The sequence below is a fragment of the Felis catus genome, chromosome C1 (assembly GCF_018350175.1).
Source record: "Felis catus isolate Fca126 chromosome C1, F.catus_Fca126_mat1.0, whole genome shotgun sequence".
Lineage (NCBI taxonomy): Eukaryota > Metazoa > Chordata > Mammalia > Carnivora > Felidae > Felis > Felis catus.
In genome coordinates, this window is record NC_058375.1 from 211,066,045 (window position 1) to 211,138,133 (window position 72,089).

The window sequence follows — 72,089 nt, forward strand, 5'->3', positions numbered from 1 at the left end:
CCTGAGTGTCTCCGTTTTTAAGTGTCCAACTTTGGCTAAAGTCATGATCTTGTGATTAATGAGTTCAAGCCCCATGTCAGGCTTTCTGTTGTCAGTGGGGAGCCCACTTTAGATCCTCTGCGCCCCTCTCTCTCTGCCCTTCCCCTGCTCCCGCTTTCTCAAAAATAAATAAACATTTTTTAAAAAGTGGTTACAAAGAAGCCAAGCATGCCTGCAAACATGTTAAGCCAAACCTCTACAAACCTCATACAGCGTGTCCAAGGCCGTCAGAAAGCCTTGATGATGATAAAATACAGAAACCAGGCAAAGATAAAAGGACTGTTCCCTTGAATTCCGTGTTTACCAAGATTTTATAAGCCACAACTCAACATTGATATTTGGCAGCCAGAGTAAATGAATTAAATCCCAGGGAAAAAGGGAGTAATTGAAAGAGTCTCTCTTATTGTAATCACCACTATCATCTGTGAAAGTCGTTTTGAAACAGTGGCGTAGACAAAATGATTGGATTTCACAGCAAATGTTGTTCAGAAAATCTCTTAGCTGTGCCAACGAGGAAAAGACCAGAGGGGGATGTTTTTACCAACACAGTGGTCTCTGTGTGGCTGTTAACCTTGGGTTCCCTCCCCTACACCAGCAGAACTAAGAGTGCAGGAATTCGATGAAAAAGATAACGGGGAAGAGAATGGGGAACAGGAGCCAATCTACAAAATCCGATAAATGTTTTACATTCTCTCAAGTAAAACAATAAAGAGTAGCATGAATAAATAACGTCATTGGTAAATGACAAGAGCATCAATGACATTTTGCACATTTTCTGTTGATATCATGATATAATGCTATGTGCCATCACTTGTTCCCTAAAAACATTTCAAACTGTTCCTTCTGGGCAGTCTCTACAAGGTGCTTATGCATGTGTTTCCTTTGCAATTGATCAAAGCCCTGCCAAGAAAGTTTTGTTCTATGCCTGGCCCTCCTCCGGAGTGCTTGTTTTCTAATTCTGTGGATGGGAGGTTATATTCCTGTATCCAGGGCTATACTGTGGTCCCACAGCTATACTGTGGCTACCCAGTGCTTCATTGAAAAAAATGTTTGGGGATATTCTTTTTAACCGATTTGGTATACCCAAGAAGGCTGCCTTCATCATGCGTATCATTAAACAGCAGTTGATTTAATTACGGGTGGTGTCAGGAGATGAATTAGTACCAAGTAGCTTTTTCATCTCATCACTGGGGAGTAGAAACAAAAATTTTAAGAGCTGTTCCCAGAATCTCTGAGTTTTTTCCTGGAAGTTTGGGGGTGCCAAGCACTGCTTCTCGTGAACAGTAGATACATTAGCATTAAATAGGGATGTTTTTTCCAGGAAAAAGTCACTTCCCAGAGTAAAATGTGTCACTATGTTTGAGAACGATGAATTCTTTTCTTTTCTTTTCTTTTTTTAATTTATTTTTGAGACAGAGAGAGACAGAGCACGAGCAGGGGAGGGGCAGAGAGAGAGGGAGACACAGAATCCAAAGCAGGCTCCAGGCTCTGAGCTGAAAGCACAGAGCCCGACGCGGGGCTCAAACTCACGGACTGTGAGATCATGACCTGAACCGAGGTCAGACATTCAACTGACTGAGCCACCCAGGAGCCCCAAGAACGATGAATTCTTGAAGGGGATATTTGTATGGAGAATACACCAGAGAAGGAACTCCTGTGATTTGAGAGAACATGGATATAGTTGGAGGAGTTTATGCTAAGTGAAATAAATGAGACACAGAAGGACAAATATTGCATGATATCCCTTATATGAGATCTAAAATAGGCAAACTCGCAGAAGCAGAGAGAAGAATAGTGGTTACCAGGGGGTAGGGGAGAGGAACATGGAGAGGGGTTGGTCAAAGGACAAAATTTCAGTTATGAAGATGAATGAGTTCTGGAAATCATCTGTATAACACAGGACCTGTAATTAATGATACTGCACTGAAAACTTAGTTTTGCTAAGAGGATAGATCTTCTGTTAAGAAAAAAAATTACCACAGAAGAAAATTTTTTCATTAAAATATAAAATTTAAAAGAAGGAATGGGGGGCCAACTTTGGAAGTGATATGTCTATGGCATAAGTGGTGATGGTTTCAGGTAATTATGTTTATCTCTAAACTCAACAAGTTGAATACATTAAATGTGTACAACTTTCGGATGTCAATCATACCTCAATAAAATGTCTTTTTTTTTTTTAAGCATCTGACATAGAGTTCCCAAACTAGGTCTTCTTGGAGAAGGTGATTCTGCTTATATTTCCTCATGCTCCCATCCTCTTCCATTTCTGTCATATTCTTGTCTCTCACTCTTCTCCATCACCCCACATGCTTGCAGATGTTCACACACATGTAGGAAGACGGTGCTGTCTGCTTTTTGCAATTAGAGTTTCTAGCTTTCAAATCTTCACGTCTTTATTTTTGGTCTGCTCTATTTATCCTTTCTTAAAAACAAATTCCAGCTTAAGCTGATAAGCCACGAATGTCCAACGTTTGGATATCACCCACATGCCATGAAATTAATTGTAAGGACCCATTGTGCCTTGACAAGTCTATCTGTTGCATTCCAAACAACCAGAGACTGCTGTGTCTGACCTCTTACCCCAGCCCTTCTCGTCGCCTGGTTCACTCTTGGGGATAGCTTCTCACCGGAAATTCCTTCTCATCTCTGATTTTCCTGATTTTCAGTATATGCTGGGAACTGAAACACCTGTCATTTTAAGGAAATCAGTCAATTTACAATACAAGAGCGTGTATGTAAAAATAGACTAACTTGATTCCATCAATAGAAAGTGAAAGAAAAACAAATTTCTTCATTGATATTACCTATGAATTCATAGCTGGCTAAAAATGTGCACTAAATAGTCCCCAATAGATATCTCAGAACTTTGTCAGACATTGTTAAAGTCTCAAGACCTCTAAGAGTGGAGATACGAGATTTTCATAATAATACCAGTTTTTAAAATTGCTGACATGCTTTTGGCTCTTGTAGTATCTCTATATGTATTATGCTAAGTGATTCCCACAAGAAACCTGGTACTTCAACCTTACAAAAAAAGGAATCTGAGACATCCAGAAGCCAGTTGGCTTGCCTAGGGTTCACAACTAGCCATAACCCAACTTAGTGGTAAAAAAAACAGGATGGTGGACAAGCACTTCTTCCTGGGGCTCCCAATGGATGCACATCCGAAAGCTATACTGTTGGTAAGCACTTTAATCTCTGGGATGACAACTTGTTCACCTTCTTGCACATAACAGTACCCGAGCGCTCAATAAATTCTTGCTTAATTTGATAAGACATTAGCATCTCAAAAATGAGTCAAAACATACATTAAAATGAGAAAGGCTGTTTCAAGAAGTCATGTTTGGGCTGCAAATTGTTTTTAACAACACAACGATTGTTCCCCAAGTTTAAGAAACATACATTGGTAATCTGTAATATTCTTTGTAAAATAACCCCACTGTTGTCCTTACCTTCACTCTTTGCTAAAAGGTTTCAATCTTGCAAAAAAGCAAAATGTTACTTGTAACCAAGTCTCATGAACAAGATTTTTGTCAAAGATAGGTAATGCCATTTAAGGTTGAAAACTAAAAATGTTTAGACATTAATGAATGAGTTTCTCGCATGATTTATTAATACGTTCTGAGGCAATTTTCAAGAAAGTTATTGCAATGTTCTGAACCATGGCTGGATGGTCAGTTTTTTAAGTGTCTATTTAAATCTTATAATCTTTAATGACTTTCTGTTTCTCTTCCTGCTGTTGAGACCCTCTCCGAGACTGCATTATTTTAGTGTTCCGATTTATTTTGCCTTGGTGCTGATGTTCATTTTAATCTAAATATTTCTATTCAGAGAGGAAGACCTCCCTGATGCGATTGGATGGAATTCTTTCTAGAGTTCTAAGAGCAGTACCTCCATTTGTGTAGGACGCATTACCCTGGCTGTTTATTATATAACAGCTCAGCAAAAGTCATGGGCATATTATACAGATTATTGTATTACTCTGGGACAAAATAAAGCTTTTATTATTTTTTTTAAATTTTTAACGCTTATTTTTGAGACAGAGAGAGACAGAGCATGAACGAGGGAGGGTCAGAGAGAGAGGGAGACACAGAATCTGAAACAGGCTCCAGGCTCTGAGCTGTCAGCACAGAGCCCGACGCGGGGCTCGAACTCACAGACTGAGATCATGACCTGAGTTGCTGAGCTGTGGCTCGAACTCACAGACTGAGATCATGACCTGAGTTGAAATCAGACGCTTAACCAACAGCCACCCAGGCGCCCCAAGATAAAGCTTTTAGACACACACACACACACACACACACACACACACACTCAGCCCTTTCGTTAAACAGTTGAGTGTATAAACTGAAGCCATGTGCATGTGTATGAATATACACAAATCCCAGTGGGATTGATAACGTGCTAGACTAGACCTAATTATTCAGCCAGGAAAAACGAATGTCACATTTTTAACCTAAGTCACATTTATCTATCTTTCTAGTTGAAATGTGTATTTATATATATTATATATATATATATATAATTTATATATATATATAATTTATATATATATATAATTTATATATATATATATATTTTCTCCGATGAGAAATAATATATATATTATTATTTCTAGTTGAAATATATATATACATTAAAAGAATGCATTCACCAGGTTAAATTTAACTAGCTACCAAGAGGTCTTTGATAACAGCAAAGTGGGAGTTTGAAAGCTAGCCCCTTCTTCTGGATACCATATTTTCCATTAAATGTATAAATATGGAAAACTGCCTTGGTTTCTTGAAGCTCATGAGTTGGAAAGGGGGTCTTTTTAGCAGCAATAGAACACGTTTTTAAATTGTTTTTAATGTTTATTCATTCTTGAAAGAGAGAGAGAGAGAGCGTGAGTGGGGGAGGGGCAGAGAGCGGGAGACACAGAATCCCAAGCAGGCTCCAGGCTCTGAGCTGTCAGCACAGAGCCCCTTGTGGGGCTCAAACTCTTGGACCACGAAATCATGACCTGAGCCAAAGTCAGATGCTTAACCAACTGAGCCACCAAGACACCCCAGGGATGGAACGATTTTTATAAAACTTCTGGAAAGAGCTTCTGCAAAAGATATGGTGAATGAAAGGTGTCAGCCTGCGATATTTACACATTACTCAGTGCCAATTAGCAACAGCTGAACCACTATATCTCTAGCTATGAATATAAAGTCTTTATTAACCTCATTTCTTTCTCGAAGTCTTAGCGTGAAATCTCCTTAGTTGAGTGAGGTTGAACTGTGCTGTAGAGCAAATATTGACGGTTAATTAACATCTTCTCTGAGAGTTTCTCTGGAGACCTTTTTGAAATAGCAGTTATTCATATAAATTACCATCATCTATACCTGAAGCCTGACCAAAAACAGTCTGACCCTAGGAGTCCACTCTGGAAAATTTAGCACATTTCCAATTCCAACTACGAAAGATTCACAATGATGAATAGAAATTGGGATTTGGCCATATAGCTACTATTAATGTGGGCCACATGAATATCCTTTCTTATTCACGTCCCACCTGCTAGCCAAGAATACCTATGGATATGGCCATGGCAGTGGTGCAGTGGTACAGAGAAACACTTACATGTTTATCTTCAGAAATGTCATCCAAAAGTCCACTAGAAGCATGCATGTAATAGAGATGTTTAAATTCGAAATTTTAACAAAATTCTTTTATATCAAAATGGCGTTTATTTTCTGAACAACTCTTTGATGTATACGGTAAATTCCCTGTGAGAGATCTATTTTTAAAACTCAGATTTTATTTTATTTATTTATTTTTTCAACGTTTATTTATTTGTGGGACAGAGAGAGACAGAGCATGAACGGGGGAGGGGCAGAGAGAGAGGGAGACACAGAATCGGAAACAGGCTCCAGGCTCTGAGCCATCAGCCCGGAGCCCGACGCGGGGCTCGAACTCCCGGACCGCGAGATCGTGACCTGGCTGAAGTCGGACGCTTAACCGACTGCGCCACCCAGGCGCCCCAAAAAGCTCAGATTTTAAAAGCCACTTTCTGCCGCACGGAATGCCTTCTGTTGAACTTGAAGTATGTGTGATAAACACAGGACTCTTTCATAGGCAGTTGTTACTGCAAGATGATGGAGCACAAGGGGGTCTGAAGGCAACAACGTCCACCGGACGATAAAAGCAGAAGATGGGACACGTCGATGGATGGTATGGAAGCTGGGGATGCTGTCGGTGTTTTCAGTGGCAAGGTGGTTGGATGGGGTACATTTCCCTTATCCGACTCTTTCAAAACCTGTTGTTTTTCTGATCAGTGTGGCTCTTTTCAAAAAAGCACAAAGAACACTATTTCCTTCTCAGCGAACGTTTATCAAAATGGTCAGAAGATTCTTGAACTACTGCTCTGATCTTAAGCCACTAAGTACTTCCTTCCCTGAGACTGGCCATGTATTCTGAACCTTAGTTACTAATATGTGTAGCAGTAGAAATGTCCTAGGAAGAATCCAAATGTATGCTGTTAAAAGATTTGTGGCACCGAGAAAGTAACTTATAAAAACACCAAAACTGGGGCGCCTGGGTGGCTTGGTCGGTTGACTGACTTCGGCTCAGGTCATGATATCACGGTCCGTGGGTTCGAGCCCCGCGTCGGGCTCTGTGCTGACAGCTCAGAGCTTGGAGCCTGTTTCGGATTCTGTGTCTCCCTCTCTCTCTGCCCCTCCCCTGTTCATGCTCCGTCTCTCTCTGTCTCAAAAATAAATAAACGTTAAAAAAAAATTAAAAAAAATAAAAACACCAAAACCCCATAAGAACTTAAGTGAGGCAAGCATTCACGCATTTTTCTATCCAGATGCAATGGGTTGTCACAGGTATATGGTCTTTGGGGAAAGACCATGCAAACAAACAAACAGAGTAATCTGTCTATCTCATAAAAGTATATGTCTACACTCACGTCTCCAAATATCAGAAATAGAAGATGAAGGTAAAGAGAGATATTCAACGGCATTCAGCTGTGAGGTCCATCAAAATCAATCATATTGATTAAGTGTGGGGTTGAATTATTTTTTTTATTATCGGGACTTCATCAAGTTCAAAAGTTTGTACTTGTGATGTAGATAGACAGCTGCAGTCTATTTGCTTGAAGAGGAAAAAAAAAGAAAAATCCCATCTATATGGTGGAGGATGTAGTGACTTTTAAATCCTCTTTTGTTGTTTACCTTGTAGTTTTTACCTTTCTCTCTCTTCCAGCAAACTCTCTTTGAATCAAATAAATGTACTCCTTTGTTAAATTTTACTTGGTAACGTATATGGTAAAGTCCAAAATACCTTGGGCGGATGTCTTCTTCTTTATGAAGAGATTTTTATTTAATTTCTGCTACAACTCCCGGGAGTTTCAGCAACAAGGTTGAATGAGTAAATGGAATCAGTTGGGGGAAATCAGCAGCAAAGGCGAAAGTCAAAATGTGAAAATAAATACCTTGGTTCGTTTTGCTCTTATATACTTCGTGCACAGATGGCTACCCAAATCGGTTGGTGAGCGGTCAGCCAAGGACTTGCAGACGCTCAAGGTGGAAGCCACATAGTCAAGGCCATTCAGGCCTCAGGACCTCTCACCCCCAGGGGTTTGGCGGGGCCCCCAGGCCGTCAGCAGCTGAAGAGCCATCCAGACATGACCAGCGAGCTAAGTCTAATGACTTGCCTTAGAAACAGTTGGTGACATTTCCTCTCCTCAGTCTTCTGCTGTCTGCCACCAATTACCACGGAATCCAACGAGAACACTGAGGTTGCACTGACTTAATGAGGTGCCACTGTGTGATTTTTACTCAGCTGCAGTGACACTTCTGGAGATTTCTTGTTTCTCCCTCGGTCTTTCGACGGAGCAGCTTTTGTCAGGAGGTGGCCATTGTGATCTTGGTGTGAAGTGACGGGATGCTGTCAAGAAGCGACATCCTGGCGGTCACATGGTTTGGGGGTGAGGACAGCAGCCCTGTTTTATGTACAGTGTGGGCTGCCGTTTCCTTCAAAATGGTAGAACGGTGAGGGGGTGGGTGAATGGCAACCCAGTCGAACAAAAATCAGCCGCTCCTTCAGTGTTGACCCTAACGGGGCAAGTTTAAGCCAACGAACTAGATCCACACACTAAGCAATTAAATAAAAATCTAAGACCAAATTCACACAGTTGATTGTAAAAGCCAACTTCTGGCAGGATCCGCATTTAAGTTAATACGGATTTAATTTGTGCTCAATATTCACCTTAGACCATCCTTGTCAAGAGCATCTGGTGCCAACAAACAGTGCATTTTGTGCATCCGTTCTAGTAAACCTTTCTTTTTCTTTTCCCCGAAAGTTGAATGAACCAGTCAAATTCTCAATCTGATGCCAAAGGAACACTCATAAAATTCCCACATTGTGCCTTTCTCCACACCGTACACTTGAGACTGCATTTCGTTAAGATGTTAAACCCATCAGAATGAGTGGGTTTATAATTATTTTTTATTTGTTACTGTTAGTGAAATACGAAATACACACTGTCCGTAATTATTAGGAAATGCGCCTTTTGCCTAGGCAGAAACCCATCCACACTGACAGTCCTCATAGAATTTAGAGGAACCCAGATTTCTGTTTGCCAGAGGAAAGCATGAACTTCATTATTCCAACTCACCAGAGTCTAAATGGAAGCATCTATTGGGAAAGACCCAATTTTTTTCTGGACAGCTTTTCTCTTAAGCCCCAGAATTTCTAGAAACAGAATATTTTCTCCACAGCTGAAGTGGAAAATGGACAGTGCCTGTCTCACAAATTTCTTGTGAGGATTGGAGGAGAACGTGAATATAAAATACCTCTTATCATGGAGAGCACATGATAGACAATCAATAAACATCAGCTATTATTATTTATGAGATGTTTAAATTAGGCCTTTCCTTCAAAGAAACTATGTTTCATAAAATATTTGTCAGGGGAAGGTTAATATACATGAAGGCTTTCTTTCTTTTTTTTTTTTTTTTAATTGTTGAAAATCCATGCAAAGTCATAAAGCAAATCAAGATAAGCCATAGGACATCTCTAAAATACCTGATTTAGGGGCGCCTGGGTGGCGCAGTCGGTTAAGCGTCCGACTTCAGCCAGGTCACGATCTCGCGGTCCGGGAGTTCGAGCCCCGCGTCGGGCTCTGGGCTGATGGCTCAGAGCCTGGAGCCTGTTTCCGATTCTGTGTCTCCCTCTCTCTCTGCCCCTCCCCCGTTCATGCTCTGTCTCTCTCTGTCCCAAAAATAAATAAACGTTGAAAAAAAAATTAAAAAAAATAAAATAAAATAAAATACCTGATTTAATAAAAATCACGACCAGTGATTAAAGTTCTGCAGGAGCAGCAGGCTGGATCCCCATGATTCTCATCACGTGGTGTGGAGAGCCCTGTAGTGACTCGCAACAATGAAGGCACATATGTTTTATGAAATATTTTGTTAACGAATTTTTTCACTTGCTCTCTCCTGCCATATCTATTCGACTGTGACCTCCCAACGGAAGTAGTTACTGTTCACTTTTCCCTATTCAATGACAGGCCTTGATCCCCGCTGACCCGTGAGGCAGGCCCTCTTAAAGACACCAGCTGAGAATGAAGACTTTTCCGTCACGACAACCGTGCAGCTGACGTCTGCTTCTGTGAACTTTTCATTTCCCAACCTCCTGAGAGTCCAAATCTTTGCTTCCAAAATAAGCATTTCCCTTTGGAAACAGGTATTAATTTGAGGATGAAAATAGTGGAAAGTGTTACCCAAAACAGCAGACATATTTTTATTTTTCGTGAAGCTGTGTTCTTGTTCCATGTGGACTCCCTGCATCTGTGTGCCTTTAATCGGCTCACCTGAAATAAGGGCTGATGTGTCCTAAACGTACAAAATATATTGAAACCAATTTTTCAAATAGGGCCACAAAGGCACAAAGTATTTTGCCAACAGTTGTGCAGAATGAAGTGTAGCTTCACTGTCATTATTCTAGACCATCACCTAGATGTGATTACAGGTGTGGCCACACATTCTGTATTTCGGTTTTCTTGGTGAAAGAAAAAGTACATTTAGCTCTCGTCACTATCCAATATAGTGTCAAATTTATATTTGTTATTTTAATTCTCTATCCAATTAGTTCATACACACATTGTAAAACCCAAATAGTTATAGGATGTATGACTACAAACAACGATACCCATCACAACACGTCCCACCTTTGATTTCTGCTACCCCAAAACAATCTTTTTTTTAAATTTTTTTTTAATGTTTATTTTTGAGAGAGACAGAGCATAAGCAGGGGAGGGGCAGAGAGAAAGGGAAACACAGAATATGAAGCAGGCTCCAGGCTCTGAGCTGTCAGCACAGAGCCTGCTGCTGGGCTCGAACTCACAAACCATGTCATGGATCATGACCTGAGCTGAAGTCAGATGCTTAACTGACTGAGCCATCCAGGTGCCCCAAGAACAATAATTTTTAAATGAAAATTTTTAATGTTTATTTATTTATTTTGAGAGAGAGAGAGAGTGTGTGTGTGCACAAACGGGGGAGGAGCAGGGAAAGAGAGAGAGAGAGAGAGAGAGAGAGAGAGAGAGAGAGAGAGGGAATGAATCCCAAGCAGGTTCCACACTATCAGTGCAGAGCCCAACACAGGGCTTGATCTCATAAACCATGAGATCATGACCTGAGCCGAAATTAAGAGTTGGACACTTAACTGACTGAACCACCCTTCCTTCCTCCTCCCTCCTTCCCTTCTTCCTTCTTCTGTCCCTCCTCCTTTCCTTCCTTCCTTCTTTCCCTCCTTCCTTCCTTTTTTCCCTCATTTTATTTCTCTCTCTTTCTCTCTCATTACTAGAAGGTCATATTTCTTGAAAACTTATCTACAGGAATTCTTTGAACCCCACACTGAAGGTTAATTTTCAATATTTGAGACACCTGAGGATGTCTGCTAGCTCAGGACTACTTGCTTTTTTCACCTGCTATTTTATTTTTTATTTTATTTTACTTTTCCATGGTAAAAACACTTAACATGAGATCTACCCTCTCAACAGATGGGCACATGTACACTACAATACTTTTATCTATATGCACAATGTTGCATAGCAGATCTCTAGAACTCATTTATCTGGCATAACTGAAACTTTGTATAGAAACTTTATTGTAAGTAGAATCACGCAGTAGGACTACTATAAATTAGATTCTTGGCTTGAGTCATTCAGAAACACTCAGAAGCTTCAAATTCGAGCTGCAAAACCGAAAAACCCATGGTTACAAATTATAATGGGAAAATATAACCTTCCCAGTCACTCATTGGTTGGCAAAGCTCTTAACAAGTACGTCAGATTTTGTGCTTTTGTTTGTTTGCTTGCTTTGTGTCTTAAAGTTTTTCGGTAGGTGTGTGCCTGACAAAAGGATGGATGGGTGCGTGGGGAGGGAAAGGGTTATTTCTAGCTCACCGTTACACTGAGGATGTGTAGCCAGTTACATCCACCATCTGGACTTCTCTCCCGTCCCCATATCTCATGAGGCCATAATAATTGCCATTCAAGTTCATCCAGTGGGGCAGATACCCCCAAGGAGAAAGCCGAGGTCAGTCTTCTGTCTCCTCTCTGGGTTACTGCCTACATCCAGCTTTTGGCTTTGCTGCCCTGCCAGCTCATCAATGCCTTCAAAATATATATATTTGAAAATATTTTATTGAGCATTTTTAGTTGTTTCACTTGGGAGTTTCCCCCATACTGCTAGGAATAAAAGTTGCCCCCTTTTTAATGCACAAACTTGGTATTATGTCTTTCTATAGCATCACATATTATATTTTGTTGATGTCCTTAATCACTTTATTTATTTATTTATTTATGTATTTATTTATTTATTTTTAGTTGTTTTTAAGTTTATTTATTTTGAGGGAGACAGAGAGACAAAACAAGTGGGGTAGGGGCAGAGAGAGAGGGAGAGAGAGAATTCTAAGCAGGCACCACACTGTCAGCGCAGAGCCCAACGTGGGGCTCGAACCCACAAACCACGAGATCATGACCTGAGCCAATATCAAAAGTCGGATGCTTAACCAACTGAGCCACCCAGGAACCCCCTTAATCACCTTTTCATATATGTATATCACCTTTTCTCAATTAAAAATGTCTTTGGTCCTTACTCTTAGATCAGAGTCAACTGGGTATAATAAATTTGTTTACCTGTTTATAATCTCTGAGGTTATTCATTTTTCCTCCTGTGGCATCTGTTATTACTGTCGAGAAGTCTGAGAGCAGCTTCACAGACAATGCCTTGTAAGTAAAATTTCTTCCTTCTCCAATGCTTTTTAAGATCGTTTCTTCGTGCTTCACATTTTGACATCTGTTCACAACATGTCTAATTGTGGATTAGAGTTTCCTTCTAACCCGAGGGTTCACATCTTCCTATAATTCTAGAAAATTCTCTACAATCACTTCTCCATTGCCTTTGCACCTTCTTTCTCATTCTTTTCTTCTAAGTATTCTATTACATAAATGTTGTAGCATCTCCATCTAACCTCCAAGCTCTTACCTGGGTTTTCAAAAAAAAAAAAAAAATCTCATGTCTCTTCTCTGCGTTACACGTGAGTGTGCTAGTATTCATTTTGAATTCATTAAATTAACTTATTCTTTGGCTGGGTCTGGCATCAAACTCTCCTTGTCTACGTCTTTTTTTCCTTCACAATAATTACATTCTCTTTGTTATTTTCTTTTTTTTTTTAATTTTTTTTAACGTTTATTTATTTTTGAGACCGAGAGAGACAGAGCATGAACGGGGGAGGGGCAGAGAGAGAGGGAGACACAGAATGGGAAACAGGCTCCAGGCTCTGAGCCATCAGCCCAGAGCCGACGCGGGGCTCGAACTCACGGACCACGAGATTGTGACCTGGCTGAAGTCGGACGCTTAACCGACTGAGCCACGCAGGCGCCCCCTCTTTGTTATTTTCGAGATGTCTTTTAAGTCGTACCTCTTCCTGTTTGTGGTAGCAGTCGTTTTGCCCTCCTCCCCTCTCCATACCACTAACTCTTATTAACTCCAGCTGAAGGCTTCCTTTGGCCAGAGAAATGTGTTCAGCCCCTATTCAGGACAAGAAAAAACTACAAGGTGTCAACACCCCTGTGAGCAATGCTTCACCAATAACAAATGGAACTTGATAAGTATATACCTCGAATTCCTTGCCTCTCAGGAAAGAGACCTGGAGCAGGTTCAAACCGTCTCCCAGAAGCCCTCGGTGATAACTGAATGTCAAGGCTTGAAATGGTACCTACCTGATCGCCGACTCTCCATCTTTTTGGCTTCCAGGCCCCTGTCTCACTTCCCCACTCTTGAATGACTGGTGCTTTCAAGAATCGTCCTCCAAATAAACTGCCTTCAGGCAGATTCTAATCTCAGGATTGGTGTCTGGGAAAACCAACCCAGGGCATTCCTTCCAATGCGTTTGTGTTAACTGCTTACTTGGGCAGCCTCAAAAATGCTCAATTTAAAGACTCTGCTTAGTTCATAAATTTGCAAGACTTATGAATCTTGGTATATGAAATGGCTGTTCCAATTGTAGCTGGTAGTCTTACTTTAGTAGAAGAGATTTTGGTTTTTTATTTGTTTGTTTTCCCTTCTTTTTATTCTTTTTTTTCCCACTCAGGTGTCTACTCCTTTCTCTTTGACAGTTTGGAGCCACTGCAGTTGGGAATCATTAGAAAAATGTCTCATGTTTCTATTTCTTACCCAGTATGTTTTACATCTTGCTTTATATTTTTCACCTTTTCATCTCTTCTTGACGCCTTCTGGCAGAATTTTCTCAGCTTGGATTTCTAACTCACCAGTTTCTTTTTTGTATCCACTCGGATCTCCATTCCTTGATTGTTTTATTTCAATGGTTATTTTTCATGTTAAATATTTCCAGTTCTTGAGAAACACCTATCACTATCACTCTTAGATTTGTAAGGGCTTTATCATTCTTTTAAATTGGTGTCCTGACTATTTAATTATGTCCACCTCCTCTGGTGTAAGTTTCCATTTTCTTTACAGTGCATGTGATTCTCTGTCTCTGTCTCTATCTCTGTCTCTCTCTTTCTCTCCCTCTCCTTCCCTCCCTTTCTTAACACCAAGCTTCACTTTATCCCTTGACACTGTCCCCAGCTTACACTTGAAGTGGAGACCTTGGAGGAACAATTAAAACAGAGCCTTCATGGCAATTTGTGAGTTCAGCAGGGCGGGCCGCCTCACTCACTCAGTTTAGCAACTCTGGGTTTCACCGTGTACAACTCTTGGTTTTCTTGGTCTCCCTGCTCCCTCTCCTTCCCACCTCACCTCTCTGTCCCAGGCACTGGTCAGCTATGGGGACACTACCCTCCTTTATAGTTGTCTTAGAGTTTAGCACAGAAAGCTCGGGAAATAATAGGACAGTCAGCACTTTTCCTCCCCTCAGTACCGACACCATTCCATGCTGTTCTTCTGCTTTTTGATGGCACTGCTAATGTCACCCAATGGCACAGCTACAGCAAAACCTGGGGATTAGGGCTTCAGGGTGATGGGTGCTTTTGATCAAGACCATTTTGTGCCCACTTGTGGCTGGCCCTGCCCCCATCACTTCCCAAAGCTAACATGCACAGAGGTAGAGATGACAGCTTAGGCATACTTGTTTCACCCAGAAGTGTCATTAGGTATGTCATTCCACCCAGATAACAGCTTCTGGACCTGGTTTTCCAGGGCTGAGGCAACATGGCTGCATCCCACTGCTTCCATCCTCTGAGTCTCCCTTTGTCCCCACCTTCTCCTGTATGTCCCCTGCTTCACTCCTCCAGGCCACCAACTTGCCCTTATGTTGGACCCTAAGTGCCTCCCATCTCTTGGAGCCTTCTTGTAGGTGTGTTCCAGCTGTTAAAGCGAGACTTCACATTAATTCAACCTTGATCAGTGGACAGTCAAAACTCAGGCTGGATTCACCATATGGAACTGGAAGCCAAATTCCCACTGGGATAAAAGTGCTCAAGGGAAAGAAATGGTCATATCTTCTCTTGAAAATGATTGGGAACCAAGTGAATAAAAGATAATTCAAGCATGAGATTTCATCAAAAAATTTTTTTTGTTACTAACAATTTTAATTAGTTCTTAGAGTACTTTATCAGACACCTATTGGTTAAAGTCTTTCTATTTTTAAAAACTTGTTCATTCAGTTAATTAATACTTTCATATAAAAATGATTGGATAATCTCTTTTGTGTAACTCTAAAGAAAAATAATGACAGAAAATTACACAAAACTAAATTTAGTATAAGTTATCAAAAACCCATATGCAGAAACTAAAATAGTAATAAAATGCTAGCACTAAATGTGCTTTTTACCATAAATCCCCATTTTATCTGGAAAGTATAATTTAAACAAAATAAAAATGATTAAATGGCTTTATTGCCAAAATATTCTGAATCAAATAAAATCTAGAACCTTGGGTTTTTTTTTTTTTTACAAAGCTATAAATTTGGTACTGTATGCAATTCTAACCAAAAGTGGAGATAAGGGAAATATTTGAATCATTCTAACCAGGGCACCTGGGTGACTCAGTTGGTGAAGCCAATTCTTGATTTCACCTCAGGTCATGGTCCCAGGGTCATGGGATCAAACCCTGAGTTAGACTCAATACTGAGCATGGAGCCTGCTTAAGATTCTCTCTCCCTCTTCCTTTGCCCCTCCCCTGCTTGTGCACACACTCTCTCTCTCTTTCTCTATCTCTCTTTCTCTAAAATTTAGGAAAAAATCATTCTCAGGAAAAATAACTTCCCTTGGTGTGACCATTCTCAGTTCTTCTAATGGTTCGATCTTTAAAGAGTTCACTTGTGTTGGGGTGAGAAAAAGAAATTTGGGGACTACTACTGGTAAAAAAAAAAAAGAAAAAGAAAGAAGGAAGGAAGGAAGGAAGGAAGGAAGGAAGGAAGGAAGGAAGGGAGAAAGAAAATAATTACTCAGGGGAAGCGTGTGTGGATTTATAGATTGGAAAAGATAAGATGGGAGGGAGAAAAATCAGCACACTCGTCCTTTGTCTTCCCCCACCAGATACTCAGATACCAGTTGGCTCTTCATGTGAGAACAGAACATTGATCTTCCAAAGCCCTAAATCCTAAAGTGGCTGGTTAAGCATTTACAAGGCATTGCGATTCTATTCACACTTCAGATCACTTTGCGTGATTTGGGGATGATTCTGATACAGTCAGCATTATAAAACATGATATCAACTTAACTTTGAAGAGTCACCCTTGGGCATGCCCTTAAAGAGTTGTCAGCTTGCCAAACTATAGATAGGCTTCACTGTGCCTCTAAATGCCTGATCTCTCAATCCAGCCCTTCCAGAATCCTGTGGGCCTCACCTTTTCTTGAAGAATTAACTTCCAAAAGTTAACTCTTTAAACTTTCCTTGCCCCTTTGAAATGTAAATATTTTTAGATGCCTCTTGCTTGTTTTATAACTCAGGACTGTTTTTATTTTTTTTAAGTTTATTTATTGATTCTGGCGGGGGGGGGGGTGGTGGTTGAAGGCTGAGGGAAAGGGAGAGAGAGACTCCCAAGCAGGCTCCACTCTGTCAACGTGGAGCCTGACTTGGGGTTTTATGCCACAAAACAGAAGATCGTGACCCGAACCAAGCCAAGAGTCGGACTTGGCTTAGCCACCCAACGTCCCAATCCAGGACTATTTTTATCAAGAACACAGGTATCATTCTCTTGAAATATAATCATCAAGGAAGACAATGCCCTTATCTCCTTGTGTCTGTGGAAGGGTGGAAGCCTAACTTCTGTGAGCATCTAGTTTCATGTTGTAAAACTACCTCCTGTTATAAGGCTAAGAGAAAGTTCATTTTTTCTTTGGGCAAAGCCAATTAGCAAATGCTCATGGCCTACAATCCTACTACCCTAGCTCTTAAACACTTTCCCATACTTTGTTTCAATGGTGCTGAGCTCAGACCGAGTTCTGCGCTATCTCTCCTACTGCAATAATTTTGAATAAATTTTTCTTGCCTGGTAAAGTTTTTCCACTGAAATTTTTGCTCTGATAAGAGATATTATGGAAAAACCAAGTTTGGCTTCAGCATTTTTAGGGGTTATTTGGTGCTGTATTTAGGGGTGAGGAGTTGATTGCCAAATGTTTAAAAATATAACTTTGTAAGAATTTGGAATTGGGGCAAGTAATTATAGTGGTCTGTTATTTTCTGTGTAATAATTATAGGACAAACAAGAAGGTAGAATATTTAGAATTCTAGGTCATCCCAAATTAAGTGATCAAGGGAAAATTATTTAACCACTTTGGGCCTCAGTTTTCTCATTTGTAAAATGAAGAGTTTTGACAAATTCATGTCCAACTCTAATATCCCATGATTATTTGGTCATATTTTTCTCTTAAAGATTTGGTTCGATCCCAATTAAGAGGCAGCCTCCCTCTCCTATCCGGATATAATCATTAGGCTACATGGTATCTTTAGTCGGGAACACAGATTCATCATGATGAGTTCATTGCAATGAGCCCATACAACGTCAGTGGCCAATTAACAAATCTTTAAATGGCATTCTTAAATGAATAACACAGTTAGTGCCAAGGAAAAGAGCTACCACACCAACACTCCAGCTGTTAATTTTAATCTTAGCTGTACTTCCAATAATTTCCCTTTTCTGACTTGTAATGAATCGATGTTGGTGAAAAAGTGGATATCAGACTGCAGATGTAGAAAAAAAATGGTCTGACCTCCTCATCTTTCTTGTCCATGTTGCACCTTCAATTTCTATAAAATCTTTCGGAAATATTTTTCAGTGTTCTGGCATCGTGTTTTAGTCAGGTAACTATTATTGATGAACCAATAATCCAGGGGAAAGAAAGAAAATGTTTTCTCCCTAAATTCTCATGTCATAAGTAAATCATTTCCATTTGAAAACAAGATAATTAACTCTGTGGGGACATGATGTTGTTTTCGTACTTGCTCGTATTTTCAGGTGGCAGGTCTGTGGGTCTATGGAGACCACCTAGAGTGTCACCTCTGCTCCCTACTCATAGTGGTCGAGGCACCTTATCAATAAAGAATCACATTCTAGGGGCGCCTGGGTGGCGCAGTCGGTTAAGCATCCGACTTCAGCCAGGTCACGATCTCGTGGTCCGGGAGTTCGAGCCCCGCGTCAGGCTCTGGGCTGATGGCTCAGAGCCTGGAGCCTGTTTCCGATTCTGTGTCTCCCTCTCTCTGTGTCCCTCCCCCGTTCATGCTCTGTCTCTCTCTGTCCCCCCCCCAAAAAAAAAATAAATAAACGTTGAAAAAAAAAGAATCACATTCTAGAAGAGATGGCACATAGATGCCCAAGGTGTTTCGAATCCCGGAGCTAATGTGGGTTTCATAAATCATCGAGTCCAATGATCTTCTTTACTAATGAGAATATGGAGAGATTCCACTGGTTTGTGTCATTCAATTTCTCGTTCCACCACTTGAGCTACTCTTTTGATTTACTTGAAGGTACTGTTTGGTTACTGTGATTAGCTCCTTGCCGGTGCTTTGATTGTTGAGTGATTGATCCAACATCAATGAAAACCTTAACTAGAAAAAAAAAATCTACCTTTACAAGTTCTGCCACCTACATTCTCTTGTGGTTTCACAGGCTTCCCTCATTTTGCTATTCTTTCTTTCTGGCAAATTATGAATTTTAATTTTCAGACCTGAGGTCAACAGAATTGGATGAACAATGACTCTTGGTTTGTGACCCAGCATCACCACTGTTCCTTGAAAAGAGCCAAAATAGTTTTCCATTTGTTTGTTTCCAGCTATTTTTTGTTTCCTTTCATAATGTGATAAACAGCCTTGAATCCACCCTCAAGCAGGAGTTGACATTGTCTCATCACACGGTCTTCCTTTTCATTCTCCTGCTTGCTCTACCCAAGCCAAATTATTGATTCGTGTGTGGTTATCCCTCCCTTCTTTCCCTCTTCTCTCCTTCCTTCCCTTCTTCCCTTTCTTCTTTCCTTCCTTCTTTTTTTCCTATAGAGTTATTTTTTTAATGTTTATTTATTTTTGATAGAGAGACACACACAGAGTGCAAGCGGGCAGGGGGCAGAGAGAGAGGGACACACAGAATCCAAAGCAGGCTCCAGGCTCTGAGCTGTCAGCACACAGCCCGACACAGGACTTGAACTCATGCACCAAGACAGCACGACTTGAGCCAAAGTCAGATGCTTAACCGATTGAGCCATCCAGATGCCCCAATATAGTTATTTTTATAAGATTATTTTATGTGTTGTCCTCACTAGTTAATTTTCCTTTATTTAAAAAAAAATTTTTTTTCAACGTTTTATTTATTTTTGGGACAGAGAGAGACAGAGAGACAGAGCATGAACGGGGGGGGGGGGTGGGCAGAGAGAGAGGGAGACACAGAATCGGAAACAGGCTCCAGGCTCTGAGCCGTCTGCCCAGAGCCTGACGCGGGGCTTGAACTCACGGACCACGAGATCGTGACCTGGCTGAAGTCGGACGCTTAACTGACTGCGCCACCCAGGCTCCCCTCCTTTATTTTTTTAATAGCTTGATTGAGATATAATTCACACATCACACAGTTCACCCATTTAAAGTGTATATCCAGAGAGTTCAATAGCTTTTAGTATATCCAGAGAGTTCTTTACCCATAACCACAGTCAATTTCAGAACATTTCATTACCTCAAGAAACCTGGCCCCTTGGCTGTCACTTCCTTATCTCTCCATTCCCTCCCCAATCCCCCAAGTGCAGACAACCATGAATCCATTTTCTGTCTCTCTAAATTTGCCTCCTCTGGACACTTCACATAGTGTAATCATACAATATGTGGTCCTTTGTGCCTAGTTTCCTTTACTTAGCATTCCATTTATTTCATGGTTCATCCACATTGCATCACATATACTTTTTTTGTTTTATGATTGAATAACACCCATTGTATGGAAATTTTACTTATTCATTCATCGGTTGATGGACATTTGAGTCGTTTTCACCCTTTGGCTATCATGAATGATGTGGCTATTAATATTCATTACAAGTTTTGCATGGTCTTACATTTTCATTTCTCTTTGGTATACACCTAGAAGTGGAATCATGGGACCATATGGTAACTATATATTTAATAGTTTCAGAAACTACCAGGCTGTTTCCCAAAGTGACTGCACAATTTTACACTTCTAGCCGAAGTACATACTGTTTCCAAGGAAGGAAGGAAGGAAGGAAGGAAGGGTTGCTACATTTTACTTATGAGGTTAGAATTTTCTTTGTATCCTTTTGTGAATGGGTGAGCTTTTTACTTTCTATTTGTTATGAAGAGATCCTTCATGCTTGGAGTTCAAAGTGAAAATGTAATATCCCCTTGAATAGAAATATGATCTACTTCTTGTCCCACATCATTAACCATCCTTGTGGCAACAATATGTGGTGCATTTCAACATTACCAACCCACATCTAATACAATGCACGCTATGGTAACTAAAACGAAAGAAATGTCTCTCCATCTGGAAGTAAGAACACTAAGTTCAAACCCCAGAACTGCCATCTCCTAGTCTATAATCTTGGACAAGCCATCTAACTTCTTTTCACCTGATCTCTTGCCTGAAAATGTACGTTAACAATAGTTTTCCTATCTATTCTTCAAATTGTAGTAAAAAGGAAATGAAATAATATAGGGAAGACTCTTTACAAGCCTGAAATGCTATTTAAAAAGTTATCTTATTTTTGCCACAGTTAGGGTTTCTGACTTCCTTTCCTTCTATTTTGCTCTTAATCCAATTCTGTATATAGAAAACACGTTCAGGACAGACTTTTCAGGGCATTGTGTAGGCAAAGCAGACAGTGCATGAAGCTGGATCAACTCACATATTTTGCATTCTTTATGTTGAGTAGCAATCTCGATCCCTGTTAATCACCATCTTGAGAATCCCAGTATATCATACAATTTTAATGGGACTCTGTACTTTCTTTCTATATCTATCAATATGGGCATACCTTATATTTAAATTAACCTGTAAAATAAAAATCATAAATATCAATCTTAAAAATGTTGCTTTGTCCAAGTAAAACAAAAACAATTAGAGTTACTAAGATCTAAACACTGAGTTCCTCGTTTCATTAAATACAGTCTGGAATTCAAATGAAAAGATACAATGAACTATATCATCCTTTAGCTTTTTCTGACAATGATGAGAACTTTACACTTGGTAAATAGTTTATTGAGAACATATACTCTGTTAATATCGTGGATCCAAAAGCACTTAAAAACTATCGTGCTTCCACAAGGTAAAAGGATATTTTTGTAATAAGCCAATCAACTTCTTTGATGTAGACATCCCAAATCAAAAAGATCTGTATCCTCTGGGTGACTTTCTAAACGTATGGTAGGTACCCCCCCCCCCAACTATATCTAAGCTCCTCATCCCTAAAAAAATAAAAATGTAAAAAAAAATTTTTTTAATTAAAAATATTTGGTAAAATGAAAATTGCATTTTGTTTTAGTTTTGAATATTCAGGATTAGACTTTGTGAAGCTGGTTTTACTAAAATGTCTATTGATATTTAACAGATATATTCAGAAGATTTTTTTTTGCTACAACATGTTGAGTAGAATTAATTTTCAGTGGTTATATTGAGTGAGCACATCATGCATATTCACTCGAAATTGTACATTATGTGGTTGATATATGTTTCACCAGGAGCAAATACTCATGCAATATCTTTGGAACAGTTTTCAGTTTGCTGAAAGAACTTTAAAGGGTCAGAAATGGAGTATAATCACTACAGTATGTTTTCATGATGAACCCCTAGCCACTTAACTGTTTTTATCAGTAAAGCCCATATTTTAGAATTTTCAGTATTGTGCCATCAAATAATAAATGTTGAACTGGAATTAGGTTTAGCTTTATTGTCCTCTTTCCTGATTTCTTGCTATATCTGGCTCTATTTGGGAAAAAAATCTTCATATATTTTTTGACACATTACATAGAAAGTACTGTCACGTTGGCAGAGATGGTTATAAAACTGGCCATCTGGGTATAAATTTTCATCAAAGGTGCCTCTAGGTATTTACATTTTCACATATGCTTCTGCTAATCCTATCACTAAAATAATGATTTTGCAGGTCTAACTGATTATAAATAATAATCAATATTACATGTCAATACATACATGTGGGTGCTCATATATATTTCATATTGTTTTACATTAAGCAGTATGATTACCTTTTATGTAAAACACAGTTTTTCTATTTGTAAATGTCATTTGTCCCCCTAACATACTTGAAAGTCTTCTGCATGGTTTGACATCCCAACACCCCCAGGAGACTGCAGTTTTCTGTGTGATGATCCCAACATCCAAGAGAGAGCAATTTTCCGTTCCCTGTGCAGGTAGCACACAGGAGCCTAAAACAGACTGAGACAAAGGAGTAGGATCACATGACCAAAATATAAATCCACTGGGATACTGTGTTAGAGATTGTATTAAATACTCTTCTATATCAGGTACGGTGGAACACAGACTGAGAAGTTGAGAGTATGGGGTGTTCCAAGCAGGTTGCCTGGTATTGCCTTTGCTCCACTATTCACTTTGGGCAAATTACGTACCCTCTCCATGCTTTACTTCCCCTTTCTCTTCTGTAGGAGAGGAACAGCAGAAACAATCACTTCGTGGATGTTTGAGCATTAAATGTGAGATCAAGCATGCAAAACACCTGGTATTTAATTGAATCAGCAGTTAATTTCATCTTTGGGTCAAGTTCCAATTTGAAAATTACATTTGATTTCTCCTACATCATCTTTCAAAAGGCTGAAAGCCAGGTGATTTTGATAATCTAATGTGCCCCAGTTTCTCCAGGAGTCGAACGGGCCCAACGGGCACCCTGGGCAAAACTAAGAGCTACATAATTTGCTTGATCTCCAGCACAATTTCTCTTGAGATTTCCTTACTTTCTGTTGGTTTTGTGATCTTCTAACTTCTCATCACCTGCCTCATTTCTCTCCAATAATTTTTGCTGTCTTTCAATATTAGACTAAGCGCCGTACTAGAGTTTGAAAACAAGAATAAACTGTCTCCCCTTCCCCAAGAAGTTGACAGCCCAGTGGGAAGAGATAATATTGGCTATGTTTATAAAAGATAAATACCTCTGAAAGAATTAAATCATAGGTGAAGATAGTAGAAAAGATGTCACCAGACAAGAGTGACTGACACCCAAATTCCCTTCTAATTCGATCCCTGTATTCATCTCGATCAAAAGGAATATGCCTAAACAACATAATCTAAGTTTCCACAAAAAATGGCCCCTGTGACTTTGTCTATTAAAGTGATCCTCTTGACATCTCTGTTGAGTACCTACAACTCCACAGAGAACCGATTGAAAACCACTTTCTTTGGGGAGGAAGTACATGTTTCATCTTTACACACACAGTCTTCTTCAGCTCCAGAGAGGATTGCCAAATGGATGGTTTGTGACTACTCAGGACTGAAGCAAAAAGCCCTCAAGACTAGGGTGCGTCCGTGAAATTCAAGACAGTGCTCAGAGACAGATGTTCAAAAATATATAATAAATTAATTCCCAGAAAAACCTCCTTTCCTGTGACCCCTTATGCTACTATAACAGGGGAAAGAAATAGAAATATTGTAACCTGATCAAAAAGGCATTTAACAAAATGTGCCATTTTTCCTAATTAACCCACTAGAGAATAAAGACAGGATAAGTGAACTTGTAGTCGGTGGAAAAACCATAGCTGAAGATTCTCGATTACTGGGTGTGTACTCACTTTTAAGGAAGCATCTAATGAGATCACAGCATTCTGTCCTTGGTCCTCTTCTTTTGGGAGGCTTATTATTGACTTACAAATAGGGGGCACACGTATCAAATGCGTGGATGACCCAGGATTAAGATGGGATGATAATTCATGGTATAAAAAGATAAATACCCTAAAAAATTCTCAACAAACTAGACTAGAAGTCAGCATCCACCACTTGAAGTTGAACAGGAATGGACATAAAGTATTGCGGTTCTCAGTTTGAGCTGAGCCAATATGAAAGGGAGATGGTACCTGTCTTAAAGTAATTAGTGTAAAAAAAATTAAGGGTCTTGATTGACAGCAAAATTAACATGAGAAAACTGTGATGTGGCTGCCAGACATGTTAATGGTTTCTTAAATCATATAAATAGAAGCCTAACGTCTAGGTGAGACATCAAAGTACGGTGCATCACTCTTCTAAAGTGATTTTCATGCTGGTAGCCCCTTCAGAGGATTGGGGTAGGGAATAAATGGCACATTATATACAAATACTCTGTTAGTAGCTTTAAGCCTTTTTAATGGTCATTTTATCAGCTATTTTGTTTCAGTTCTATTGTAAAGTTCTTCATCTGGATCAAATTTACCAACTTATCTTATGCGTGAGACCTTTCCTTCCTCCCTTTCCCCTTCCTGCCTGTCAGTTTCCTAGCTTTCTAAAATTTCTCGTTTCTGCCTTTTCACATGTATTAATTAGAACTTACTATGTACCTGGTTTTATCCTTGGTCATGTGGAGACTTAAAAAACATGGGTCCTGGGGCGCCTGGGTGGCTCAGTTGGTCGGGCATCCAACCTTTGGCTGGGGCTCAGGTCATGATCTCATAGTTCCTGGGTTCGAGCCCGGGGTTGGGCTCTGCATTGACAGTGCAGAGTCTGCTTGGGACTCTCTCTCCCTCTTTCTACCCCTCCCCTGCTCACATTCTTTCTCTCTCTCTTTCTTTCTTAAAATGAATAAATTAAACCAACAACAAACAAACAAACAAAACAAAACATGGGTCCTACCTTCAGATGATATCCACCTGGTAGGGGAGGTCTAACCCATAGGAGAATTGAAGTGCCCTGGAGCAGGGGGAAGCTTTCTGGAATTGCTTGTGCTCCAAAAAACACGAGGAGCAATAAGGAATATTCCAAAAATAAGCATTCGACTCCTGCATTCTCTTAAGGAAGGACATTTTCTGCAACCAGGAGACCCTTGCCAGGGGAAGTAGGGCCTCTTGGCAAACACAGCCATGTTCAGTTCTCCCTGCCAACCCCCAACTCCCACCCTTTGCCTACCTCTCTTTAGCCCCACACCAAAGCCATTGGTCCTGCTCCAAAAGAAGACCATACCCTAGGAATTCTCCTCAACATTGTTGGAAATGATGTCACGTTTCCCCAGCTTCAGAATTTCAGCCAGTGCTTTGCAAACCTTAATGTGCATGTGAATCACCTGGGCATCTGGGTTAAAGAGATTCCAGTTCAAAGGGTCTGGGTTGGAGCCTGAGAATCTACATTTCTAACAAGCTCCTGGGTAATTGTTATACTGCTGTTAAGAAAAATTGTAAAAATTGATAAACATAAATTAAATATTCGTGAAACATCAGCAAAGCGTTAAAATGCTACCTTGTCAAGCAAGTAGAATAAACATTCAGATGTCAAGAGTGTATCAAGAGTGAGACTCCTATGGGGCGCCTGGGTGGCGCAGTCGGTTAAGCGTCCGACTTCAGCCAGGTCACGATCTCGCGGTCCGTGAGTTCGAGCCCCGCGTCGGGCTCTGGGCTGATGGCTCAGAGCCTGGAGCCTGTTTCCGATTCTGTGTCTCCCTCTCTCTCTGCCCCTCGCCCGTTCGTGCTCTGTCTCTCTCTGTCCCAAAAATAAATAAACGTTGAAAAAAAAAAATTAAAAAAAAAAAAAAAAGAGTGAGACTCCTAGACCAAATTCCTTTTTTAAAAAAAAGTTGAAGTTTGGTAGACACACAGTGTTACCCTAGTTTCAGATGTACCACCTAGTGATTGAACAAGTCTATACCTTCTGCTATGGCCATGCTCACCGCAGGTGTCGCTACCCTCTGTCGCCATGGACTGTATTTCCCAGGCTACACCTTTTATTCACGTTCTTAAGACTTCCAGGAAATATTTTAAGTGTGAGATGGAAAAGTTGGAGGATGTTACGTATTTATCATTGCCTGGGAAATGATGCCACAGGTTTGTTTCTTATTTTCTTCCAAGATATTACTGAAACTGTGTTTAACTGCATTTCTGCTGCTTCAAAAACACGTTTTCAGGCTACAATGATTCATGAGTCTCCCATCATGTGTATTTATTAGGTGACAGCTCTTGCCGACAATGGCAGAGAATAAAAGGCTTCCGGAGGAAACAAGAGATCCAGGTGTCTGCTTTTGGCTTACGTGATGTCAGCTCAGTCCCATTGTACGTTGGGGAGTCTTTCTTTTTTTGTGATATGACAACAGACAGGGTCAGATTCCAGATCGTCATCTTATTTTTAAAAGTGTGAAGAAAACAAGTGATTCCAAAAAAATTAAGAATAGATCATTTGGATAATAATATATCCTCAATTTAAGACAGTTTATGAAATGAAGAAATGTATCATGCAAATGAGAAGCTATTTTAGCAGGGAAATGTTCTGCCTCGTCATAATGATTATTTGAATGTTTATTAGCAAGATGAGAAACTCAAGTCTGGACAATGTTGGAAGAAAAAAACAAATGGGTTCTATTTTCACCAGACAGAAATTTAAAAGTTTCTTTATTTTTATGATATTTAACAAAAAAGTACATCTTTTGAAATGTTTGCATTTATATTAATACAAAATATAAACATATGTTTACAGGAAAGATCACGACGATAAAAGAAGTAATGAATATGAGCTGGAATGACCAAATGAACAAACTGTATGTTCTAGATGTCATCACTTTCTGAGAATATCAGAAATAAAATCATAATGAGGACACAAAGGATTCAGATAATATATAAATAAAGTTTCCAACTTGGAATAATAAATGCAATACTCAAAAACTTTTAAAACTCAGCCAATAGACATTATTGTGCATAGCGTACGTGTGCGACATATAAGAAGATTGTATTTTTGTCTTTTTATCTCAGAAATATTGCCCAGTTCCTGGTATGCGGGCAGCTTTTAATAAATTGTTTAATGAGTACATGACTGCATGAATGCCTGAAAATTCTGGCAGTTACAAAAAATATGAATAAAATAGAGCAGACATTGGCAAACTTTTTCTGTAAAGGGGTAGAGAGTAAATATTTTAGGTACGCAGGCCATACAGTCTCCTTCATAATCACCCCAACTGGGCCATCATAGTGAAATCGCTCATAAATGACAAGTAAAGGAAGGGGTGCGGCTGGTATTCCAACAAAGCTTTATTAACAAAATCAAGCTCCATGTAATAGGCTGTAACTTATTGACCCTAAAATAGAGTCAAGTCCATCCTTGTCTTTAAAAAGGTGCAATGGGTGAAGGGAAAAAGAAACAAATACTAAAAACAATCTGAATAGGTTTCCTTCTACTTAGCAGGGTGCAGGTGGTATTTAACTCATACTCCTTTTGAGAAAAACTAACAGCTGGATTGAAAAACAAAAATTAAAAAAAACTACATACAAATGAAGACAACAACAACAACCAAGATTGCAGCCTAAGGAGTGCAGCCAACACTTGAGGGAATGCATCCTGGTGAGCTGTAAATTCCCTCCCACGGGCCTTTCCCGGTATTTGCCAACCCAAACGTAGGCAGCGTCCTGCCGGGGTGCTAAGTGTGGTGCAGTGCCTATCTGGAAGCTGTTACTACCAGGATGTGTTGTGATCATTACAGTACGTGACAAATTTAGAAAAGCTTCTAACAGAGCAATTTTTTGGTCCGTTTTATCTAGTAACTTTTAAAAATGGCCCTGTATTTTTATGTCTTTCATGCATTAAATCTTCTCAGGAATTCATACTTACTGTATTTTATAAAGGTATCATTTAAGGACAGATAAGACATTTTTAGCAAGGAAAATCTGAGTTCTTGGTGGTGACACTAATCTCTGCAATCCCACCCGGAATGCAGTATTGCTTTGGATTTACTATTTTTCTAGGTAGAGGCAGTTTGAATGGCTTGCATTTGGTCTTTTTCTCCAAAGTAGTCCTCACTCCACGGGTCAGGGAGCCAGTGTAGGGATTCTGTTTACTGTTAAGTATGTCTATGCCAATTATGCATTCGAGAATTTAGGAAATAACCAGAGATGGAATCCTGGATTCAGTGTAGTTAAGAGCCAGTATCTAGGAGTCCCTGAAAGATGCAATTTCCTTTTCCCTAATTCAGTTACCCTGATAAAAGGCCATAGATCCTTTTGGGAGAAGACTGGAAGAAAGATTGCCAGTATAAACTTTCAGTAGTTTAGTGGGGTCCTCTCTTGAGGAAATCTGGCCTTCCTTTTATTGAAGGTGTTGGGTCTGTAAACTGGGTCGTGCCTGGGAATTGCTTGAGGGGTCATGACCCTATTTTTATGATTTGAGTAAGACTTGTATTCACTTGGTCTAGACCTTGTCTGCTTATACAGATCAAGTAAGCATTTAGTAGGCTTACTATCTACTTCATTTTTAGAAACGCCGTAGGTCTACGCAAGACACATGATTCTGATTATTGCTCTAACTCTGCTGCCCAGTGCGGTAACTACCTCCACCTGGCCTTTGACTGCTGAGTGCTGCCCCCTTGGTCCTGTCACCCTGGGGTGCAATTGCTTCCATCGCATTTAAATGTTCCCATTGAGTGGCCGTGGTTCCCTCTGTAAGGTCTGGCCCCCAGATAAGAGTGATCACAGAGCTCTTCTAGGATGCTGGGAATACCCTCACAAATTTATTGCTCAAAGTATTAGTGAAGGTGTATCTCTTGAACCGTTCATTTGAGTAAGTAGATCTTAAGTGACAAATCCATTCTAACAACCCCATCTGCCTGAGCCATTGAAACCCTTCCTCTACGTTAAACCAAGGGAAGTAAGACATTTCCAGTTTGCTCACAGTGGACTGTGCTTTGATCTATGCTTTTGTCTACTGGAGCCCCTTCTAACCCCCCAGCCTGCAACATTAAACGTAGAATCTTTGCTTGGTGAGCCCATATCAATCAATTCGGCCTAATTCAACTTCACATTCCTTCTACTGTTACCCCATACCCTTCAATGGCCATTTCAGATATGTTCTCCTTCTGTCTGTTTGTATAAATTGGAAAACTCTTTTCTTGGAGTGTGATGCACTTCCTCACGGGTGCACCTCACCTTACCTTTAAGGGCCTGCTGGAACTTGAGTCAAATTAAGCCTAGAAGCAAAGAGAGGTGGTGGCAGTGGGTCCTGAGGAGACTCAGCCTGTCTTACATGACGGCTGCCTCAGGAGAGGTGATTATGGTTTTGTCAGAAAACGCAGGGTTCATCTCCTCAGTCAAGTGGAAAGGGAGATCTGACTATGAATGGGGATGACCCTGCTCCTCTGATTGAGGAGGACATTTTGCTGGAGGGGAGGAGCCAATTCCACTGGGAGGAGGGAGGACTTCCCCACTGGCAAAGAAGACACATCAGAATTTAGGGGCTCACTGTTCCCAGCTTCATCAGTGCCTTCCCAGCTTACAGTATCCCATTCTTTCCAAATCAATGCCCTTACTTTAGCAGTAGACACCCTGTGAGGCTCACAGTTCAACTTGCCTTGTAATTCAGCAATTTCAGCCACAGGGCTTCTGGAGTTACGGCTCTCCTTCAGGAGATGCTTAATAACCAGGCATTATTTCTGGGTGTTTCTGTGAGAGTATTTCTGAAAGAGATTGGCATTTGAATCTAATGCTGAGTGCAGGGTATCAGTCCCCTGAGTACACCACACAAACTCAAGTTTGCATACCTTGGCTAATGCTCCCCTTTCTTCCTGGAAGGCACTCTTTCACATTCTCTCAGGTTTAGCTTAGTCATTTTGTCCCAGGAAGTCCTTCATGAGTTGCTGCTTTCTGCATCCCCTGTGATCAGGCTAAGCGCCTCACTGTATCTCCATAGAGCTTGGACAATGCTCAACACCTAATAAGGGCTCAACAAATGCTTTTTTAATTTAGTTGAATTGGAAATTATCCATGAAGTTAGCAATTAAGTGAAATGTAATTATTTGCCCCCAAAGACAGATTTCATTTAGCATATTTAAAAAGGGTTAGGTATCCCCTTAGATGTTGCTGGAATATCAACATTATCACTGTTTCAGAAAATACTGCCCAAGAAACCAGACACTTATTCCAACTAAAACCTAAAGTCATTTGAGATGTAAGTTATCGTTGACATATATCTAAGCAATTAGTAGTCACTAAACATAACTCAATATTTGAAACTATGTTCCTTTTATGTCCTTCTAGTAAATACTCTCTATGTTTTACAATAATTCAAATTTTCGAAGAGTGCGGTAGACTGTTTTCAAACATGGCATTGGAAGATGGAGCTGAGGGTCCAGAAGGCAGAGCCCAAAGCTGAAAAACAAAAATAAATAAAGGAATCACTCCCGGAAGGCAGAAATAGTCACAGGCTCTGCCCCTGCTGAAGGGCATCAGTGACATGCTCCCAGGTGGATTTCAGAATTAATACAAACCGGTGACTGCTGCTTACAGTCTCTCCTTTTGTGCATTGAGTGTTGAGGGCTTGAGGCACAGATGATATACGTCTTTTTTCTTGTTCACAGATGTCTGAATGAAGAGTTGCTGCCCCTGTGGAGTCTTCCCACATTCAGACTTAATTAAAATGGAAAGGTTCTGGAGGTTGAGCCTGATATCAAAATGGAGATACAACTTGGGGGAAGGCTTGAGAGTATTTGTCACGGGAGAAGCACGTGAACAAATTATTGTAGCTGGAGGGTGGACTCTGGGAAATCGCTTTCAAAATGGCCACAGTGATTTTCCCATCTGTCTATGCAAATCCTTTGCCATGTGACTTTCCCATGTCTTCCAGCAAGAGGTGGAACCCTTTTCCCATTTCTTTAAATATGGGATGACCTTGTGCCTTGCATTGATCAACAGAATGCAGTGAAGTTACATCATCAGTGCATCTTCTTAGCTAGTCCTTCAGCCACCCTACGGCTTCCACTTTCACCCTCTTGGGCTCTTGAACCCCCAGTGCTGTGGGAAAAACCCGGTTTACCCTACTGGAGAATGGTGCCCAACTGACAGCACCAACTACTGGCCAGGTGAGGGGTGCCATTTTGTAGCCTTAACCACAGTCAAGTTATCAGGTGAAAACAACTGATGAGTGTTCCCGGGGGATTGCAGCAGCAGAACTTCCCCGTTCACCCACCCAAAAAATGTTAAGACGTGATCAACCACTGCCGCTGTTAGTCCCTGTGTTTTAAACTGATTTGTTGCACGATTTTAGAAACTTGAAAAAAAGTGTTTACCTAAATTTTAAAAATGAGTACATGGATTTGTCATACGTCCAGGTGATTTTACCCAGTCAAGTGTTATTAGTGACAATTCAAAACCAATGTTTGGTAACTGAACAAAGTAAGAACTCAGTAAATATTTATTGAATGACTAAATCCATGTGGGCACTTTCAATCCTCAAATCAAGAATCAACTTATTTATTTTTTTATTAGTCAAGATTCTATGTCTATTGTTAGGATTAAGTTAATGTTTGTTTCTATTAATTATAAGCATCATAGTGTGGCAGCTTATTGTGCATTTTCCTTCATTTTTTTCCATTTTTTGGAAGCTGAAAGACAAGGGTGATGATGGAAAAGACAAAAAAAAAGACTGATAAAGATCGCAATCATAGTTTAATTTACATACTGGCTTAAAAGGTAATAAAATATCTTTCAGAGTTTTTTTTTTATGAGACCCAAATGTACTTTTGTTTAAATGAGGAGATTAGAAATAAATACTATGGGGGTGCCTGGGTGCCTCAGTCAGTTGGTTAAGCATCTGACCCTTGAAATCGGCTCAGGTCATGATCCCAAGGTTGTGGGATCGAGCCCTGCGTCAGACTCCATGCTGAGTGTGGAGTCTGCTTAAGGTTCTCTCTCTCTCTTTCTCTCCCTCTCTTTTTCTCTCCCCCTCTCTCCTGCTCATACTCTCTATAAAATGATAGAAGGAAAGAATGAAAGGAAGGAAGGAAGGAAGGAAGGAAGGAAGGAAGGAAGAAAGATTATAGGGATGGCTTGTTAAAGTTTAATTGGCATTAGATTTACACTTTCAACTTTCAGCTCCCCTACTTTCTGGCATGCAAGCATAGCAGATAACCAAGCTTCTCTCAAGTGTAGTATCCTCACCTGCAAAATCGACACAGTGATATATGTCTCGAGAGATTATTGTGGTTTATAGACATTGAAGTGGTCAATAATGCTATTATTATTAATTCTCATTCTAGAAAGTTCTTTGCTTTAAATTGCAATCTTTTGCGTTGCATGTAAGCTGGCATGATTTCATAGACCAATGTAGGCTACATGACACAAAATGGAGGTTAGCCCCCTCAAATACTGAACCCAATCCCTTTCTGGAGTACCTTCCTCAACTCTTGGAACTGGGAACCCAGAAACGTCACTTCCTAGAGTCCTTTTGAGCTCAGTGTGACCACACAATTCACTGCCGTACAACGAATGAGGTGCAAGCATTAGTGTGGAAGTGCCTTCTTCTCTACTGTCTGTAATGTAGATGTGACTATGGGAACCGCAGTGACGTCCACGTCACCATGAGGGAAAGTGAAAAGAACGGAAGCCCAGAACCGAAGCTAACAACCTCCTACCACTAGACCTATTGCTGTATGAGAGAAAGGATGTCCCTAGTTTCTTTAAGTCACAAACTGATGGAATTCTCCCTCACAAGTGAATGCAGTCCCCAACGGAGACATTCCCAGTGTGTGCGGAATGGACAAAATGCTATTCTGGTCCTTGCTAGTCACATGACATGCGAAAAAGCAACATGTGGGAACAAGGGTGGGTGAGGGAGGCATCCCGCAGTTGAAACAACGCAAGGCTGAACATGGTAAGCACTTGACAGTCTTTCTGGCTTAAGAGGCTACCAGTGGCCTTATCTTAGAGCCTTGAGTTGTTTGGTAGTGGGTCACAGAATTATTTCTCTGTGACCATTTTACATTGAAGAGAACACCTCAGGCAATTCAGCCGAGGCAGAATAGGACATACAAATGAATGAACATATTCCGCACTAAGCCAACGTCAGCACTATCTCCTTTACGCTGTGTGCTGGCAGAGTTTCCAGACAAACCCACCAAATAACTTTGACAAATAATTACAACTTGAAACTAAGAGGAGACTTGATCCTAAAAGTACTGTTTTTTTAAATTTTTTTTTAACATTTATTTATTTTTGAGACAGAGAGACAGAGCATGAACGGGGGAGGGGCACAGAGAGAGGGAGACACAGAATCGGAAACAGGCTCCAGGCTCCGAGCCATCAGCCCAGAGCCTGACGCGGGGCTCGAACTCACGGACCGCGAGATCGTGACCTGAGCTGAAGTTGGCCGCTCGACTGAGCCACCCAGGGTCGCCCTGAAAGTACTTTTTTAATGTTTATGTTTGAGAGAGAGAGAGAGAGAGAGAGAGAGAGAGAGAACAAGTGAGGGAGGGGCAAAGAGAGGGGGTGGGGAGAGGATCTGAAGCAGGTTCTGTGCTGACAGCACAGAGCCCTACGTGGGGCTCAAATTCATGTACCATGAGATCATGACCTGAGCCGAAGTTGGAAGCTCAACCCTCTGAGCCACCCAGGCGCCCCAAAGGTATTTTTCAAAGTCAGTTTTCAAATGCACTATGTCTACTAACAAATGTGGTTCGTGTTCAACGGTCTTATTTTAAAATAAACAAAAATAGCAGTAACCAGTCGGCTGAGCATGTACATTTCATCACATTCTGGATACTGAGTTGCTTACTGTCAAAAAATAACCCAAGTCTAAGAAAATGTTTTACTAAAAACTGGCTTATAAGAATTTTTTGCTTTTTACCTCTATAAGAAAATTTCCAAATAACATTGGACAATGTAGTCCCTTGGAATATATGATCGCACGGTATTTTAAAAATAAAGTCCCGACACATTGTATTTTAAGAGTAAGAGTGGGTGAGCCATGAAAGAAATTAAAAATCTTGAGCTTCTTTGGGGTTAGAATTTGTTCTCTTTGGCATAAATAATTAAAAATAATCTCTCCCTCTTCTGAATTAAGTTATGGCAAATTAGGTAATATGGACCAAACCTCTTGCTGAAAAGTATAAATCACAAAGGATAAAATGCATATTTTAAAATCTTACAACCATCAAATAAATAGCAAGGATTTACCAGGACACCTTATTGGTGAGAAAACAGGACAGCAACCTCGTAAAGCAGTAACCTCTACCCTGAGAGAATATGAAAATCTGGACCAATTTAAGCCTCCATTTTGATAGCTCTGTGCAGGAACAGAGCCAAATTAAGGTCTAGAGCGCACAGAAGGTTGGGCGTCCAACAGAAGACTCAGTCCCATGATAAACCGGAACCTGAGAGGTCTACTCTTTGAAAATAAAGGTGAATGAGACACAACACAGCTCCTCCAGAACATGCATGCCTGAATGTCCAAGGATGCTCGGCTTGTTGATTTGAGGTGCTCCCTGACTGGTAGTTCCCCAAGAGTCTGGCAAGAGCAAATGTAAATCTTCTGGAGGAAAGTGTGAAATCCTAAATCTCAAATTATTCATCTGTGTTCCCCCAAATACCTTTGCCAGCAAAGATAAGATACCGTATAACAGAACAATCTGCAAATAATAAACAAATAAATAAAACCTAGATGCACAAACACATCAGATATCTGAATATATCATAGCCCATGAAACCTATGCGTCTTATGTTTAAAGAAATAAAGGTGATAAAGTTGAAAATAGCAGTCGTGAGCACAAAGCTGTAAAAGAGGTCAATAAACCTGAAAATGAAATAAAGACTATGAATAAAAATAGAGCTGGAATTTAAATGTCAATGGATAATGGGGTGAGGGGAGGCTATACTGAAAACAGTGCCACAGGCACAGGACACGGGTGGAATTGATGGGAGTGTTTCTTTCTGAAACAAATAGAATATTGCTCATCACAATGAAACATAATTTAATATGATGTATCATCCACTGCAGACTCTTCTAGACCCATTCATCTCCCTTTTGTTGTTCATTTCATCTTTAAAGTTACCCCATCAGTGGGATAGGGAAGATGTGTTCATTTTCAAATGAGAGAACTCAGTGCATAGGTGTCTTTCAAAAATTGTCATTGGGGTGCCTGGGTGGCTCAGTTGGTTGGGCATCGACTGGATTTCAGCTCAGGTCATGATCCTAGGGTTCTGGAATCAAGCATGGAGCTGGGACCCTCCACTGAGCATAGAGCTAGCTTGGGATTCTCTCTCTCTCTCTCTCTCCCCCCTTCCCTGCTTGCGCTCTCTCTCTCTCTAAAAAAGAAAAATAAATGTTGCCACTGCCTTTTTACTTAATTTCACTTGTAGTAATTTAAAGGTGCTTTGGAAATGGATCCATATGGTGTAGCTTGCTGGATGGGCGAAATTTGAGATTAGCCCTTAATTAGGTGTTTTGTCTACCTATGGATACAAACTGTATTTACAGTTTGTAAGTAAATACTAAAATTGATGGTGAGATGTTGATTTTCAGCCAAATAGACAGCACATTGCTGAGAGATGTTTGTATTTCTATGAAAATAAATACATGTGTATCTGAGCTGTTAGGTGTGGGTGAAAGTGTTGTGAAGTCCATGGGTGGGTGATCCGGCCTGACCTGGCTTTCCGAGGTGAAACTTCCAGTTTGGGATTTATAAAGACACAGATTTTCAGAAACCAATGAATAAAAAATCTATTTCCATCAGAATGTGAGGACACCATTATTCCACATCCTACGTGATATAGACAGAGACACCGAGGAAAGGCATTAGTTTTTGTCAATCAAAATTATGTAGGAGGAAAAGAAAAGGCCTCTGGAGGTGCTGCAACAACGCTACTTAAAGAAAAGAAGACAAATCTTCGAAATGACTCCCTGGGGCTCCCGGGGGGCTCAGTCAGTTAAGCATCTGACTTTAGCTCATGCCGTCATCTCTCGTTTGTGAGTTCGAGCCCCACGTCGGGCTCTGTACTGGATTCCGTGTCTCCCTCTCTCTCTCTCTCTGCCTTGCTCACGCTCTGTTTCTCTCTCTCTCTCAAAAATAAATAAACATTAAAAAAATTAAAAAAGAACAAAAAAAAAGACATGGGCTCCCTGTTCACAAGTGGAGGCAACAAAAAGAGGCAGTCAAGCTTATTGGGAAAAAAGTGACTCCAAAAGAGCATGTGGCCCCAGTTGCTCAGCGCCCCACCCTGGGTGGCCCCAGCTCCCACCACCAGACCCCCCTTCTGGTGGCTGGGTGATGCTCCAAGACCAAGGATGTCCCACGACCCACGCGATGTGTGCCAACGAGGACAGGAGATGGAACGAAGCACGGTGTTGTGTTTATCAAGAGTTGAAGTTTCTGGTAATTAAGTCCAGTGCATTTCATCCTAGGAGAGGTGAATATGGTGATCCCAAAACCCTCTTAATGGAAAGTTCCTGGACAGAAACATATCCCCAAATGCTTCCAATGATTTCTATGAACGCCTTTTTTAACAACACCCATATCATCAACTGTAAAGCAGAGCATGTTATCCAATCACAGGAAGCAGTGGAAGGTCAGTCTTGGGACCACTATGACCTACACATCGTTGGACAATGAAGAGCAGTTCATGGAGAATCGTCATCCCGTTGATTCTCCGAGACCCATCAGCAGGACCGTCTCCGTTGAAACTCCTACTACTGCCACAGCAGGTAAGAAAAAAGACAAAAAAGAACAACTTCCAAAAGCCCAGAAATGTAAATTGGCAGACAAAACAAAACACAAAGGAGATCTTCCTCAAGGATGGGACTGGGTTGATACGGTGAGGCATTTAGGCAAAACTGATTCTAAAGATGATGAATAGTGCTTGGAGTTAGAGACAAGAGAAGAGCATCATTTAAAGGGTAAACTGGGCTCAGGTTGCCTGGGTGCCTCAGGCAGTTGAGCGTCAGAATCTTGATTTCGTCTCCGGTCATCATCCCAAGGTCCTGGGATCCAACCTAGATCCAGACCCGGATCCAGCTCCAGGCTGAGGGTGGAGACTGTTTAAGATTCTCTCTCTCTCTCTCTCTCTCTCTCCTCCTCCTCCTCCTCCTCCCCCCTCACTCTCTTTAAAAAAAAAAAAAAAAAGTAGGGGCCCCTGGGTGGTTCAGTCGGTTAAGCATCCAACTTCGGCTCAGGTCATGATCTCACGGTTCACGAGCTGGAGGCCCGCCTCAGGCTCTGGGCTGACATCTCAGAGCCTGGAGCCTGCTTCTCCCTCTCTCTGCCTCTCCCCTGCTCATGCTCTGTCTCCCTCTCAAAAATAAATAAATTTTTTTTAAAAAGTAAACTTGGTTCAAAATCTTTTGTAGTCTTTTCTGGTATTGAGGTGGCTTTTTTATAAAACAGATTTTTTTTTTTTTTGCACGTGGCTTATATAAAAAAAATGTTTTACGCTGAAAGTTCACAAAGGGATCTGGTTGTATTAAATTATTTTCACAAGCTTGCCTTAATAAAAGGTGAGACGGTACTGTTTAGTATACTTTAGAAAGATGGTTGAACTTTGTTAAGGGACCAAATGGGGGGAAATGAATGTTAATTTATTATTCTAGTGGAGGTAATTTTTTTAAAGGACTAGGAAGCCCTTTTGAAACTCTCATCCCGGGGCGCCTGGGTGGCGCAGTCGGTTAAGCGTCCGACTTCAGCCAGGTCACGATCTCGCGGCCCGTGAGTTCGAGCCCCGCGTCGGGCTCTGGGCTGATGGCTCGGAGCCTGGAGCCTGTTTCCGATTCTGTGTCTCCCTCTCTCTCTGCCCCTCCCCCGTTCATGCTCTGTCTCTCTCTGTCCCAAAAATAAATAAACGTTGAAAAAAAAAAAAAAAAAAGAAAAGAAACTCTCATCCCAATGGAGCAGAATACTGAGTGAACAGTTATTTTGTGGCACGAACCATATTAAGAGATTTCTCGTCTTAATAAAATTCATCTCCTTTCCCTTAATGACTGAAGCATAAATTGCTTCAGATAAATTTAAACACTAGTATTTGAACTTTAGACATAATATTCTTTGTAGTTCCTTTTTACTTTTCAAGGGTGAACCACTTCTTTTTAGTAAATGAGTATCTGTTTATACTTTTCTCTTGGTTTGGGTCATGATAGTTGCCCACGAGAGTTTTCAGTGGTGTATAGAATGGGAGAATATGAAAGTAAATGTGCCAAATATCTTCGAAAGCATTTGAACAGAAGTGTCGGTTCCCACTGAAAGCATTTCTCTTTGCTGCATATACCAAGATGGGAGTAACAAATGCCTTAATATTTCATTTTTGTATTGTTGGAGACAATGGTTTTAATAAAATCTGCTAGTGTGTGTCTTTAGTTGTCTGGTAACTGAGGTCTTCTAAATGACTTAACATAAAACCACATCTCAAGTCCCATTTCTTTGCACATATCCAAACATATTCCTCAGCCCGAGCATCTTCATAATAATAGACATTGAGGTTTTTTCAACTGCTGAATCATAGTATGTGCTTGGTTATTTTTTAAAATCATGAATAGGGTAACTATTAGTGTGATGTAAGCAGGAAGTTACTGATGTATATGTGTGATTTATAGTGACTGCATTTGCTCCCTGGTTTGTTTTTTTGTAACTTTATTTATTTATTTATTTATTTATTTAGAGAGGGAGAGAGGGATGTGGGAGGGACAGAGAGAGGGAGGGAGAGAGAGAATCCACACTATCAGTGCACAGCCCATCACAGGGCTCGAACTCACGAACCGTGAGATCAAGACTGGAGCGAAAGTCAAGAGTCAGAAGCTTAACCGACTGAGCCACCCAGGCGCTCCCGCTCCCTGGCTTTAACACCTTAAGACTTGCTACTGTGGTATCTAGAAGGGTAGACTGTTGTTCCTCAAGTTACACCTGTTCAGCTTGGGTCTGAAGTTTGTAAAGAATAATTGACTTTTAAAGATGTTTCCTTCGCATAAGAGCAGTTTGAGTTGTATCCGTGGCTTTTACGGGGCTAACATCAGGCTCCGTTAAATCGTTTGAATTACGAAGCAAATGCCATTGGTGGTGAAGAAGTGTAATCTGATTTTCAAAAGTGGGATCACATTTTATATCTTGAATTAATATCATAGAAACATGGAAAGTCAAGGCCACTGGAATATGCCAGGTTTTGTTCTGGGGATTATGTGAGTGGTTTTCGTTGTGTTGCTCTGTTTGCTTGTTTGTAAAGAAACTGACCCGGCTACATCTGCTGGCGCAACAAACTGTTTTACTCTGAAGATTCTGAAATTGTTCAGGCTTATTATGGTTCATGGATGACAAAGAATAATGCTAGTTAAATGCCAATGGACTATTTTTAATCTTTTTGTATGAAATGTGCAAATTTGGGGGGCAATGGTGGCACGGCTGCCTCTTACTACTTATGTAAAACACTTGAGCTTTCTCGTCTATATTTCCATCATCTAATACTCCCAGTGTATTCTTTCAAAGTCTGTTGACCTAAAATTGTATGGAATGACATAATTAATAAGCAATAAAACCTGAATTACACACACACACACACACACACGAGTATGTGACAATAGGTTTAAGGAAGAGAGGGAATCGGGGTGGGCAGACCCCTTGACGGCATGCACCTGTCCAGAATGTGACATTGAAGCAAATATCCTAGCGATGTGGAACTCTGTGGGGTAATGCGTCTCCAGTTTTTGTGTGCTATTTAGTTCTATTAAATAATTACATTTTGTTCAATTAAGCAGATTTAATAGGACGCAGTTTTAGATGGTTAGTTTTCTATAGTCTTTTGACAAATACATCTGAAACGAATCTGCTTGTCAATAGCAAAGTTGTTAAGTTTGGCTTCACCCCCCATGCATTTCTTAATTTTCACTGCCAATTTCACAAATGGAAAGAATCTCAAGAGCCTTCTCTTCAACTCTGTTAGCACCTTTAGCAGTGCCAATACGTGCAACCAAACAAATTTCAAGGGATTGGGGCAGCTATGGTGTGATCATGGGAACTTTAAAAAACAATGCAAATGACAAAATGGCAAACTTACAGATGGAGACGTGTTAGTGGTTCCCAGAGGTGGGAGGTGGCTTAGTGGAGCAAAAAGGCAGCACAAGGAATCTGCAAGGTAGATTTCTGTCTCTTACCTAGGGTTTTAGACACATGAACCTACACGAGTGCCAAGAATGGAAAGCACGCACAAATGAGTGAGTGCGTGCAAGACCGGTGGGACCTGAGTGAAATCTATGGACTACATCACTGTCAATCTCTTGGTCGCGCTGTTGGTGTTGTAAAATGTTATCTCTGTAGGAAGTTGAGTAAGCAGCATAGATCTTTCTTAATACTTTATCACAGCTTCATGTTAACCTATTGAAAAGTTAAAACCAACGTAGTTCAGTCTTTTTACTTTCAGTCCTTCTCATAGATGTATGTTGGTATCCCATCGTGGTCTTAATTTACATAATTGGTACTTATTTGCCATTCATATATTTTCATTGGTCAAGGGTTGAAATCTTTTTGTTATTTTCTTATTATAAATTGAATTTTAGAGATTTTTTTTAATTGCCTATAAGAACTTATCAATAGGTGCTTTGTCTTGTGTCTGTGGGTTTTCATTCTCTTAACAGTGCTTTTGAAGAGAAGATTTGCTTTTATGCTGTCCAATTTGCCGATTACTTATTTTATGAATTGTACTTTAGATATCGTATCTATGAAATATTTTTAACCCCAGGCCACAGAGATTTTCTCCATATCAAGTAGTGATGAAGATACGGAGGAAAAGACTCTTATACACTCCCTGTGGTAATGCAAAATGCTACAACCTCTTTGAAAAACAGTTTGGGAGTTTTTAAAAATGGTAACTTATTCCTAATATATGACTCAGACATTTCATTCCCAGGAATTTATTCAAAAGAAAAGAAAGCACGTGGCCATGCAAAGTCTAGTACAGGGATACTCACAGCAACTTTAGAGTAATGGTCCCAAACTGGAAACAACCTAAATGCCCATCAATAGATGAATGAGGGGTGCCTGGGTGGCTCAGTCGGTTGAGCGTCCAACTTCAGCTCAAGTCATGATCTCACAGTTCGTGAGTTTGAGCCTTGCATGGGGCTCTGTGCTGATGGCTCTGAGCCTGGAGCCTGCTTCAGATTCCGTGTCTCCCTCTCTCTCTGCCCCTCCCCCACTCGCACTCTGTCTCTGTCTGAAAAATAAAATAAACATTAAAAACATTAAAAAAATAGATGAATGAGTGTACAAGTTGTGGTATATCTATGCAATAGTATACCACTGATAAAGATGAATGAAAGCACCCAAAGCAATCTACATATTCAATGCAATCCCTATCAAAATAACACCAGCATTCTTCACAGAGCTAGAACAAACAATCCTGAAATATGTATGGAACCAGAAAAGACTGGAATAGCCAAAGCAATTCTTGAAAAAGAAAACCAAAGCTGGAGGCATCACAAACCTGGACTTCAAGCTGTATTACAATGCTGTAATCATCAAGACAGTACGGTACTGGCACAAAAACAGACACTCAGATCAGTGAAGCAGAATAGATAACCATAAACGGACCCACAAACATATGGCCAACTAATCTTTGACAAAGCAGGAAAGAATATCCAAAGGAATAAAGACAGTCTTTTCAGCAAATGGTGCTGGGAAAACTGGACAGAAACATGCAAAAGAATGAACTTGGACTACTTTCTTACACCATACACAAAAATAAATTCAAAATGGATGAAAGACCTGAATGTAAGCCAGGAAGCCATCAAAATCCTCGAGGAGAAAGCAGGCAAGAACCCCTTTCACTTAGGCCACAGCAACTTCTTAACACATCTGCAGAGGCCAGAGAAACAAAGCAAAAATGAACTGTTGGGACCTCATCAAAATAAAAAGCTCCAGCACAGCAAAGGAAACAATCAGCAAAACTAAAAGGCAACCGACAGAATGGGAGAAGATATTTGCAAATGGCATATCAGATAAAGGGTTAGTGTCCAAAATCTATAAAGAACTTATCAAACTCAACACCCAAAAAACAAATAATCCAGTGAAAGAATGGGCAAAATATATGAACTCCAAAGTTCTCCGAAGAAGACATCCAGATGGCCAACCAACACATGAAAAAATGCTCTACATCACTCATCATCCCACAATGATATATCACCTCACGCCTGTCAGAATAACTAACACTAACAACTCAGGCAATAACAGATGTTGGCGAGGATGCAGAGAAAGAGGATCTCTCTTCACATTGTTGGTGAGAATGCGAACTGGTGCAGCTACTCTAGAAAACAGGATGGAGGTTTCTCAAAAAATTAAAAATAGAACTACCCTAAGACCTGGCAATTTCACTACTAGTTATTTATCCAAGGAATACAGGTGTGCTGTTTTGAAGGGGCACGTGCACCCCGATGTTTACAGCAGCGCTATGGACGATAGCCAAAGTATGGAAAGAGCCCAAATGGCCATCGATGGATGAATGGATCAAGAAGACATGGTACATATATAATGGAATATGACTCAGCAATCAAAAAGAATGAAATCTTGCCATTTGTAACTACGTGGATGGAACTAGAGGGTATTATGCTAAGCGAAATTAGTCAGTCAGCGAAAGACAAATATCATATGACTTCACTCATATGAGGAATTTAAGATACTAAACAGATGAACATAAGGGAAGGGAAGCAAAAAGAATATAAAAAACAGGGAGGGGGAAAAAGCATAAAAGACTCTTAAATGTAGAAAACAAATAGCGGGTTGCTCGAGGGGTTGTGGGAGGGGAGACGGGCTAAATGGGTAAGGGGCCTTAAAGAATCTACTCCTGAAATCATTGTTGCACTCTATGCCAACTAACTTGGCTGCAAATTTAAAAACTAATTAATTAATTACAAAATGAATGAAATCAATAAACACAATATGGATGTATCTTACAATGACTATGCCAAGAAAAAAGAGCCAGAACCCCTTCTTAAAAAGAACATATTGTATGATTCCATGTATATAAAAACTCTGGAAAATGAAAACTAATCTCTATCAACAGAATGCGGATCACTAATGGGGGAGAGGGAAAGAAAGATTTCAAAAAGACATTTAGGGGTATTGGGAACATTCACTATCTTGATTGTGATAATGGTGTCCCAGGTGTATACATCCATCAAATGTGTCAAATTGTACACTTTGTTTTTTAAGTTTGTTTGTTTATTTACTTATTTATTTATGAGAAAGCAAGTGTGGGCACAGGAGCGGGGCAGCGGGGGCAGGGGTGAGAGGGAGGGGCAGAGAGAGAGGGAGAGATAGAATCCCAAGCAGGCTCTGTGCTGTCAGCGCTAAGCCTGACTCGAGGCTCAAGCCCACAAACCAGGAGATGATGACTTGAGCCAAAATCAAGATTTGGATGCTTAATCAACGGAGCCACCCAGGTGCCCCAAAATTGTACGTTTTAAATATGTGCATTTATATATACATTTGATAAAACTGTAAAAAAAAACAAAAACACCTGCACACAGGGGCACTTCTGCTTCTGCTCAGGCTGGAGAAAGAGGTTACACAGGGACAGGACAGAGCCTCCTATTTCCCCAGGCCCTCCTCTCTTACCAGCAAATTCCGGGAGCCACTTCAAGAGGGGCAGAAAATGCTCCCTCTCGCAAAGCCCAGAAAAGATCCACTACCTTGTGGAAAAGGTAGAAGCCGAAGTCATCTGCCTATGAAGGAAACCAAAAAAAACCCTCTTGGACCCGGAATACGGCACCTACGTGAGCCCTAACGGAGGCGTTAGCCTTAAAAATAAAACCGCTTAATAAAAATTTATTATTAATAAAAATTTATTTATTATTAATACACTTATTAATAAAAAATAAATATTAGTAGCAAAAATGGGTTTATTCAGGAATAGCAGAGAATTGCAATCTGGGATAAGCAAGCTACAGCAAGCCTACAGGCAACTCTGTGGAACTAGGGAGAGAAACACGGTTTTGTTTTGTTTTTGTTTTTGTTAGGGACAGAATGAGAGAAAGGGGGTGTCGGGAGGGCCGATTATAAACAAAAAAGCCATTGGAGTACACTGGGACTTCAAAGTATAGTGGTTTTCCATTGGCTGAGCTGTGACAGTCTCTGGTTGGGGAGGAGGAAAGCCTTTCTTTCTCCTGCTGGATAGTAAAGTATTACCCACTTGCAAGGCCCATTTCTTTCTGTTGGGGTCTGCAATTTACGATGAGTGGTAGGACATGAGAATGTCCCGTTTTAGCTCCTCAACTCCATTCTAACTGAGATTTCCTTTTATTCATTTTCACAGAGGTCAGGTGACACTCCCACCTAAGACTTGCCCGACAGCAAAGGCAGAGTTTGGTGGGAGAGGGGAGGGGGCCGATCCACTAAGAAAGCCTTACCCTTGAGTCTTAGCCCAGGCGTACAGGGACAGCTTAAGACTGAGGCTGGACAGGGCTCTGAGAAAGAAGGTAAACATGGAAACTGGTTTTGTGCCCGGCTCAGAAAGAAGCGTCCTTGGCATGTGCTGGATCTTTATGACATTTTGTCTACTGAGCCATGCTGGATTGGCAAGGTCTGACAAAACTTCTACCCAAATGGTAGGCTCTTGTTTTCTAGCAGGTGATGAGCGGACCCCCATGTTCCAATGTAGAGCTAAACGCATGTCCATATCTGGCTCTGTTCATTTCCTCCCCCCCCCCACCCCCACACCAACAAAGAGCCAAGTGTTTAATATCAGGACACAATGATTCACATCCTTCCGCATCAACTCTGTACACATTTCTTAGGTTGGGGGAGTAGAGTGTAAACTCTCATCTACTTGAAATGCTAGAGGCACTAAGCACATGATCTTTCTCTTCCAAGTGGTTTTTGCATGAAAAGAATGATTATTATTATTATTATTGCCTCTGATAAGTTTTGGAATGAGTCATCAGTTGGTAGGTGTTAACCTTTATTCTTTACTGAAAGAAAACGCATTTCTGCATCATGAGGTATCCTGAATAGCTGAAAATTGCTTGCGGGAAAAATTGCTACAATGAAACTTTAATAGGCTGCTTAATATGGAGGTTTTTAAAAAATGTCCACCCTTATTGCTTATTGAGAGATATTTCTGTAGATTTACCCCCCACCCCCCAGAAGAATTTTTGCAAGCACTGCAGAATCAGTGTTCCGTTTAGAACTGGTTTCGGTAGTTCCCATAGGAATGGAATATAACAGACACATCGGTGTATTTGTTTTTCTCTTATTACATGTTTCCGTGAAAGGTTTCAGTTATTTTTTTTTCCGAAGGAAATATCAACTTAACGAACCTTTTAGTTAGAGACGTTTCCTAGTCCTGCCTTTGTTTTTTTCTTTTCTTCTACAAAGGAGATGGGTCCCTTGAGTGGAGTGATGAACACCAGTCAGTACTTTCCTTGATAAAATAGTTCCCATTCGCTGAGGTAAACAAGGAAAACTAAAATGAAAGTGGTCACTTAAAGCCAGGGATGCGAGAGTCCTGTTCACCCACTGCAACTCGGCCATGCTTCCTCCCACACTGTGCCGTTAAAAATCATCCATCACACCCAACAGGCCTCCATTCTTGTCCAGGCCTCCCCAGCAGGCAGCCGCCCCAGTCAGAGTTTGGTTTGAAGTGGAGGGGAGCCCATCTCTCCCCTCTGTCACCATGACCATGAGGAGCATGGGTGTCGGAGTCGGAAAATACGTTGGTTCCACCTCGTGTTTGCACCTCAGCTACCTCAGGTCAATGAGTGATGGTGACAATGACCAAAAAAAAAAAAAAAAGTTGACATCAGTGAAACACCTGTATGTGCCAGTCTTTATATTAAACACTTTAGGTGATTGATTGATTGATTTTATGAGAGAGAGAGAGAGCATGCACGCACACGTGTGGGGGAGGGGCGGATGAGGGCGGGAGAGTGGGGGGGGGAGAAGAGGGAGAGAGAAAGAGAGACAGAAAGAGAGAGAGAGGGAGAGGGAATATCAAGCAGGCTCCACTCTCAGCTCAGAACCCAACTTGGGGCTCGATCTCATGACCCTGGGATCATAACCTGAGCTGCAATCGAGTTGGATGCCCAACCGTCTGAGCCACCCAGGCGTCCCTTCTAATAAACACTTTAGCCGTTTCAATTCTTCTGCTCTTCACCACGATGTTCTCTAATCTCCCTCTCCCTTCTGATATGAAGGCTTGTAGGGACTGGAGAACTTGGCCACTTCTGATAGTATGGCTTGTAAGTCACCCGATGGCATAATTAGCATTGTATCTGATGCCTTTATGAATATGCACTGACATTCAGAGGTCATCCAGGGAGAAGCTCAACAACCCAGGACCCTGCGTGGATGTCCATTTGAGAGACAAGAAGGAAGGTGGAGCAAATGTGTTCATGCCTCAGCATGAGGTCACCCCAACATTAAGGCCAAATGCACTAGTAGCATCCCTTGTTTTCTGGCAGTGTGAAATCAAGTCCCAAAGTAGGGTGTCTTAAACCTGCAGACCAGTGGGGAGGCGGGTGTCCCTTCCCAGGGAGGTTCCAGAAGGAAAAAGGTGGATCCTGACTCCCATGACAGCAGAAACTAGCCTCCCTGAGCCCGAAATCTTCCCTCAGGATGTAAATTCTATTATCTACATGGATCCTCTTCCAAAATAAAGCAGGTTCATAAGATAGGAACAAAAACTTGCTCCCTGGAAAACTGATTCGTATTTTTTAATGTAACAGTCAGTCATGTTGTGCTGCAAGACAAGACGCGGGAGAAGCTCAGGAAAGAAGCAAAGTTTATTATACTCACAGGTCTTCGAATCAAGAGACCCTGCGCGTCTGCCTTGCAGAACCACGTGAGAAAGGGATCAGGGTGGTCAGGAGCCAGGAGCCAGAAGCCAGGTGCCGGAGGGGTGCCTAAGCTATAACATCTATTGGGGTTTCCAGGGAAAGGCAAAGCAGGGCAGGAGAAAGGTTTAGAATGGACTAGTTTGGATAATTTCAACAAGCTTTAAGCTGTAGAGGGGATCCCCAGGTGCTGGTGCCTTGGTCCTGGATGATTTAAATGGAGGAACATTGCCTCATGAGTGTGTGGACATATAGAGGAGGTGTGGCTGGGGACTGCTCAGTCTGCAGATCAAAGACATGCTCCAGCGGAGCCCTTGGTTGTCTCCAGGACTTGCCTGACCCCCAGGGCCAGTGCTTCCCGGCCAGAGAGGTTTTTTTGAAAATCAGAACATCATAGGGGTGTTTGGGTGGCTCAGTCTGTTGAGCTTGGGCGTCGCCCTTTGGCTCCGGTCATGGTCTCATGGTTTGTGAGACCGAGCCCTGCGTCGGGCTCTGTGCTGACAGCTCAGAGCCTGGAGGCTGCTTCGGATTCTGTCTCCCTCTCGCTCTGCCCCTCCCTCGCTCACACTCTGTCTCTCTGTCAAAAATAAGCATTAAAAATTAAAAAACTCATAATACACAGAAAACAAAGCTATATATATATTTATATCGTGTATATAATAGTTATATATGTGTGTATTTATTTTTATAGGCGTATATATAAAAAATACAAAAGTAAACAGCCCATTGTAAAGGGGCACCTGGTGCCCACACTGCTCGATCCTGCTTCGATGTCTTGGGTTTCCAAATGCGATCACCCTCCGAGCGAGCTCATTATCCTGCCTTCTTCACCCCACAGCAGCTGGTGTCCAGTTGGACTGTGAAGTCTCATAAAACTGCTAAATACCCAGAGTTCTGGAACCCGTTCCCAAAATGCTGATTTAGTGTGCTTGCCTAAAGACCTAGAAACCTGAAATGTTAGCAACCGCACAGACCCCGTGCCAAGGATGCCAGCCCCAGGGACAAGCTCTTCTGTCCCTGGCCGGAGAAATGTACACACACACACACATTCCCATGTGGACACACGCTCACACTTGTACCTGGAAACTTCCGATCCCACCGGCCTTGGGGAAAACTTCCCCGAGCCTCTCTCCACCCTGGATTAAACCACGGCAATTTCTCACAGCCAATGCCTTTAAAACACAACAACATTCTGGACGGGGGCCATAATCCCAGTGCCTGCCAGCTTCTACTTTTGGCTCGACCATATGAGATTTGTTACTCTCCTCGAAACGTGGCATTTAATACTGAGAACACAAAACCTGGCAAACGTGTTGATACAGGAAGGGAGGCTGCTTCACGTTGCTTCCAGTTCCTGAATCGAAAAGACCAGAATGCACCAGAATGAGAAAGAAATCTAGTCAGTGTCACACTGAGTCCTTAGGAGAAAGGGCGGTCATCCTCTGAAGGGCCTTGACACTGGGAAAGGTTTGTGGCGACCCCACAAACGGAGGACTTATCACTGAAATGGTGCTGACTTTCAGGCACGCCAGCAGAAAATTGCCCTTTGAATTCCAAATCTCAGTATAACCTGCAAGACAGAGAGGGAGGGAAAATTTAAAAACTCTCTATATTTAAATAGGCTAAAGCGTCAATAGTATGGGCTGAACGGTGGTCCCCAGAAAGGTATGTCCACATCTCAATCCATAGAACCTAGGAATATTATTTTAGGTGGCCAAAGATGGGATTCATTAAGGATGTTGAGAGGAGAAGCCTATCCTGGAGTACCCAGGCAGGCTCAAACTCCGATGACAAGTGTCCTTGTAAGAATGAGGCAGAGGGAGGTCTGACGAATAGAGGAGAAGTAGAGGGAGGAAGGAGGCAGAGACCCAGGTGATACAACCACAAGCTCAGAATCGCTGGCAGGCGGCAGACACTGGAAAAGCCGAGAAACAGACTCTCCCCAGGGGCCTCTGCAGGGAGCGAGGCCCTGCTCACAACTTGACTACAGCCCAACGAGACCCACCCGTCTCAGACTTTGGACCTCCAGAACTGGAAGCTGATACATGTGTGTTGTTTAAGCCACATTTGTTACAGCAGCAATAAGACACTAAGACCCCGAGTAACAAGGACGTTGCAGGTTTGGAAAGACAGTCTAAGCAGACCAGGTGGGCTTCCAATGCTAACCCAGCCACAAACTATCTGTGGGACGTTCTGTTTCCTCTAGTGTAGAAAGGGGATAGTAATATTTCGTTCATAGTGTTGTTGCAAAGATCACATAAGGCAACTGGAAAGTGAGGAATAGTAGACTGAAAACAAATAATAGCTGCCAGGATGAGGCCTAGTTACCAAATGTTGCTGGATAGAGAGATTCTTTACATTCCCACATGTTTCCGACACTCGGAAGGTGTGTTTGAGGGGCGCCGGGGTGGCTCGGTCAGTTGAGCATCTGACTTTGGCTCAGGTCTTGATCTCAGTGTTCCTGAGTTTGCACCCCGCATCGGGCTCGTTGCTGTTAGCACAGAACCCCACTTCAGATCCTCTGTTCCCACCCCCCTCTGTCCCTCCCCAGCTCACGTGCTCTCTCCAAAAAATGAATAAACATTAAAAAAAAGGTGTGTTTGATTTCAAAGAATGCTGCAAGAAGCACAGAGGTAAAGGTACTCTGTTTCCATAACTATGCCCGGTAGAAAGTCTTGGATTGCACAGTGGGAGAAAGTTTCCGACATCTCAAGGGATCTGGCTTCAGAGACCTCTCGGGCTCTGTCAAACAGCAAAGAGGCAAGTCTGTTGTTTTGCATCAAAGAGTGCCAGGAGACTTGCATGGTAATGGGAGTGATGGAGGCAGCAGACAGAAGCAGGCCAAATTTGAGGCAAACGGAAATATGAAAAACTAATGATGAAAAAAGCCACTACATGTGATTGTCTGATTTGCCTGTTTAAATGCTGATGCTACTGACAGTGTCTGGGGTAGGGCTGGAGGGGGTGGGGTATGGAAAAACCTACTGGGTATAAAGTGCATGCATTCTTGTCTTTAAAGAAAACACTTCATCACTTGTACCTGTTGTTCTCAAGTAAACAACACTCCAGCTCTTTCAAATGGGCCACTGTTTGTTAAGTTCAACAAACATTTCAGATCTCTGAAATGATGAGCTAATATTAAGAAAACTTCTTCAACCTTCTGGATACTGGGCACTAGGGAATCAAGCCTGAGGAAAAAGACCAGTCAGTGCTCCACACTGACTCACCATCTGTCTCCCTTCTACGTTGCCGCTTCCTGGAATCTTGGCCCATTGGACTCAAGGGCAGCCTCTGGCCAGACACTGGCATCAGCACACACCTCAGGGAGTGGGGACATCAGTATTGCCAGGACAAGGCTCCTCAGCCAGTTGAGTGATAACTCGGTTGTCTGCCCCACTTGTTTTGGTTTGTTGTTGTTGTTGGTTTGTTTTTTGTTTTTTGTTTTTGTTTTGTAGTTCTGTTGTCTTGATCCTTGCTTTGCTTTCTGATGACTGCATTCCTATCTAGCATTTCAACTCTAGTGGCTGAGTTGTGTGTTTTCTTCCCAGATCACAAGCTCAGCGATCTCATTTCTCTGGGATCCAGTCCCCAAACTCTCTTTTCTAGGGCCAAATTCTAGCAACCTCCTGGCTAACACCTTGGATGCCGACTGTCCACTTGCTTGGCTTTGGCGCCTAACTGTTCCCCAATTAGCTCCTTTCTCCTGGTAAGTTGGTCGTTTATCCATCCCTATTTTGTTGCACATTAAACCACTGCCATGAAACATGCTAAAATACAAATTATTGTAGTTGTATTAGGATCAGAAACATCATTCTCAGAAGCAAAAACCTCTTGAAAGGTTATGAGGTACAGCAGTATTTATCAGCTGATAGGGAGCATAAACTTGCTCCTAATTCATGGTTTATTTAATAATGGGAGTTTGGATATGAGATATTTTGGGGTATAGACACATGGGGCAGTTGTCCCAAATTAAGTGTGGATGCTACACTGCTGTGGGGGAGTCTGGACAAGAAGAATTCAGACCATAATCCCTGAGAAGTAGAGAGGTGAAGGGTGGGGTGACATAACATGTTGGGGGGTAGGGGGAGTTGCCTTTTCTTCACCAGACAAAGCCTTCCCACTTCATCAATTGCCATATGTCACTTTCCTCCTCTCCTTCTCCTATTCTAATATAGAAACTCATAATGTGAAAACTTTATTTGTCTGGGGCACCTGAGTGGTTCAGTCGGTTGAATGTCTGACTCTTGATTTTGGCTCAGGTCATGGTCTCACGGTCAGTGAGATCAGGCCCCACGTCTCGCTGTCAGTGCAGAGCCTGCTTGGGATTTTCTCTCTCTCCCTCTCTCTCTGCCCCTCCCCTGCTGGTGTGTGGTCTCTCTCTCTCTCTCTCTGTCTCTCAAAATAAATAAACTTAAAAAATCCATTTTCCAGTACATCCCCTTCTAGTCTTTATATTAGAAGTGAATACATATTCTTCACTCATGGTTGATCCACATTCAATTAGAAGCTGTTTCTTTTTGGTTGCAAATAATATGCCTGTAAGGATGGAACTCATGGCTACCTCCATTCTTTCATATCCCCCCACGCTGATTAGCTAGATTATGCCTTCCTTATTAGGTGAGAGATAGCTAGATTTCCAAGGAACCTTTGATGCACCACTTTTAAGTCAATTCTTTCTCATTTCAAAATTATGGAGCTCATTTCATTTTGAAATTCAATGCAAAAGTTTACAGTTATCATCACTGAATTTCATCTTGTTAGAGTCAACCTCTCATTTATCACTCAACATTTCTTTGGATCCCAATCTTGAAATCCTGCATGACCTCTGACAGTTTTGTGAAATGCAAATTTGAGAAGCATGTTTTTCATGTTCTCATAAAGTTCTGCCTAGGAAAACATGCAGTGTTGAGAAAAATTACGGAGAAAAGAAAAGAAAAATGAGATTCTACATGTCTAGAACATGCTAGAAGTTCCTTGGAGCTGGACTGATGTTTTCATAGAGGAAAGAACAGGTTTTTCCTAATTTTTCATGTGTGCTACCTGATCTTGCTGGAATAAGTTCCTCTTTATTCTTATCCATTTTTCTTATCCATTCTCCAGTTTGCTGGAGAGACTTGTGGTGAATCCCACAAGAGCTCGATATAACATGGAGGTATTAAAGACAGCAGGTACGCACTTAGATTTTGACAGGATATTTAGGAACTCATACGACGTAGATTTCAGAAACTCTTTTCACCTTCAATTGAGTTCATGAGACTAATCTGTTAAGCAGTTTGGGTGGTTGGGATCATTGTCTAGATTTCCCATTTAGTTTGCCTAGGAAGACATAAAAATGGCGTTTCATAGCAGAACAGAAATTGGGAAAGTTCCGTATCTGAGTGATATCATCTGCTCGTGTGTTTCCCCATGAAATAAACTTCTTTACCGGAGTGTTTGGGGGAGGTATACCATTTGTCAGGCACAAGGCTATAGCAAAATGAAAATTAAGTCATAATCTTTATTTGACTGAGGGAAATCATTTTCTAGCAATGGAGGCAAGCATATAAGTGAACTGTCATAGAACGGAGACCAACCTAGCTTCTGTTGGGAATGACATCTTATAGAAAATGACTATTCTATTTTGTAGATTCAAAAAAGGTCTACAAGTGGAAGTTCTCACAAAGAGCATGTCTTCTTCCACTGCCATCAGAGTCAATAACAGAACATCCTTTTGAAAGTGCAGCTCACTACTAACATCCCTCAATTTCCTGAAATACGCTGTCATATCGAAAGCCATCTCCTCATAGTGGTGTCTGTCTGGGTCTTCATGACACGAAAAACACCATCATTTGACTGTTTTGGTTTCGCGATGTAAAATAGTTCTATTTGGAAACACTTTTTAAAGAGTCAGTCGAATGATGTAATGCTAGCAAAGCTAAACTTTTTTGTTCAAAGTAGAAACGAGTATCTGTGAGAAAGGAAAACATGATTTTTCCTTCTGGATGGCATTCAGTCTCACACTCTTGTTTCCGACAAGGCAACTAAGAAATCCTCTGCAGGAGAGCATTATTGCTCTGCTGGTCCTATGAAAGCAGCATTGCCACGATCCCGTACGGGAGAGCTTTCACATGATGGAAAATCAACGCTCAGATATTTAAAGATGCTCTTTTTTCATCAATTGCCACAGTTACCTCTTTTGGAAGTTTATAATCAAGGCATTTCTATAAATGGAAAACAATTCTCTTGTGAGCCAGCAGGAGTGTATTTCTTTGGCCTATTCACGTGGAATTGAGAATTATATGCAAAAAGTGAAGATATGGAATAATCTTTCTTCTCCTCTTTCCCACTCTACCCTATACCCAGGAATGCTGCTCCTCCTATGCTCTAAGGCTAATATTATTCCCAGTACTGGTACTATTACTGCCCTTGAACTTTTACTTCCACAGCAACTACTGATGATGACAATAATCACAGCTAAAACATTCAACATTTTGTCTTCATAATGACCCCATGAAGTTTGATTCTACCACGACCGCCATATTTAAATTGTAAAATGGAGGAAGAGAGAGGTTGAGTAACTTTTCAAAGGTCTAACAGCTTGGAAGTCAAACAGTCAGGAGTCAGCCTAAAGCGCTGGGGCTCCCAAACAAATGTTCTTACCTATCATGATGGCTCTTACCGTCATTCACCTCTGGATGAATCTTTACCTATTCCAGCTATTACAAATAATTGTATACATTTATTACAGAACTTAAAACGTTTTTAAGACATGTGTTTTAATAAACTCCAAGGTGTTTTCAGAGTGTGCTATTCATAGAAATTATGTGATAGCTTATTTTGGAAAAATGCTGTTACCCTATGAAAAATATTTTTGAGCTTTTTGTTATTTTCTTCTCAAAGTAGCTCAATTAACATTCAATTTATTTTTAGCTTTTTAAGTTTTTATTTTAATTCTAGTTAGTTAACATACAGTGTTCTACCAGTTTCAAGTGTACAATACAGTGACTCATACTTCCATACATCAGCCAGTACTCATTGTGACAGGTGCACTCCTTAATCCCCATCACCTGTTGCACCCATCCCTTACCCCCGTGATTAACATTCAACTTTTCTTCTCTCTGTATTTAATATTTGACCTCCAGAAATATATATTAACCAGTAACCTAGTAACATAATGTTTTTAATATTCTGAAATTATGAAAAAATTCAAAAAGTTTATTATTTTTAAATTTGTCCAGAATATGTATATCTATATATATACGGGTATAAATTTGCATATTTATTCATGTGTATAGATAGGCCAAGAGAAATAATAAGGATTCATTATTGCCTTTAGGCCCTCAGTCTCATGGATAAGAGAAGTATATAAAAATATCACCATAATATAATGTATAATTGCAATGCACGATTAACTACATGAAACTTTAGCTTTGTTATTTGTATAATAATGAGAAGAAATCCTTGGAGGGTAAAGAAGTGAATCTTTCTTTTTAAAGCACCATTACATGGTTTCTTTTTTGGGAACTAAGTAGCAATCCATAAATATTTATTGGGTGTTGAATCATCATGATATTAGATTATTTTTCGTTTGTAGTATTTCATGCATCATAAGTATCTTGGTGTTTCTTAAAAGGTGTGATAAGTTTCAGAGACTAAGTAGCAGTTACCGAACCAACTCTAGGAATTGGAAAGTAGGAAAGCGATCGGAGGTTCACAGTATTGTGATTTTATTTAAAAAATGGTGAGTTATATGTATCCACAACTTTCTCAAAGCCAGAGAGACATCCAATTAAAAGTTATTTCTCAGGGGCGCCTGGGTGGCGCAGTCGGTTAAGCGTCCGACTTCAGCCAGGTCAGGATCTCGCGGTCCGTGAGTTCGAGCCCCGCGTCAGGCTCTGGGCTGATGGCTCGGAGCCTGGAGCCTGTTTCCGATTCTGTGTCTCCCTCTCTCTCTGCCCCTCCCCCGTTCATGTTCTGTCTCTCTCTGTCCCAAAAATAAATAAACGTTGAAAAAAAAATTTAAAAAAAGTTATTTCTCATATTCAATATGTAAGTCAACTTAAGTGTTGACAAAACAGAAAGGATGTATTTCTAATTATGAATAGTCAAAAATTAGTTTAGGGGTAAATATCACATGTTTAGTCTTCCCTTTCTTTCTTGGTCCCAAGAAAGCCGAAGGAAATGTCTTCTTGTAACACTGGGGGATATTTACATTGCACATAAAACTGGAGATGAGCTTATATTTAACTCGTACTATTTGGGGGCTTTGATCCAGCAAACCTGGTGCTAAGGAGTTTTAGAGCAAAATCTAAAACCTCTGCGCTAGCCCTGCTGGGACAGCAGTTGATAATCAAAGTAGAGCTTTTGAAGATGGAACTGGGGTGGTTGAAAAATAAAGCAAATATAATTGATCCCACAAAGTCAGTTCACTTCTCACCGTCTTCCACACTGTTTAGATCACAAGGCAAGGTCTTCATTATTTAAGGGATTCAGAACAATAAATTAGTGTTGGTACCAAATGCAGTCTTCAGATTCTGCCATTGACCATAACACCAACAGCTCACAAATGGCGTGAGAAAACAGATAATAGGTTTAGGGATGCCTGGGTGGCTCCGTCAGTCAAGCGTCAGCTCAGGTCATGTCTCATGGTTCGTGAGTTTGAGCCCCTCATCAAACTCTGTGCTGACAGCATGGCACCTGCTTGGGATTCTCTGTCTCCCTCTCTCTCTGGCCCTCCCTGACTCAGATATTGTCTCTCTCTCTCCCTCTCTCTCTCTCTCTCAAAATAAATAAAACTAACCTTAAAAAACATATTCATTATAGACCTGTTACTTCTGAAGAAAAACAAACTATTACCATCGATCACAGAAAACGCGTAATTATTTTGTGCGTTGTCTGGGAATCCAGACTTTTAAACTGGGTGGCTAAAGGCATAGACATAACAAAAAGAGAAACATGGATAAGACCTATATGTTTGACTCTTTGGAAATATCCATTTTTTGCCACTCTTTGACTGATTTTGGAGGCAAGACTAACGGAAAGAAAATCATGTCCCCTTCAGGTCAGGAAAAGTTATAAAGACACACCACTTTGAGAAAGAGTAGAGTAGGACAGATGGTGTCCGGATTACCATCTCCACGTTTATTCCCTGAATAAACTACATAAACTAAATAAACTAAATTTCACTACAGCAGTGCTGTGAGCCACCTGAGGCTTCCCGCTGGCTGAATGTTTAATAACTGCCTCGATGTGACGCTAAACACTCGTGATTGAAGCTTCCATTCCTGAGACAAAGCACTTGATAGTAATACTTGGTTTGATGATTTCATTGACAGCTAAAATTGACTTCATGCTATTTGCTAGGTCTTGTGTTAACTCTTTTACCTGGACTCTATTATTCATTCTTCTCATCAGAGCTGCGAAATAGATCCTATGATCGTTTCAATATCACCTATCAGGCAGAGAAAGTGACTTTGAGAGGTTCAGTAACTTGCCAAAGGTCACAGAGCTCATAAATAATGGAACAACGACTCAAACCCAGGTCACTGACTGCAAATTTTGAGGTCTTAACTGCAATTTTACATTGGCTTAGGTTATAGGTAGGTCAGCTGGATTCTTGGCATATATATATAATCAAGATAAAGTGCTGGACCACCATGCATTCCTTGGAAAGGTGAGACTGCAGTGGAGAACTGAAAGGGACTTCAAGGAAATCATTTGATATACTTGATAGTTGCCTAGTGGACTTTGGAAGATGACCATAAAGACACTCTCAAACACTCATCCTCAAGAAATCTAAAAAGCAAGGAGCTGCTTCTGACAGTTTAAAATGTCAGGAATGGAGGACGGAGAGTCATGATTCCCATGGCCACATGTATGCATGATGGAGAACTGGCCATCAGAAGAATTTAAAGGAGACTCTGACCAGACGCTCATCCTGCTCAGAGAACACCGGCTCTGGTTCATGGCTTTACTGCACCGCTGAGAAATACTCTGCCTCGCTTTAACTGTCCTCCCTCTCCTATCCCACACTTACTCTACTGAAGGTTAAAAGGAAGGTTCTAGCTATATGTATGGCTAAGAAACAAGAGTGGAGGACAGAGGGAGGAGGGGGAGGAGAGGAGTGCTAGGTGAGAACAAGAGGCTGGTCATCTCGTCTGCACCTATGTGGGCTTCTCAGACTGAAGTTAATAAAGGGGAGGGTTAACTCTAAGTGAAATGAAGGGTTTTAGTTATTGCTATAAATTGAATATCTTTAGCCTCCCAAATCTGTATGTCGAAACATGACACCCAATGTGATGGTATTAGAAGTTATGGGCTTTGGAGGGTCATTAGGCCACGAGGGTGGAGCCATCATGAATGGCATTTGTGTCCTCATAAAAAAGACTTCAAGAGCTTCTCTGCCCTCTGCCGTATGAGGACACAGTGAAAATATGACTATCTATGAACTAGGAGGTAGGTCTTCACCAGACCTTGATCTTGGATTTCCCATCCTTCAGAATTAAATTCATATTGTTTATAGGCCACCCAGTTTATGATGCTCTGTTATAGCAGCCCAAATAGACTAAGACCATTATAAACATGGATGAGCTTTTTAATTACTACATTAAGACTATGCTGGAATTGGTGGAGGAGGTGCCTGGGTGGCTCAGTCGGTTAAGCATCCAACTCTTGATTCTCTTGATTTCAGCTCAAGTCTCGGTTCATGGGATCAAGCCATGTGTTGGGCTCTGCACTGGCAGCACAGAGCCTTCTTGGGATTCTCTCTCTCCCTCTGTCTCTATCCCTTCCCTGCTCGCACTTGCTGTCTCCCTCAAAATAAATAAATAAACATTAAAAAAAAATCAGGACTATTCCTGGAACAAAAGCTCACTGGCGGACTTCTCATTTTCATAGAGTGGCATAAAAACATATGGGACTTATCCAACCTGCCTTCCAGGGGGTCATAAAGATCCCACTAAGAGGATTTTAAAAGACAGTGAAAACAGAGAGTGAAGTTAGAACTTGTGTTTTATTTTACTTTGGTTTTACTTCTGCATTGTCAAGGGTTGCTTTTTAACAAAGTTAATTTCTATAAAGTATTTTTACTGATGCTCAACAAATAGTAAGACTGATATGAGTATAAGCTATTATATTAGTGGAATGGTTTTATATTTAATTCCCCAAAGGAACAAAGTTTTTGGAGACCTTTAAAAGCTACAACTAGAACCGTTTTAGGAAAAAGCAACGTACCATCCCAAAATACATTCTGGTATAGTCTCAGGAGTGGATCTGGGGCATTATTATCCAAGTAGGCAGACATAGATGTCTACTAAGGTCTTTTGTGAGTGTTAAGACTGTATCATTCACAACTCACAATGCTGGCTTAGTATTAAGTTAATGTTTGCCCTGAAGAAGACTCTAAAACTGCACGTTATAGATGTCCTCTTTGCTACTTAAGAGTGTTAAGCTAAACTATGTACTGGCTTGTCTCTCCTACCAAACTTGACTAGGCATACGGTTATTGACTTGGTAGGGAGAATGGATTAATGTGGAAAGGTAGGATACACATTGAGAAAGATGTGTTTGCCTTTAAAAACTTTCTTTTATTTATTTCTTTATTTTGAGAGACAGAGGCGGAGGGAGAAAGGGAGGAAGAGAATCCTAAGCAGCCTCTGTGCTGTCAGCGCAGAGCCTGACACGAGACTTGATCTCACTAACCGAGAGATCACGACCTGAGCTGAAATCAAGAGTTGGACACATAGCCAACTGAGCCATCCAGGCGCCCCTAACATATTTCTTAAATAAGAATCTGTAGACTTGTCTTTTAACAAATAGTAAGAGGCAACACAACCTGATGAATTGGCTTGTCTCTCTGACACAAGAGAATGAAGAATGAGAAGTAGAGGACAGGGGGAAGGACAGACACATGAAAGATGAATATTCCTCCATGGAGAAAACAGTATGCACTAAAGGATGAACACAGAAAAATTTGGAAAACTAAATATGTGTTAGAAGCCTTCTCTGGTGAGGCAACCAGGGCTGTTGGCTAGTTAGGCAATTGGAAAAGTATATGCAACATACATTCACGATTTCAATTTTTCTTAAATCATGTAAATTTATTCATTCACCAGTCTTTGGTTCTAAGAACAAGGCCTTGTTCTTGATTATGGGTGTGTGCAGTGTATGTTAATTGAACTATTGGATATTCAACTATTAATTGGGTTCATGCAGTGAATTAATTAAATAAAAGATGCTTAGAAGAGTCCCTACTATAGGTAGAAGCAGAAACCATGGTTCCCAGAAAGAAAATTCTCCTATTCTCTACTAAGGGCATTTGATTTCACCCTGAAGTTAACAATCGTGGGAGGTGACAGTGAAGAAGTTTGCAATAGGTAAGATGGCCAAACTGGAATATAAGTGAGAGGTTGATCTGGCAACGATCTAAGAATTGATTATGTGGGCAGTGCGTCCAGGAGCTATGTTTGGAAGGCAATCCGGGAGAGACACAAAGAGGAAAAGTTACAAGTAAAGCATGGGAAAATAGAATACATGGCAAAAATACAGGAAATAGAATTAATCGGAGTCAGCACCAGGTTGCACTGGAGTAGGAGAAAGGCCATTAATAAGATTTGGGTAACTGGGTTTCTAGGAGGTTCTTCACTAGATGTATATCGGGAATGTCTACAGAGGTCCCAACTCAGGGACTGTGGAGGGCAACAATTTTTTTTCTCATGTGTTGAGTTTGAGATAAATGATGAGACATTCAAGTAAAGATGACCTATGACAGGGACCCCTGGCTCAGGTCATGACCTCATGGTTAGTGGGATAAAGCCCTGCATCAAGTTCCATGCTGATGTGTGGAAACTGCTTGGGATTCTCTCTCTCCCTCTCTCTCTACCCCTCCCCTGCTCGCTTGCTCTCTCTCTCTCTCTCTCAAAATAAATAAATAAATTTTAAAAATGATGACCAATGACAGATACAGCACACCATATACCAGGCGTAGGGCAACATGACTAATTCCAGATTTCTATGCAGTGACAAGAGTGAGCTTTGGAATATGCTGGCAGTTTTGTCCCAACCAGTTTGACTGAGTACCTAGAAGACAGGAGCCTACAAAGCCTGGGTCTTTCACACCTACAGTTGGGTGCTGAGGGGAAGGCAGGCAGCACCAACGATGTGCCCCCAAGTCAAGACTTTTACCTTCTGGGGGCGCCTGGGTGCCTCAGTCAGTTAAGCAGCCGACTTCGGCTCAGGTCATGATCTCGCGGTCCGTGAGTTCGAGCCCCGTGTCGGGCTCTGTGCTGACAGCTCAGACCCTGGAGCCTGTTTCAGATTCTGTGTCTCCCTCTCTCTGACCCTCCTCCGTTCATGCTCTGTCTCTCTCCGTCTCAAAACTAAATAAACGTTAAAAAAATTTTTTTTTTATTTTTAAGACTTTTACCTTCTGAGAGGTAACTGCAATATTAGGAGTAGGACAGTAGCACGCATTATGGTCATTGCCTTTGAAAAATGTCTAAAATATTCGCTCTTCCTTAAGGAGTTGAGATAATGTGGCATCTGTAAGGAATTCAGAATGATGTTATTTGAGTATCACTCAGATTTGCTGAGTAACCAATCTTTTTGAAGGAATCGGTATCTTAGTGAAAAGAAAAAAAATAAAAAATAAAAAAATAAAAAGAAAGAGGGACGAAAGGCATTTCTCCGTGTTGGTGCCATGAAAGAAACCACAAGTTCGGCATAATAGGAGAGTTTAATGCTCCCCCAAGCATCAGAAACTTGAGTTTCCCACAATATCCCTTCAGAAGAAGCCAAGTTAATATGCTCCTGATCAAATAAAAGAGATAAAGCAGTTGCCGAATATTCAAGCTCCTTTTTCTTCTTATTTTCCAACATTCATTTTTTAATTCCAATTCCTCCATGTTTCAACATTCATTGAAATACAAAAACTGAAATTAAAAAAACAAAAAAGTCATTTTAAGTCAAGAGAATCTCCTTAAGGATTTGGGGGGAGGTGTTTTACTTTAGTTTGATAATGTCATTGCTGGTTAACCATGAAGAAAGCTCCCAAATTAACTCTGAAGGTAAGAACAGGGCCGATACATTTTCACAATTAGGAGACTAACTGCTATTGTGTTACGTTGCAATTTTGAAAATCTCTCTGAGTTATTATTCTGTCCTGTCTGGATACCAACTAATTAAGCAAGAACCTTTGGCCCAGCCGAAGTCGCTTTTATACACAAAGAAAAGAGAAGGCAGGAACAAAGGCCCAATTAAATGCTTCTGCGTTCCAATTTCTGTAATTACTTCTAAGGTCAGGATAGATCGCACCTCTTATACCTGTTGTCTATTTATAACGATTTTAAAAATAGATGCCGGTGGCTGACATTCTTACAAAATAGGCTTCTAAAGTCAGCTGCGGCACACCACAGACCCTTCCAGATGAAAATAAAAGTCAGTCAGCATTGTGTAAAGGACATGATTGATTGTGGGCTCACCTAGATACTTAAAGGCAAAGGCCTGCATAGAAATTCTACATTGACTTTGTAGTTCAAACCCAGGTCCCCTACAGCAGAGCTACTTAAAGTGTGCCCCTTGAACTGGGGCTAGTCCCCATACATTTCTTCCCGGACACTAAGGAGATTAGTGCAACAAGGAGGAGTAAACATTTAGGCACTTCCAGCACAATTTGACAGAGTGATTTTCTGTTTATCAATTCTAACAATTTTTAAAAATCTGGGCCTCCGTGTTGTAGGTGTTTCTCTTATTCCATTGTTCAAGTGATTTGTTTCTTTCAGATATATATTTTTTAACCTGAGTGTAATTGACACCCAATGTTACATTAGTTTCAAAGGTACACCATAACGATTCAACAATTTTAGATGTTATGCTGTGTTCACCACAAGCCTAGCTACCATCTGTCCCGATAGATCACCAGTACAACAGCGCTGACTCTATTCCTTATGCTGTGCCTTTCATTCCCATGACTTACTCGTTCCATGGCTGAAGCCTGTTATCTCCCACTCCCCTTCGCCCACTTTACCCAACACTCCACTCCCCTCCCCTCTGTCAAGCATCCGTTTGTTCTCTGTATTCACGGGACTGATTCTGCTTTTTGTCTGTTTACTCTTTTGTTTGATTTCGTTTGGTGATTTAGATTCTACTTATGAGTGGAATCATATAGTAGTTGTTTTTCTCTTATTTCACTTAGCATAAATGCCATCTAGGTCCACCCATGTTGCCTCAGATGGAAAGATCTCATCTTTTATCGTTGCAGAATATTCCATTGTATGTATGTATGTATGTATATGTACATACGTACCACATTTTCCTTATCCATTGGTCTATTGATGAGGGACCCTTAGGTTTCTTTCATATTTTGGCTATTGTAAACAATGTTGCAATAAACACAGGGGTGCATATATCTTTTTTGAAGCAAATAGTTTCATTTGTTCTCAATACAAAGCCTAATGAAAACAACATATAAGAAAGAAAAATCTACTACTTTGTCATAAACCATTAAATAGTTAGTTTAGTTTAATTTGTTAATTTAAATTCAAGTTGGTTAAAAAACAGTGTAGTATTGGTTTCAGGAGCAGAACCCAGTGACTCATCACTTACATATAGCACCCAGTGCTCATCCCAACAAGTGCCCTCCTTAATGCCCATCCCCCATTGAGCCCATCACCGTACCCACCTTCCCTCCAGCAAGCCTCAGTTTGTTCTCTGTATGTAAGAGTCATTTGCCTCCCTCTCTGTTTTTGTCATATCTGTCCCTCCCTCCCTTCCCTTATGTTCATCTTTTTGTTTCTCAAATTCCACCTGTGAGTAAAATCACACAGTATTTGTCTTTGTCTGACTCACTTATTTCACTTATAATTATACTCTCTAGTTCCATCCACAAGGCAAATGGCAAGATTTCATCCTTTTTGATTGCCGAGTAATACTCCATTGTGTGTGTGTGTGTGTGTGTGTGTGTGTGTGTGTGTACCACATCTTCTCTATCCAGTCATCAGTTGATAGACATTTGGACTCTTTCCATAATTTGGCTATTGTTGATAGAGCTTCTATAAACATTGAGGTATTATGTGCCCCTTCAAATCAATATTTTTGTATCCTTTGGATAAATACTTAGTAGTGCAATTGCTGGGGCGTATATCTTTTTGAATTACTGATTTCATTTTCTTTAGGCAAATACTCAGTAGTAGAATTATTGGATATATGGAATTTCTATTTTTAATTTTTTGAGGAACCTCCACACCGTTTTCCACAGTGGCTACACTACTTTGTATTCCCACCAATAGTGCATGAGGGGTTCCTTTTTCTCCACATCCTCGCCAACAGTTGTTATTTCTTATCTTTTTTTATTGTAGCCATTCTATTGTACCAAAATAATAATAATAATAATAATAATAATAATAATAATAATAAAATACCTAAGAATAAACTTAACCAAAGAAGTGAAAGACCTGTACCCTGAAAATTATAAGCCATTAATAAAAGACATTGAAGACGACCCAAGCAATTGGAAAGATATTTCATGATCATGGATTGGAAGAAGTAATATTGTTAAAATGTCCATGCTACCCAAAGCAATCTACAGATCCAGTGCAAGCCCTATCAAAATACCAATAGCAATTTTCACAAAACTAGAACAAATAACACTAAAATGTATAAGGAACCACAAAAGACCCTGAATAGCCAAAGCAATCTTGAGAAAGAACAAAGCTGTAGGTACCGCAATTCCAGATTCCAAGATATATTACAAAGCTGTAGTAATCAAAACATTATGATACTGGCACAAAAATAGACACACAGCTCAATGGAACAGAATAGAAAGCCCAGAAATAAACCCGTGATTGCATGGCCAATTATTTTATGACAAAGGAGACAAAAATATATATGGGGAGAAGACAGTCACTTTAATAAATGGTGCTGGGAAAACTGGACAGGTACATGCAAAAGAATGAAACTGGACTACCTTTTAACACCACACACAAAAATGAACTCAAAACAGATTAAATAAGTAAATGTGAGACCTGAAACCACAAAAAGCCTGGAAGAAAACACAGGAAGTAATTTCTCCGACATGGGCCAGGACATTTTTCTAGATGCATTTCTCTTTTATTTGACAAATATTGAGTCTCCAACAGATTGAATAAAGAAAATACTTTTATTTTCAGTAATTTTTTTCTCCACAAGTCATTGGAGATCCCTTGCTCTAGTCATGAGATGACAGAGTTAGAAGTGGTTTTGGACACTGGAGATTTTCACTACATTATTCAATTTCTCTAGAGTTCTGTTTCTTTGTCTTCTCAGTGAAGAGAGTGATCTTAAATTAAGGGTTTAAAGTGGCTGCTCGGTTAGGGTCCAAAAATGAATTGGGGAGAGTTGGCGGTTGTGCTCAGCAGTTGGGACCCGAGGGCTGCCCTTCCCAGTGGGACATGTTTATAAGCACACGTGATGTGCAAGGTATGTCAGCTTGTGACCTCCAGGCTGTGACTGTTAAACTTCCTTGTAGCTCTATGATTGACAGGAGAACATAAGATAATATGACATTATTATTATTATTATTATTATTATTATTTCTTTTCTATGAGAATTTGACCCCACAGGAGAGCTTTAGTTCTAACGTTTTCCAAATTAAAGCCCTGAGTGGAGGTGGACTTCGAGCAGCCAGGACTCCAGACCTGCTATCCCAGAGCTAACGAGAGCATTTCATCTGTATATGTTTTACATGTCGGGGTCCATGTAAGGTTTCATGTCAGAAAGGGGGTTCACAGCAATAACTTTTTGAAAAGAATTGCTCTAAACGTTTGAAACCAGTATAGGTTTTCCTTTATCATGTTGCTAATGTGTGGTTGGTCTGCCATGCTTGATGTGGAAGGAAGCTCGGTTCACTCTGGTCCTATTTCCCCTGGAGACAATTTGCTCACAAATTCCACCACGCCACTCCATTCATGAGATTTTCCCCTAAATATAAATGAGGACTATGCCCCATCTGAAAAAATAGGAGAAGTAGGAGGACATTCAGACTAGGTCTATATGATCTTTATGGCCAAATGGCATCTGCGTAGGATTCAGTGTGAGTTATGAATCAAAAACAAATGAATCGGGTGGGTCTTAGAAATGATCCCTGCCCATATATCTTGTACAAGCACCAAATTTCATTATCTTTGCAGGGCAGGACTTGGATAGTGTCCCTTCTTTCCTAGTAGGAGAAATTCTATATTATTTTTTTATCTGAATCTCTTGGTTTTTTTTTTTATTTTTTTTTAACGTTTATTTATTTTTGAGACAGAGTATGAATGGGGGAGGGTCAGAGAGATAGGGAGACACAGAATCTGAAACAGGCTCCAGGCTCTGAGCCATCAGCACAGATGCCTGACGCGGGACTTGAACTCATGAACCGCGAGATCATGACCTGAGCTGAAGTCGGACGCTTAACCGACTGGGCCACCCAGGCGCCCCTGAATCTCTTGTTTTTAATGGAGCTACCCATATGCCCACACTTATCTTTTCTCTCCACAGAGTTCCAGCCCTGTGGCAGGCTGAGTTCTGTGTATACCGGGGGTTAAATTCGGCAAAAGAATAAAATCGAAATTAGGAGAAACAAGGGAAGGGAAAGGAATGGCCTGGGGATATCAGGTGGGACGTCTCGTATGTTTTCTTCCTGATTTCGCTCACAGATTGACTTCCATTAGACGCTGTGAGGCTTCACTGTGTCATATCAAGGGGTCAGAGTGACGCCACCAGCCTAACGTAGTTCTTTGATCACGGAAAATAGGTGCTACACACTGGAGCACTGCTTTTATTTTTAGTTTGTTTACTATTTGCCCAACACTGAGTGTGGCAATTTATGTGCTATATTGCATTTAGATACGATATGATATTATTTTTAGGTATTCTTTTTTTGGGGGCGGGATATGAGGAAATTGAGTCACAATGGACCTGGGCATTTGCCATAAGTCACAAAGCTAGTGCGTACCGCACAGTTCATCTCAGTTAATTGATTTCTAACTTGTGCTTATCTCTGGGGGACTTCTGGAACCATAGTCCTAAGCTATGTCCATACCAGAATGAAATGTCATATCTAATGATTAATGTGTTTCCATGCTAAGATTCAGAAACACATGAGGGAGAGCATGTGCGCGCGCGTGCACACACACACACACACACACACACACACACTTTCTTCTTGGTTGTGTACAAATAAAATCTCCTTGAATGAATCAATAGTTTTCCTGAGACCAAGTCATTGTGTTTATGTGTGTCTTGGCAGCTTATGCTCTAGAGACAAAGCACAATCTGTGTGACCAAGAAAGAAATTTGGAAGCTGTGCTTGGATGCCTGGCACTTTCCTGAGGATTTATCATGATTCCTCTCTCTGGCCAATCGTATCCTTTGTCCTTATTAAAAACTTGTGAGAATCTACTTCGTTGAGTTTTGTGATTCTTTTCAGCAATCCAAAAAAGCGTGTTTAGTACCGTTGACGTTGGACTATTAAACTGGCTCCAGATTTGAGTCAAACGGCTAAAGCTTTGTTCTCGAGTAAGGAAGATAAGGAATGAAGGATAGAGAACCTTTGACACAAAGCTGATTCCTGAGCCAGCCTACTTTGAGGTCATACAAGCATTGAGATAATTAACTAGAGTCTTCTTGATGGAATTTAGAATAATCTATTCAGAGGGGGGAATAAGTGGAAAAGGAACAAAACATAAGCTGAGGATAAATCAGCAGTGATTAGTAAATACAGAATCAGTTACAGAGCTATCCAAAGTCCAGAATCACATTGAAACTGGTTGTTGTTTGGGTTAGGAACCGAGAAATGGTACCAACAAGAGACTGGAAAATGCCGATGGCCCACTGTTGTGATCCTTATTTAACCCCTAGTTACTGAAATAGCTATAAAAGTGAAATTTCCAAACAGAAGACTAGTAAAAGAGAGGATATTCTATCAAGAAGGTGTCTAATTTTATGGACAGATGTAGGCAGTTCCCAAAAGTACTTTAATGGCATTCGTTTTAATGTTTAATATTTCCCAATTTGTGTCTCTGAGCATGATGAACAGGAAGGGATTTTTGGTGTCAAATTATCATAGCCTTCATACATTGCAGAAATCTGGGAGACATATGAAAACTGAGTCTCTAAGACTCTCAGTAGGTGTCTACCTTTACCACTTACATGGACGCAGATTCCTCCAGTCCTACCCCTAAGTTTTCTAACCTGGATCCTGGATTAAAATGGGAATTCAAGCAATTTTCAGCATGAAATATTTCTCTTCCCCTCCTTCATGTTGATTATAAAATAGAATACCCTACTGAGGATGTTAATATGTTGAGAATATAAGCCACATTGGATTGGCCCCATGATGATAATAAAGCCTCATATAAGTTTATGCCTTGACTCAGTTTGTAATGATGCTGTAGTAAATAGTACTTCTCGGGTGTGGTGTGGGCTCCAAATGCTACCTTACTATGAGAGGGAAAACTCTGGGAAGGAAGCTTTTATGGTCTTGCCAGTTCAGTGACGAAAATGGGATGGACTTCTATGCAAAAGTCTTGTTTCCAGAACACAAGGAATAATATCTTTTGAAATAAGAAACAATATACTAGGTAGAGTACATCAAAAGGAAGTCTTTAGGTAGTTAATAAGGAGATAATGAAAAAGGAGGCTATGGATAGAGTGTCTATAGGGTATTGACAGATAATTACTGAAGACTGAGTGGACTCCTTAGGCATGACGGGACGGTGACATCTCAGCGCCATTTATCCTAGCTTTGATGGATTTTTAAAATCTGAAGGAATATGCAGAATACATAATCCTTTTAGAACCAGATCCTATAAGATGGAGAATAGGGCTACAATTTTGAGTGGCAGTGATCATGGTTTCTTAGCACAACACCCCTCTGGGGGAAACCCCTACCAGAGACCTTCACTGTTGTGTGGTTTTAATTATCTAGAGTTAATAAAGAAACTTCAGGGTGTCTTCTGGATAGCGGTGCACAATGTACTGTTATAATAAAAGCTTCCAATAAAAAATAAAAAAAACCAACGTGACTAAACAGGGGAAATAGAGTTGTGTGATTGGAAGACTGAAAGTCAAACTTGTGCTGGTAAATGAGAATTTATGAACAGAAATTCTGCATGATAGTTAAATCACCCTGCCCTGCGTGTGTCATTAGTACAGATGTCACACGAATGAGAACTATCTACAAGTTTACTATTATCCCCCAAGTATGTTTAAATTCTCCTTCTTCTTGTATAGCTTAATGAAAAGAAACAGATTAGAAGCAATTTTGAAAAGCATTATCAATTGTTATATTGACAATACACTGTTTGGATCTAAAGATAAAGCTAAAACTGTAAAACACTTTTTTCTTAATTATAGGAGCACCATTAAGAATGAATGATCAATCCCGCTACAAAACAAAACAAAACAGACTCCAACACAAATGAAGAAATGCTTAGGAATAATTTGGGCTGGAGCCACTGGACACATTTCACTCAAATAACCAACATTAAATTGTTTTACCTGCTAGGTCCAAAACTGAAATCAAAGCGTAATCGGCTGCTGTGGTGTCATTTCCCACATTTAAGGATTCTGCTAACCTTCATTCGTAAAGTCACATGGAAGAAAACTTAACTACATGGTGTTCTGAATGGTTAGTCTTTATTAGAACTCTAAAGAGCTCAATCAATCACACTGAGGGCTTCAAATACCCATGCTCAGATGACGTCACCAGGGTCAACAATGCCCACTTACATTTACTGGCATGTCCTTGACTATTAGCCAGCAATGGCCACTAGGATTTCAGATTATCAAGTTGCCTGAGACATCCTCCAGTTATATGCTCTTTAAGGGGTAATTGTTGGCTTATTATTAAAATGTTTTAATGTTGATTTATCTTTGAGAGACAGACAGACAGAGCACAAGCAGAGGAGGGGAAGAGAGAGAAGAAGACACAGAATCCCAAGCAGGCTCCAGGCTCTGAGCTGTCAGTACAGAGCCCAGTGTGGGGCTTGAACCCACGAATCATGAGATCATGACCTGAGCCAAAGTCAGATGCCTAGTAGACAGAGCTACCCACGAACTCCTATTGTTGGCTTATTGTTGAACCTTAATCGAAACTGTACATTTTTTTTTACATAAAACCATAAAAATATTTTGAGACTTTAAATACTGATCCATTCATGGATGATGACAGAACAATACTTCAGAAAGGAGGGCAACACAAAAAGATTTCCTCATTAAGCAGTGTTATACTAGTAGATTAATATATTCAGGAACACGTAAACAGGGGTAACCATGTGACGTATTCACTGCATACACAAACAGTGGTAACTATGCTTTAAAATCCTGCCTTCAATCCTTCTGATCCACCTAATCTTGGAGGTAAATGAAAAACTACTTTTGGCCAACTATCAAAGGATGAAAACAAGTATGCATGGTTTATTGATGGTAGCTCATGGGTGGAGGGTCGATATTTGATGTGAAGGGTAGCTACATTGTGACTGACTAATGGTCACTTTCTAATTGAAAACAGAAAAGATAAATACTAAGTATTGGAGAAACTAGATGATGATGATGATGATAGAAAGTTAAGAATTATGCCAATTATTGAGCCATAGCCAAAGGACTAGTAGCATGTTTTCGAACATAAGCCTCATGTCATGAGTAATAAGCACCCACATTATGATTTTATGTTATAGGAAACATAATAGAATCAGAAGTGAGAATTATAAAGAGAACTGGAACCAACGAGTAGATGTCATCATCCATTCTTTGGAGACAATCACGAAGGGCTCTCAAAGACTGAAGGACACCAGGAGCTGCGTATCGAGAGGATCCAAACCCACTCACGGGTGGGAAGTGGATTACATTGGCCCGTTGCCCATGTACCCAGAAGGAAGCTGAAGGGCCTTTCCTGGGATAGACATTTATTCTAAATTTGGATTTGCATTCCCTGTAACAATAGAAAAGGTATTAGACACCATCAATTTTAAAGTAGAAATTTTGTTTCATTTGGGGCCTCTTGTTTAGATAACACCTGATCAAGGAACACATTCCCTTGCCAATGCTGGACAGCGATGGCTCACAAAACTTTCACACACGGTAAACTAATCATCTACGTCACCACCCGTCAAGGACCTGCTTACCACACTGGGGGCTGACAGTGGGTAGGAATGACTTGTGCAACTAAGCAAACACGGCGAAGCAAAATGCCTGGTCTTAAGAGTAGCTCACTATTGTTTTACGGCATTCTTTGCATTGTTACAGCCTTGCATTGAGTGGGCTTTAAGGAGGTCAGTGGGTCCTTTCAATAATCTGAAGATGTGGAGACACAGCTAATAAACGGAAATCCCAGGGTTTTAAATATTTTTTAAACCCAGACCCATCAACCACTCCAGATATGCTTTTGAGATGAAATGTGTGCCTTGGTTGATAGGAATTGATTATAGATCCTTTGCCAAGAGCAGATTTGTTAGCTAGAAGGATGAGATATGAACATACAAGGAAGTTAAAAGGGACTGGGTCCTCTGAATTGGAAAATGACACTGATCATGGAGATATTAAATAGAACCACTGTGTTCTCCCTGGCTTCCCTTCCAGCTGCCCTGTTTTGAGTCATTGCTGAATCATAGTTCATTATGGATTTATATCAGTGATTGGAGTCCACTTTTCAGGTCCTAAAACAGAATGCCTTGACCCGTATAAATTAGATATCTTTTGGGCTCTGACTCTATTTGATATTCATGAATTTTATTGATGTTTAAAAAATCATAAAAGGCAATTTTCAACTTCTGTGTAAATTTTAAACATCTAAAATGCTAGTGGAAATGAAAACAAATTACTTTTAATATAGAACTCAAATAGTTTTTAGAGCAAAATGTCTCAGATCTATATTAGAGGTGGCTAAAAACTGTGTGCTCATTAGACGTGAACCATTCCTTAAATTTGAGTTCATAATTTTTCAATTGGAGATTTCAAAAGTAATGGATATAATATTGTTGAATTATGAGATCATTAGTACAGTAAGGCATTGTCTAATAATAGAGAAAATTATTGTCATAAATCATGAAACTACAGAAAACTTTGGGTTTATAGAGTACAAACAAAAACTTTAAAGATTATTTTTCAGAAGCCCAATTACAAAGACTATTTTTCTTAGTTTCCCATTCTCACATTATTTTTATTATTTTTTTATTATTTAAATATAGCTTAGCCAAAGACATTTTTAAATGGAAAATATTCCTTTTTATCCAGATGACCTAATATAGATTTCTTGCTGGCCTTAGGTACCTTTAATATAGATTTCTTGCTGGCCTTAGGTACCTTTCAGTGTTTAAAAAAAATACATAAAATTAGGGGCACCTGGGTGTCTCAGTCAGTTAAGCATTCGACTTTGATTTTGGCTCAGGTCATGACCTCATGGTTTGTGAGTTCGAGCCCCACATTGGGCTCTTTGCTGTCAGCACAGAGCCCACTTCAGATCCTCTGTCCCCCTCTCTCTCTGCCCCTCCCCGAGTCGGGTGGTTTCTCTCTCTGTCTGTCTCTCCCTTCTCAAAAATAAACAAACATGTATTAAGTTTTTAATACAATACAATAAAATAGAAAGTTTTCAAATTAAAAAAAATGTAAAATTATCTCATGGCTACTCTCTGTTAGATGCGAATTCAACTTAACTCAGCATTTTATATCTCTGCCTTGATATAATTCTTACAAAATCTTTTCAAGTCGGATATTTTCTTTTTTTTTTTCTTGAGATTTTGATGTGAGGAGGCGGTGATGGGAAAGGACGTCCATGAAAGCGATGGGTTTGAAAAGTAGAAAAATTAAACCCTTAAGCTTACAGTTGACGTTGATTTCCACCCCCCCCTTGGGCTCAAAATTGCTACGTATATCAGGCCTCTGAAGAGAATAGACATGTAGAATGTATTTATAACATGTATATGTGTTAAGTAGCTGTGACTTGCAACTATATGGTAAATTTAAGCTGTGTACATAGTCTAAGTGTAGGTACGTGTTATACGATCCCCTAGAAAAAGCTTTGGGTTTAATTTTCAAGCCTAACCTCTACACCCAACATCTCCGACCCATCAGGATTCTGTCGTGACCTTATTCAAAGCAGATTGATTGATGTCCTGTGGGTTTTTTTTTCCAATAATGAGTTTCTGACCCAGAAATCAGATAAGCTTTGTAAAACTTGTTAGTGCTGTAGACTATGACTCTTCTTGCCGAGAAGAAAAAGAAAAGAAAAGAAAAGAAAAGAAAAGAAGAAGAAAAGGAAAAAAAGTGTGCAAGAGCTTGGTGCAACGTCCTTGACTCTCATCTGATAAACTTTTGCAGAGGGCACGAGAGATAAGAAGCATTGTATTTGCCTTCTGGGCCTTGTCTTATCAGTGTTGTCA

At 40.5% G+C, this 72,089-nt stretch overlaps 1 pseudogene; it reads left to right on the forward strand.

Moving 5' to 3' along the window:
• Positions 1–36,409: 36,409 nt before the first annotated feature.
• On the forward strand, positions 36,410–36,776 carry LOC101092456 (annotated as a pseudogene).
• Positions 36,777–72,089: the final 35,313 nt, after the last annotated feature.